This window comes from Plectropomus leopardus, chromosome 16 (assembly GCF_008729295.1).
Source record: "Plectropomus leopardus isolate mb chromosome 16, YSFRI_Pleo_2.0, whole genome shotgun sequence".
NCBI lineage: Eukaryota > Metazoa > Chordata > Actinopteri > Perciformes > Serranidae > Plectropomus > Plectropomus leopardus.
In genome coordinates, this window is record NC_056478.1 from 29,409,792 (window position 1) to 29,481,880 (window position 72,089).

Sequence of the window (72,089 nt, forward strand, 5' to 3'; positions counted from 1 at the left end):
ACTAGGCAAAAACAATTTAAGCAAAATCAACTGAAAGGAAAAAGACAGCAGCCTCTCAGTAGGCTGCAAACAAAAGAATCCTCCACACCAGTCTAAGCTCAGGTGTCCTAATAACCCCTCCTGGCCCCACCCTAATTGGACTCATCCACTTCAGAGGGGTAGGGTAAACCAGGAGAGGAAAATAACAGTTAAATTCATCCTAGGGATCAACTTTAGTAATTAGCCAGCAAAACTTAAAACAGTTATACACAAATTACTTCATTGATACCCCAAGGATGATCTTTACTCCCCAATTCCCCAAAATTCTTTCAAATTTGTCACGAGGGCCTGATCACAGCCACAGCCAGAGGAACTCAGGCAGCTGAGCCCTCCCCCTCTCCTCAGCCCAGGCTGCAGCAATCACAATGGCCAAAGAGCAAAACATGCTGATTAAATATAAACCAGGTGTCAAGAACCAAAATACAAAAAACAAACACAAGACCTGGTTTATAAAAAAAACAATTTTTGGGTCATTTCAGTGGGTACAATACAGAGAAAATACTTGATTGACAGCTTCAATCTGACTAACAGGACACAGGTGTCCTAATCAAGCCTGCTTTCAGTGGCTGCTATTGGGGATCAGGGCATGTGAAAGGGTATGGGGAGAGAACCGTTTCACAGTCACCAAAAACCATAACCTTAATTTAACCAAATATCAGTGTCTAATGACTGATTCCTTTCAAGAACACAAAAAGAATGCAAAGTAACTTCACAAGAAATTACCCAAAATAATGGCAAGAAATTATAAGAACATTACCTAAAAAGAAAAAAAGAAAAGTAAAAAAAAAAAAGAAAAAAAGGAAATGACCTGAATAGAAATGTTAAAAATAGATGTTTAATAGATGTTGTAAATACACAAATATTATCATTATAAAAACCAGCTTCTATAATGTTTTTTTTTTTTTTTTTTTTTTTTACTTTTCTAATAGTTTTCTTTCTTTCTCTTTCCTTTTCAGGTCATTTTTCTTGTCACCTTTTACTAAATGAAGAAAACCATTTTTCTCAGGTATCAAAGGATTATATGTTTGTAAAAGGTATCCAAACACAACACAAGAAAACTAATGATCCAGGTTTCAAAGGGTTACAATGAAGGGAAAATGGTCCACATGTTAAGTTTTACCTTAATATAACTTGTAGTTGTACACAATACAAATAAGTCATCTTTGGTCATATGTACATCGAAAAATACAACATTACATGGATTAACAGCACAAAAGATCTTACAAAACATTGTCTATAAAAAGGCAGGTAAATAGGTATAATAAATTATCAGTGTAGTAGAAATAAAATTTTCCTGGAACCAGTTCTAGCAGGACATACTCCTGCGTCTCTTTTTTAGTTGTGTTTCTTGCTGGTTAGACAGAGTATAGACATGGATATTTCCATTAGACATAGGACTAAAAACTGGCTCGTGACTGGCCTGAATTATTGACTCTGAACTCCTCAATATTGTTGTCGTACTTGATACTGAAAACCTTTCACTCTTTCGTGGGTATCTATTCATTCCGGGGATATCTATGGCTATCTCTGTCACTGAAAAGTTACTTTGACAGGAGGTGGTTTGCCATCCTCTCCTAATCCTCTCCAGTGTATTCCTCTTTGAGGCCCAAAGTGCTTGATAGCTCTTGGGTAAAAAATGGCAAAAGATGATGCCATAGGTGGATACCAGAATGGCTGAAGCCTGCACAGCAGTGCCTTGTTCATTGTTTGTGATATAGACTGGGACAAAACACCCCCATACAAACAAATACATCAGCATGCTAAAGAGGATGTAGCCTGTTTCGCTGAACTCCTGAGGAACCTTCCGGCCTTTAATGGCCAACAGGAAGCCAACCAATGCGAGCAGAGCTATGTAGCCCAACATAATGCCAAAACCTATGTATGTGGCACCTTCACTGCACTGGATTTGTTTCCTCATGCTTTGTGGGGATGGAGGTGTCTTATCAACATCTGGAGAGTCAAAGATCAGCCAGAGAAGACAGATGATCCCCTGGAGAGCAGTTAGGATGATGACAATTACAGGTGGCCGGTAAAGTTTGTGCAGTCGCCTGTTTGTCAGCTGACCAAAGGGAAGGAAAGCCAGGAAGGTACGATAGGCCTTGACTAGGATGCAGGAAATGCACAGGGTGAAGCCCATGGCATACATTACTTGGCGGGCCCGGCAGAGATGTACATTTGGCCTCCCCATGAAACATATCACACTTGCGAAGCTCACTGACAGACCAGCCATCATCACACAGGACAATCTCACCTCTGCTCGTTTCATGGGGGGGGAATCTCTGTACACCAGGAAGATAATGAAGACAACCAACAAGAGCAGGATGCCAAAGGCTGCAGCTGTCATCATGGTGATGGGATGAGGATCGCTCCATCGCATGTAAGACTCTGATCTTGGACGGCACTGTGTCCAACCCTTGAGAGACCAAGTACCATTGGGACATTTTTTGCAGCTATGGAGATCTGTAGAGGTGGTGAAAGAAAACTTGATAAACCCCCGGCCTTCCAATTGGTGGGCCACCTGTGTTTCCTACACAGGTGGCCCACCAACCCACTTTGTTGTGCTGTAGCCTATAGCTACAGTTAATACTATTGAAAGTCCAGTAATGAATGACATGGATCGAAGATGTGTGGCTTTTGTTGTTAAAACATTCATTCTAATAACTATATTGTAACTATATTTCACATGGAATGCCTGCAAGCAAGAAAACTGGAATATTTCTTAACTACTGGGATGCTATTGACAACATACTGTGTCAGCTGGGGCAGGATTTAGAGTTTACCATAGTCAGTGGTGTGGCTGCCTGGCTGAGATCTGCATTGTACTAGGTGCACTTTCGTAGTTTGAAAAGAGGCCACATGTGGACAGTGTTTTCAGATATTCAGATTCAGATATATGTCTACCCAGTGGGCACAGCCAATATGCTACCTGTTAGGGCCTAGGCGTTTCAAGTTAGTTTATATTTTGAAAGTAAAATGTAACATTAAAATCAGTCCGTCAATCAGGCATACCGTAGTCATCTGAATAGGTCCCCTCTGAACAAAGGGTGCAGTTGTGACAGCAGGATACATTCAGGATCTTCTTTACTGAGCCAGGGGCACAGGGCACTGAGCATCTATACGCAGGGACCTGAGACAAGAGAACAAGAGTAACCGATTGGGCTGTAGAGAGACAGCCTTAAATCTAGCCTTGGTTTGACTAATCTTTGTCTTTCCAAAAAGCTAAAATATACAGGGGTTTATGGAATTACATTGTGAACTTATGGAAATACCCTCCACGAGAACCTTTAAACTTTTAGTTGTCTTTTAAAAAGCACGCCTTCTCGGCCCTGTTGCGGTGGCAACATTAAGGTTATGCAACTGTGTTGTAATTAGTTTTTAGCTGTAGCTATTTACTTCAGAACATTAGCTTTTTACTTCTGGCGATTGCATTTATTGTTCAAAATTCATACATTTGAAGTTAATTTTTTAGGAATATCTTGTGTAAATATCAAAAACTTTTGTTTGCCACTGTGTTCATGTACTGAAATCATCCAAAATCTGAAAATCTGAACATAATCCCATTGTATTTTTGATTAGGGAACTAGGATGATGTTAACTTCCATGTTGGCCTAGAAAAAAACGTCACCTATACGCCACTCTATAGTCAAAGATATAGGAGTATCTACTACCTTGAAACAGAGTCTATGTTGTTAGCATTCAACAGGTACAGCTTCGCTGCATTTTAGCCTTAGGAATTCTCTCTAAATCTGATGAAAGCTGTGATAGGTGAAATGAACAACAAATAATTATTGTTTTATCAAATGACAATCTTTTTGGTCCAGTGCAAGATATCTGCTGGCTGGATTCCCACATTCCCAAGGATATTCATGGTACCCAGTCAACTTCTTAAAGGTTCAGTATACATCAAACAAAAAAAGACAACACAATGAGTCGTTCTATCACATCTTAAGGCAAAACTGTACGTGTTCTGAATGACCGCATTCCAAAGTGGAGAACAAAAGGCCTGCCATCGTAGTCTCCTCCAGGCTACAATCCGTTAGTGTTGCACTCAGTTGTTCACATAAAAACATTCAAACTAGCCTAGTTTCACACCTCAACAACAATGTGCCTAATTACTGCTTAAAATGAGCTGACTGTGGGGTTGTTTGTTTCAGAAATACATGATGATTTTCCTATTGGAACAGGGTTTTTATAGTGTTATATCATCTAACAAGAAGTTTAAAGCTCTGAAAGTCTTTGTTTTCATCCTAACTTTTTTATTCTTGACTTCTAGTAAGGTGTTGTCTTACCGTGGTATTGCCAGTCAACAACCAGTTGAAATTTTTCACATAGAGTTCAACTTTTTCATCAAGGACATGGTATTTCCCAATCCTTAAATGCCTTCTGTGGTCTCCGTCTTTTTGCCACATGATCAAATCATAAAAGTGTAAGGAATCACCGTTTTCGTCAAAGAAGAAATTGTAGCCGTCAAACTCAAACTGAACATTCTTTAGTTCTTGAAGGAGCTGCAAAGCAAAGGGTTAGAATGTAAATTAAAACAGTTCTTTTGCATTGATTGGTTACTGAAGCACATGATTTCCTAAACTATTATTCATGAGAATTCTAAGTGACAGTAACATTCAATTTTACATTAAAAGGAAGCTGCATTTTCAAATTCAAGCCTGTTGTCATCTAAAGATAACATCAAATCTCACCTTCCATGGTTGGAAGTTAATTTCTCCCGAGCATGAAAAACTGTTGCACTTTAGTAGCTTTTTGAGAGCATATGCTACGGCCCGCACTGTTACTTTGTGAAGGAAGGCGTCACTGGTATCCGAAGCCTTTATAAGATAGTCATCATTTTGCTCTTGAGGATTCTCTGTTCCGCATGCATGGCCAGATTTCATTTTTAAGTATTTGAGTGAGGGACAATAGGACGGAGGGTAGTTTGAGAAACATTCTGAGCTGCAGTTGAATCTCAGGTTCTTGTACTCTTCAATGAAGAGGTTATATCCTCCTGGGGTCGCTGTGAGATTCTTGAGATAATTATCAAACACTTCACTCCTGTGTGAAATAAAATTAAAGCCCAAAATGTCCCCAATCTTGTTGATGCTTTCCATTTGAGCAAGAGACTTGCTCTTGGACCAGACATCACTGGCAATCCAGATCCTTGATGTGTTGGTGCTGATCATCTCCTTAAAAAGGGCCTCCACCACCTCTTCTCTAATGATTAGCAGTACCACCCGGGCACTGGAGGAGCGGATCTGCTGGGCAACTTGCCTGATACGTTTGATGTTATCATCGAGGTAATGAGACAACATCTCTTGATAGGCCAGACATACACTGTTTGCCTCAGCAGCCTCAAGGAAGCCCTGGAAAGCTCCTCTGCCATATTCGTCGTCTCCATACACAACCCCAATCCAGTTCCAGCCGAACTGATGGACAATTCTGGCAATTGCTTTGGTCTGGTGCTTATCACTGGCAACGGTGCGCAGTACAACTGGGAAGCGTGTCTTATCACTTAGTTCTGGTGCAGATGATACGCTGGTCAACTGGTAATGAGATACAATAATACAAAAACAATGTTAAATATGGAAAAATGTAAACTGAAAGCATGATTTGTGAGATACAGTCCTAGAATTTGTTGTAGCACCCAAAGTGTCTTAGAATCCCCAAATTACCACCCAGCACACCATGTTTTATATTTCAACAACAAAATTAGGGAGTACGTTTTTATATCTTTGATGGAGCTAGGCTAGCCATTTTCTTCTGCTTTCATTGTTTTTGCCGCTCTGCAATAATCATGCCATTGACCTATAGGATACTAAACCTTCAATCAGTATGTTATCACCCCATAATGGCAGTTATCTGTGTCATAGATATGGGTAAGCAGGGGCATGCTACATTCACTAGGTTCAAATGGCCATTATCAGCACCATTGCAAGATATTTTGGTTTCACTTTTACTTTTCTTGGGTGAAGGTGCCAAAGCCACATGATGAGGTTTAGAAAAAAGATCATGATTAAATGCAAATATTGATTTGACACTCACTTCCTGGTGTAAGATCTGTATTTGACCCACCCACCACCAATCCTTCCCATGTATTTAAAAGATCTTTTTGGCAGGAAATTCCATTTTGTGACCTGATAATGACGCACAACCAAAATTTAGGTATGGCATGCCCCTACTACCCGTATCTATGACCTGATAACAGCCATTTACTCCTTTGAAATATGAGCATATTAGCTTGATATCTTTCAGAGACATGAGAAGAAGGCAATGAGCAACGAATAAGGAAATGACCCCAAAATGAGCAAAAAATTAGTTAAGAAAAGTACAAGAAAATTATCTGAAAATTATAATTATTAATTCAAAAAAACCCAACAAAACAAACATATGAAAAAAAAATTTTTAACCTTATGAAACGTGAGAATATTGGCTTGATATCTTTCAAAAGTATGGGAAGAAGCCAATGAGCAATGAATGGAGAAACAACCCAAAAATTAGCAAGAAATCAATAAAACAAAACAAAACAAAACAAAACAAAACAAAACAAAACAAAACAAAACAAAACAAAACAAAACAAAACAAAACAAACAAGCCCCCCCACCAAAAAATACCAACAATGATGAAATGACCTGGACCTTACGACCTTTCTTAAAAATTCCTTCAGTCACACCAGTTTTGCCCTTTGTTCAAAAGTTCAAGTACTTGTGAAAGGCATCTTAAAACAGCTAAAGAAAAGAGATGTTGCTTGAGGTTTCAAGGGGTTAATGGCATGACAACAACAACAACAACAACCAGATCAGGTGACTTACAGCATAGATTTGAAATTCAAATTGATCCTCCAATATCCGATAAGGACATAGTGTTTTCCAATATGTTGTAGTACTTCTTCAACATTTGCAGCTTAAAAATGAAAGCCTCCATAACCAATAGCTCATTAAATGGACACAAATTAAGTGAGCGGTCAAATCATTTATCACCCTCAGAAAGTCTGATAATAGATCAGGGGTAGGCAACCTGTGGCTCTGGGGCCACATGAGGTTCTTTAGCCCGTCTCCAGTGGCTCCTGTGTCTCTGAGTAAAAATTATATGGAAATGAATAGAGATTTTCATTGAATTTTATCATTGTTTTAGGCCTAAAATTATCCTTGCATTTTTCAATTGCAAAAATATATAGCCTGTACACAGAATATAAAGTTGTGGGCGGTCCTGAATCAAAAAAGCTTGACTAGCTATGGATTCCAAATCCAAGATAGGAGAAGTCTTGGAGGAAAATGGAGAAGTTAATAGTGCATGGATAGATCTGTTAATTTTTTACCACCAATGCTGTTAAGTGTATGCAACAAAAAATATTAAACAGATAAATGGCTCTTTTGATAGTAAAGGTTGCCGACCCCTGTGATAGATGGATGATTAATCATGAATAAGAGCATAAATATTTCACACTGAAATGTATTCGGTCATTCTTGTTCCAAGATCTTTAAATACTGACACTGTGCTACATCCCTGGGCATGTGATTTCAATGCTGTAGATGCCCTTTAGCATCTTCATTAGACTGGACTTGCAAAATGCACTGGACTTTTAAATAGTGCCAGTGTGAAACCATCCTCGGCAATGGTTGACACTGAGAACAACTGACTCACGTGATGAAGCAGGGAATGTGGAATGATTAAATAAACACAGGACTTTTACCCAGGAGACTGCTGTATATGTCTTTTAACCCAAAAGACTGCATTTATCCTAAACCTAACCACTTCATTTTGTTGCCTAAACCTTAGTGTTTCACATCTTAAAAGCCTTTAGTGTCAGTAGCTGGGTTTCCATTACAGATTTGCGCCAAACTTATCTGATATTTTTGAAATTTTGACAAAAAACAATTGCAAGATGTCTGCGTTTCCATTAACAGATGTTATGCGACTTTTCTCAGGATGTTCTCTCTTTCGACATCTCTCTCAAGTCGCATTACTGCCCCTGGTCTTATACTTAATATGAGTTAACTAAGTAAAAAAAGTACTTCCATTACTGTTTTGTGAAACATGACTTTATTGAATCTCCTGAATTGCCACCTGCGAGCCTAAACACTTTTTTGCGATAAACAAGAGTTTTTTTTTTTTAATTGACATGTTTCCATTTGGCATATTTTGTATTCAAAATTTCATTTTGTGCAATATGAGGGTTAACGGAAATGTGCCTAGAATCACATGCCGAGAGGCTCGAGAAAGTGTCAGTATTTTTGAATCTGGGATGAGAACATGTTGAATATTTGCTGAAAAGGCAATATTTGTGACTTACTACAGGAACCATGAACAAATTCATCATTCTGGCCACAGCAATGGTCACCTCAGAGTAGAACGCTCCTAAAATAATCTTGACTTCCGGCCTGTAGTCATTGTAATTGCACCTCATATCTAGAGTGTTGTTGAGTTCGAGCATGTGACCCAGATTCTGTAATGCCTTGCTTGCAGAGGAGCATGTGTCACACAACATATATCCAAGATGCACCCCTGGAAGGAAGCCAGCTGCGTTTATCTCCTCGATTTCATGGATTGTAGCCAAGGATCTCATAAATGACTGCAGATCAAAACTGAAAATAGGCAAAGTAGAAAAACATTTTTAAAAAAAAGAGGTTGGGGCAAAAGAAGCAAACTGTTTACAGATGTCTGTAGATGTAACTCTTTAATCCTTGTGTTGTCCTTGGGGTCAGTCTGACCCCAAATGAAATCTTTTGCCATCAAAATCTGTTTTTTATATTAATGTAAACAAGGTCTATTGGCCCTAAATTCTAAAACGAAGGGAAGAATGTGTGGTAATGGGTTGGACTAAAATAAGACTAAAGGTGTAACACAATTTATACAATATGCTTTAACTAACAGTCAAAACAGGGGGGGTCAGAATGACCTCAGAGGACAAAAGGTGTATGGCAATCGGGAGGACATTTTTGTTAGAGGTTTTTCAGAACATAGAGGAAGTCGTCTGGGGAAACCTCCAGCTGACGTTCCTGAAGATGAAAAATATTTCTTTATAATCTTAAGGATCATGGCGCTAAAAAAAAGAAGGAAGAAGACCACAGCCCATAATTTGAAAAAGTACAATTTATGCAATATTACTTGGAAAATAAAGTCATCAAATCATCTTTTACTCACTTTTCAAAGTGCAAGAATAATGCCAAATGAACTGTGTTCCTCTTTAAAAAAAAAAGTAACACTTTGCACAGTTACTTTGTCTTCGTTCTTGTTATCGTCCTCTCCCATTATAGAACAGAGGTCAATAAAACTTAATAAATAAACTAATTTTATGCTGACAGTGTTGATAAATTACACTGATGATTTAAATATGTGATAGGCTGTGGGATGGATACATACTGTATGTACATAACAAAAATGTCTGCAATATATGATATCGTACATATATTACAAATATCTATATGATGAATTGTTATACAGTATTACATTGTTGTGACAGTAATTGTTCATGATATATTTAATTTCCGATTTAAATTTAATAAAAACAATGTAAAACATTATAGATACATTATAGATACATATGTTTTTCAGTCAATCAATCAGCTGGGTAGCTCAACAGGTAAGAACTCCAGCTTCCCGCCAGAGACGGGATTCAATTCCTGGCTGAGACGACCAGTTATTGTCAGTTAGAGTAGTAAACATGTGGAATATGTGCACGAAAACATGTATATTAAAGCTGGAGTTTATAACACCAAAAAATACAAAATACAAATACCTCTAAAAAATACAAAAATTATCAAATGTATGAGAGATATACACATACACATTTTCCCCTTTTGTTTCTTTTCTTTCTTTCAAATCAATATATTATATATGTAAACCACTCATAATTTTTGTTTATTTCATTTTTTCTTTTTTGTCTTTTTTGAATTTTTATTTAGGCTATTGGTCACCACGCCCCCTTCCCCTCCCATTGTTCATCAACTCGAAAGAGGGATTTTTGTTTATTATTTTTTTAATTTGATTTTATATTTATTGACGTGTCATATATTTTTATGCATATTTTAAATTCTTCTTCATTCTTTCAACAGGCATGAATCATGCCCATACTTTACCCAAAAATAAAGGAAAGAAAGCAGGAGACCCAGAGGAACCCCTTATTTATTTTTCCTATTATTAAAATTCTTACTATTTTTCTATTTATCCTTGTATACCTTCTAACATTATTATTTTTTAAATTTTTAATTCCCTGTCTATTACACATAATTTGGCCACTCTTACATCTCTGAGCCCCTCATTTATTTTTCCCATTTTTTTAAATGATTACAATATTCCTATTTATTCTTGTATTCATTTTATCATTATTTTTAAAATGTTTAATTTCCTGTTTATTACCCATAACCTGGCAGCTCTTACATCTCCGGCCCCTTTTGCCCATCTTGGCCAACTCACGTGATGTTTTCTTATTTCTACCTACCTTTAACCCCCTATTGTATTACTTTTTAAGGACACAAGGGAGATTTTTAACAATTTTTAATCCCTTGTGCACTTTTATGCATTTTTACCCATCTCAAAAAAGTGATGTCAGCAATTTAATTTTAATTTGTGAATTTACAAAAATAAAACAACCCACATACTTAACATGAAAGTTCTGCACTCTCACACATATATAACCACCATCTAATGTAGCAATGACGCATCTGTTTTTATACTCACTCTGAGCACTGGAAGTTTTCGGGTCTAATCCGTTCATGAATGTCCTTCACTTTACGATGTAATGGCAGCATTATACCTAAGATCACGTCCCCGGGGGCCCGGGCTCCACAGATGAACTGTCCAAAGTCACATCCCTCTATGACGCTCAGCGTCACCATGGCCAAGAGGAGGCTGCAGAGCAGACGCAGCAGCTGCATCTTGAATGGCACGGGTGAAAAAGCACGTCTGGTAGAGAGCAGGAATGATTTTGTCCTACATGGGATCTGGGAGGCTAAGAGTGTGCTCGAAACCTGTTTAAAGCTGAACTGGGAGGAATGTTTCATGTGTGAAATGTTGTCGCGCAGGAATTTCCTTGTGAACTAGCTCAAGGAAGTGAAGAACTGTTTTAATTGGCACAATTGTTGGAGAGAATAATGAAGACTATAATTTCTGTGGTTCCTGAAGTCGGTTCCAGGGACCTCTAAAGGGCCTTAGAGTGTGTATCTGTGTGAACAAGCGAGTGAATTCATACGTTACAGTCGCTCTGATGCCAGCATAGAGAATCCCGGCAAGTAGAAATAAGCACCAACACCAGTGTATAAGAATATCAAATACAAAATAGAAATACAGTAAGAGCAAACAACTGGCACAGTATGTAAATATTTAAAATAAAGTATCAATCGGCTCTAATCTGTGAAAATTAAAGTAGAATACATGTGCGCAGGCAACGTGTTGAATTTTGCACTTTGCACATACACAAGGCCCCATGCACTGTATAGCATACAGATAGCACTGCTGCTTTTACTGCACTTTGTCATCTGTATGAATTATTGAATTATTTTCTTTCCTTTTATTATTTTTTTAATTTTTTAAAAATGTTTGATCTTTATTTCTATTGTCTGCCAAGGGACTACAAATGTAAATTAGCAGTCCTGCTAACTCCAGCATATTTCCATTTGTATTTTATACTGATGTTCATTAATATGCTGTGTCCCTTTTAAATAGATAGATAAATAAATAAATAATGAAATTAAAAAATTAAATAATGTGCTGAGTGTGTAAAATATAAAAAACTATAAAACTGTTCCTTATGCTACAATGCAATGTATCAAACTAGTATATAAACTACAAATATAAGAAGATAAATATGTGTGCAAAGGTAAACAACAATATATGTATAAGCAAGAATAGCAATACCAATATATACAAAATAAACATTGTGTAACATGTAGAATATTGCCCACATTCAAGAGTAAAAGTAGCAATTTGGAAAGCGCTGGCTCTTTAATTGCACCATAATCTCATAAAAACAATATAATTCTTATAAGTGGTGTGCTTTTTGTTTGTTGTGACAGTCTGAGCTGTGTTGTTGTTTGCCTTATCTGCTTGCTGTTTCCAGTGAAGTCTGAGGGAGGAGGAGCCTGTAGCCTTTATGTGAAGACTGAGTACTAAGTGGTCTAACCAGAATTTTTATGCAAAAAATCAAGCAGGACAAGATAACATATCAGCAGGGCAGCCAGCAAAAGAGGCCGTGGCTGTAGCAACCACAGGGCTCTGCCCGTTGCAGTAACACTGCTAACCCAGTTTTAAAACAGGTTGTATTGGGACTTGCATTTCATTTCAGTTTGTGAATTCTACGTCCCTATTCTTCCATTCAGCTGTGCGATTTACATAGCTGCTCGCATGGGGTGGTATTTCAGGCTATTCAAAAAAGTGATATTTCGCAAAACTGCAATGGAAACACTTTTTTTGCTTTTACAGATCATATGATGTTCAACACCGGATGGCGGTGACTTTATGGATGCCAACCGCCATTAAACCCAAAGTAGAAAAAATACAACAAAGCCACATGACATTCTACAAAACATGACTTGGTATGTGTGGACGGAGAAAGAGACCGAGATCTTAACTCTTAGAAGAGACAAATCTATCAACATGGTTATTGTAATGTAATGGTGAGAGGAAAGTCGCGTAACATCGTGAGAGAAGTCGCATAACATAACTAAATATCGCTTTAAGTTTTGCATAACTCTGTAATGGAAACCCAACTAATCTTGGGCCCTCAGTGAGTTTGTGGTCCCCCTGGACATGAACTTTTTATTTTCCACGTTCACAAAAAGGAACATCCCCTGACATAGGACTTTATGCCAAGTGATAATAATAATGAGAATAACATTTTTCGCAGAGCAGGGTCAATCATTCGAAATTTTCTGTTTGTTAAAGGAACCCATATCGCTTCAACACCCTGATATATTGTAACACAGTTCAAAAAATGAGTTCCATTTTCATTTGAAGACTTGCAGTCATTCCTTTCACCGTGTTTGACTCTGTGCCTCTGCTGTGTTATGGTTGGTGGTTTTACGCCCTTTCAGTTCACAGTTATTATTTTCTTTGCAATCAGTAAGAGAATCTGTAGTAATTGTCTCTGATCCCTGGTGTATGTCTCCCTTTTCCCTGTGTTTTTCAAAGAAATTAAGCCAGTCTGCTCAGATTTTTAAATGGTTACGGTCAAATCAACTTGTCTGATTTTACAGTGTACATGTCATCCTTTCTCACCAGTCTGGATTGTCTGACCAGCCGACACTTTGATTTTCAGCAGTGTCAGTCTCTTGGAGATGGATTGCAGCCGGGACAAGTGCTTCATTCAAGTCAAGTTCAGAATGGACACCTGACTGCAAAATGCTGCAGTAAATGAGATAATTGCTGATAGAAGAACAGTGATCTAAAAGTGGACAATGTAAATTATATTAAGAAATGTTGATCGTCATCAATTGTTTTTTTTGTTTCTTTTTTGGTGCTGCGTTCAATGACCAACTTGGCAAGACATGGCCCACAAATTCTGAGAAAGAAGTAAAATGTGACAAGAAAATTACCAAAAAAATTGTTTTAAAGAAAGGTTAAAAAAAAAAAAAGAAATTTATTACTACATTTTTTAAAAATATAAATATGGTACAGAAAAAGAAAAAATACATACATATATACGTTAAAGAAAGGTTAAAAAAAAAAAAAGAAATTTATTACTACATTTTTTAAAAATATAAATATGGTACAGAAAAAGAAAAAATACATACATATATATATATTTTTTTTTTTTTATTGTCAGGGAATACTTTTCAACTTTTTTTTACTAATTTCTTGCTAATTTTTGGGCCAGGTCCTGTGAAGTTGTTGAAAGAAATCAAACTACTCCGCCCTGGTTTCAAAGGGTTAAGAGTGGGGTGTGTTCAAGTACATTTCACTTAGTATTGTCTGACTTCATTTACAGGTCACTTGCAATATTTATATTATGTATAAGAATTTATTTTAAAAGCTATTTAATGGAGGCAGTGGTGGGTTTATGTTTATATCTGAGCCTTAAAATGAGCAAATAGGAGGCTCATGATGAGCATGAGAGGCCTCTGTGATGATGTGATGAAGCTTGGACAATGCTGCCCTCTGCTGGACATTTTCAGCCAAATCAGTTGGACATGCAGGACACTTCACACAGCTGTAGGAAGACAGATAAAGCTGGTCAGTCCAGGCCTCCGCCCCCTTATTTTATGCTATGGATTTAACACTTCTATATCGTTCTCCGGACACTAGAGGGCGCCATTTCCCCCACAACTTCCTGTGGCATGTAAAGCCTCTGGAAACGTGGGTTGAAATAGCATGAATGCACATAGTAAATTCATATGAAAATACAAAACTGAGCATGTTATTGGTTTAAATCTCCCTCCTACAGGTAACTGTTATCTATTATTATTATTTGTGTCAAAATATGACCGACATACTGTACTCTAACATTATATAAGTATATTTTGACATGTAGGTTAAATTTTGAACAACATACTACACTATGACATTTCGGTCATATTTTGAACAACATCCTACTCGGTCCAAGTTTGATCTACATACTGTACTCTGACATTTTGGTCATACTTTAAAGGACATACTATATTTGACATTTTAGTTCAGGTTTAAACGACATACCATACTATTACATTTTTGTCAAATTTCTTAATTGCGTACTATACTACTAACACATTTGGACACATTTTGAACTACATCCTATATTTCAATTTGGTCCAGTTTCGAATGACACACTGAACTATGACAATTCACCATATTTTGATCTACATACTATACTATGACATTTTATTGTCATATTTTCAATGACAAACCGTACTCTGTCATTTTGGTCAAATTTTTAGAAACATACTATACTATGATATCTTGGTCTAATTCTGCTTGACATACTACATATATATATATATATATATATATATATATATATATATATATATATATATATATATACTAAAATCACGTTGTTAAAAAAAGGCAAGTCAGCCAGGTTTTTCAGTGGCAGTGATTTCTCTTGTAAAATTTTGGTGAATGCACAATGACGACATGCTATATTATGGTGGTCATTTTTGCAACATTCTATGCCACATGGATTTCAGCTGTTTTTTGAACAAGTAATATTGACATTTTTTGCCCTACTATAGTATGGCCCACTTCATCCAGCACTAGGCGTTCCCAGGCCAGCTGAGAGGCGTAGTCTCTCCAGCGTGTCCTGGGTCTTTCACTAGGTCTCCTACCGGTGGGACGTGCCCTGAACACCTCACCAGGGAGGCATCCTAATTAGATGCCCGAGCCACCTCATGTCGCTCTTCTCTCAACGCAGAGGAGTAGCGGCTCTACTCCGAGCTCCTCCTGGATGACTGAGCTTCTCACCCCATTTCTAAGGGAGAGCCCAGCCACCCTACGGAGGAAGCTCATTTTGGCTGCTTGTACCCGTGAAGTGCACTGTGTCAGTACACACGAATCAAATCTCACAGCAACAGTACAAAAGGATCAGGCAAAGCTCACAGGTCTGGATATTGGTCACTAAGGTCATACACAAGGAATCAAGACACAGGACATTTGCTCACGGGAAAGACAAGATGAACTGGCACAGAGTAAAGGGAGAGCTTGACTTATAGACACTTGAGGGAGAACGAGACACAGGTGAGGCAAATGAGGGTAATCACCAGTGGCGGGAAAGGGAACAAAAGGAGGAAGTAAACTCAGAGACAACACAGGGAAAGGAGATAATACAAAATAAAACAGGAAGTGTCAGACAGAAACCTCAAACCCTGACATTTTGGTCAAATTTTGAATGACATACTATACTATGATGCTTTGTTCCAATTTTGAACCTCATACTATGCTATGACACTTTGTCATATTTTAAAAGACAAACATTACTATGACGTTTTGGTCATATTTTGAGCAACATACTGTACTATGACATTTCGTGTCACAAACTCACAGGCAGGCAGACACTAATGCAGCAGCACTCAGAGGATTAGGCAGAAACGTGGTCTTTATTGCAGTCCAAAGTCAGTACACAGGAATCAAATCTCACAGCAACAGTACAAAAGGATCAGGCAAAGCTCACAGGTCTGGATATTGGTCACTAAGGTCATACACGAGGAATCAAGATATATAAATGGTGGGACATTTGCTCACAGGGAAGACAAGACTAACTGGCACAGAGGGAAGGCAGAGCTTGACTTATAGACACTCGAGGGAGGAGCAGAACGAGACACAGGTGAGGCAAATGAGGGTAATCACCAGTGGCGGGAAAGTGAACAAAAGGAGGAAGTAAATTAGAGACAACACAGGGAAAGGAGATAATACAAAATAAAACAGGAAGAGACGGACAGAAACCTCAAACCCTGACATTTTGGTCAAATTTTGAATGACATACTACACTATGACGCTTTGTTCCAATTTTTTCGGTCATATTTTGGACCACATACTATACTACATTTTGGTCACATTTTGAACGACATTCCATACTATGACCATTTGGTCAAACTTTGAACGACATACTTTGCGATGACAGTTTTTGACGACATTATAGGCTATGATTTTTTTATGATTTTAGATGACGTACTATTGTATGACATTTACATACCGACAGATCCACAGCACACGCCATATCTACTGCGCTTCTCACACCTGGAGAATAAGAAAAGCTACATCAGGATGCTGTTTTGTTGACTTCAGCTCAGCATTTAACAGAATCTCTCCCATGAAGCTGATTGGAAAACGTAACACTCTGGGCTTCAGTACAACACTCTGCAACTGGATGCTGGACTTCCTCACATGCAGACCCCAGAGAGTTCGAATTGGCAGTCACACCTCCTTTTCTCTAGTGCTCAACACCGGAGCCCCCCAGGGCTGTGTGCTCAGCCCCCTTCTGTTCACACTGTACACCCATGACTGCACTCCCAGACATCAGGAGGACTCTATTGTGATGTATGTGACGACACCACCATCATCGACTGTATTACAAACAACGATGAGACTTCATACTGGGAGGAAATCAACAATCCTGCAGAGTGGTGCACAGAGAACAACCCACTGCTCAACATCAGTAAAACCAAGGAGCTGATTGTTGATTTTAGACAGACGGAGGCAAAGACATACACCCCTGTCTACATCAGTGGAGCTGAGGTGGAGCAGGTGAACAGCTATAGGGTTCCTAGGAATTACAATCACTGAGAACCTTAGGAAGACAACCAAATTCCAGAGCAAGATCCTGGTTAACTTCCAGAGTAGCAATAGAAAGCATACTGACTGGAAACATCACCAACTGACATGGTTCGTGCATGGTCCAGGACAGGAAAGCTCCACTATCTTTATTGTTTTTTATCTTTTGACGCCATACTATATCATGTATTTCTCATGAATTTCGGACAATATAAAATAGATGAAATCCTATAATAAGTCCTTTTTTCATTATTTGTGGACAATTTACTATACTGCAGTGTTTTTTTCTGTTTTTGCATCATGTGCATAGTGTTCAGTGATTCCTGATTTTATAAAGTTAGAGAATACAATTGCAAAGAGTCATAAAAACATGATAAGAAACTCATAAGGGTGTTGCTGACACAGAAGCATACTTGTTGAAGGCTGAGTCAGTCCTGGAGCAATGTTGTCAAACGGGTTTAAACCCAAGAAGGATCCCAGAGAAACACGAGAGAGAGAGACAGGGGTGTGCCGAGTATGTTGCAACCATCAGCGCCGTCATTGGTAGAGCAGGTAGTTCTACCAATGACGAAAATGAAAATGAAAAACCATGGAGTTTTTTTTATGACTTTTGGATGACTTAATATACTATGGCATTTCCTATATTTTGGACGACATGCTATGCTATGGAGTTTTTATGATTTTTGGAAAACACACTATACAATGGAGTTTTTTTTGTGATTTTTGGATAAGATACTATACTATGGCTTTTTTTTTTTTTTAGCATTTGTGGTTTTGTTTTTTTATTGTTTTTTATGATTTTCAGAGGACATATACAATTATAAAGTACTTTATACAAGTCATAGCGTGGTATGTCAAGAAAATTATAATGTGGTTTTCGGGAGAAAAAAGGCATAGTATAGTATGTCAAATAAAAGACATAGTAAAGTATGCAGAAAAAAGGTATAATATAGTATCTCAAAAAATGACATTGTATAGTATGGCAAAAAAAAACATAGCATAGTATGGCAAAAAAAGTCATATGGTATCTAAAATCATGCTTTCTTTCTTTATTTCTTTCTCTATTACCTCATTTATTCAGTAATTTTTACTTTCAGTTTTTGGCCAACAATGCAGTGAGCCCATGAGATAGGCAGGTCAGTTCAAACATCCTCTCTGACTCCGTGTTCCACTCATGAAACCGGTCAACTTGCTGCACTTTGCACTCGATGTTCGGAGTCCTGCCTGTGTCACTGCATACATTTGAAGTTTTGTTATCTCGAACTCTGTCTGCAGTTTGATGCATCTCCAAAGAAACTCCAGCTGTCCATTGAGTTTAAATCCAAAGTAAACAATCACACACCCAAAAAAATGAATGAATAATCTATTATCAATATTACCTAATATTTATTAGATAAAAGATGTAGATGTGTGATCTTTTATTTGATGACAAGCTTCAGGGTGGGTTTTTCCTCCTTATAAACACATTATTTACACTGTCATCAGTCACAATGTTTTACAAGTTTTAGGGCCACGTTAGGACAAAAAGGTTTTTTTTAGATTTCGAGAATAAAGTTGTAATATTATGAGAAAAGTTGTAATTCATTAGAATTGAGTCACAATATTATGAGAATAACGCTGTCATTTTAGACAGGGGATAGTATATTACCGAAATAAACATATTGCCAGCAAACTAAAAAAAAAGGGAGCACAGGCAGCCTCCTTGGCAGCCACTGTCCCCAGTGTTGTGCCATGCCACACACAGTCAACCGGCCAACAGATTTTCTTTTTGAAAACCAATTATCGAGAAATGAGCTGTTTCCCTACAACCATAGAAATAGGGAGACAAAACCGGAAACAAAAATAGTAACTGTAATAAAAAAAGTAAAAAAAAGGGCGCCCCACGTAAAAATATATATATACGTAAAATTATAAAACTGATATTTTTTTTAGTTGGCTAAAATCTGTTTTGTTGCTGACCCATCCACAGCAGTTCATTGCTTAGCTTCCATGTCAGACTTCAGCCTGCTTCTGGGGTCTTCCGACTGATATCGCTCTATGTAATAAACTGTCCGTGCACGAGAACCCAATAGAAGCCCACTTCTGGAAAATCTCTTTAGGGGGAAACCCAACAACTTGAATAAGAATCAGCCACTGTCTGAAATTCATATGTTGTTTAAATCTTAAACAACATAAGATTTATGTTGTTAAAGATTGGGTTGTGTCCTCGCTGCAGCGGCCGCGGGTTCGATTCCAGCCCCGGCCCTTTGCTGCATGTCACCCCACCTCTCTCTCCCCCTTTCACCTTGTGCTGTCCTATCACTTAAAGGCAAAAACAATTTCAAGGCAAAAATCTTTATATATATATATATATATATATATATATATATATATATATATATATATATATATATATATATATCCCCTTTCTCATAAAATTATGACTTTTTTCTTTATTCTCGTAATCTGTTTTTTTGCTTTAACATGGCCCAAACCCTCTGTTATATCTTTTCACTATTGCTCCAATAAAATAAAAAAATATAAGTAATTACATATATGATGTAGCTGTTCTTACTCTCCAGGTGTGAAAAGACTGAGTGAACAGACATGGTGTCCTCTGTGGATCTGTTGGTTCTGTATAAATGTAATTAAACGGGGACTCGGTCACTCTGATAGGTGGATCAGGCCGTTCTATCAGGTAACACTTCCACTAGAACAGACTACAACCTGTATACATGTAATTAAATTGGGAGTAGGTCATTCTGACAGGAACACATATCTTTCAGAATGAACTACTTCCTACCCTGGTGCCCCCCTTGTGGGTTAGTCCGCCTCTGTCTACGGAGATAATACAGTTGCTAATAAGGAATATATTATTAACCCTTTAAAACCTGGATCAACATCAGTTTTTCTTGTGCTGCTTTCAGGTGCCTTTCACAAGTATTTTACCTTTGAAACTCAAGCAAATGGGTTTATTTCTCTTCAGAAACATGGGGGGGGAAAAGGCAATGAGCTAAAAAAATCAAAAAGAAATAAAAAATTGTAAAACAAAAAAAAAGTGACAAGAAAAATACCTGCAAATTAATACTGAATTTGTGATTATTGAAATTAAACATTCAAAAAACTGTTACAGAACATATAACCTTTTTAATTAATTTTAATATATTTTTTCGAGGTAATTTCCTTGTTTTTTTTTCTTGATTTCTTGCTATTTTTTAGGTTATTTTTTGTAACTTTTTAGTAATTTCTTGTCAAGTTGGCCATTGCTTTCCTCCTGTTTTTGGAAGAAACTAAGGCATCTCTGCTTTGGTTTCCCAAAATGAAGCAGTTCTTTCAGGAATTCCCCTGGGGATTAAAAAAACAACAAAAAAAAGCCCAGATATTAACCTTAATACAACTAATAACTGATAACAGCAGAAACACATCTCCATTTCTGCTGTAGTTAGTAATTTAGCTCTGTTCGAGATGCTTTCAAGAAGTTTTTTCTTTGCTTGGCTGTTTGATGTGATGAAGCAAATATCAATGAATGTGTTCAACTGCATTAGTGGAGTCAAGAAAGGCACAATAATTTTATCACCTGGATTCCTATTTATTTAAAATAATCAGTCATCCCAAGTGTTTCAAGTCACCTGATTATTCTCAAATGATCTATATGATCACATCCTTCATCATTACTAATAAATAAAAAAGCCAAATAAATTAAAAATCACCAGAAACACAGTTGATGTAGACTGTCATAAATGTTGGTCTACTCCTCTATGATACAGTGGCTTAAATAGCAGTAGTATTACATTGTCAAATCTGGCAAGTTGATTTTACTTAAAAAATTCTAGAAACCCATTGCCTCAAAAAATGTACATATACATATTAATATGTCTTTACTTTATATGCAATTGTTAAGCTTACTTAAAATTTCCTTAACATTAACTTAATACTGTGAAGTTGCTGAAACTTAAAAATGAAAGTTTCATTAAATCAATCTTTTTTAAGTTTTAGCAACTTGAGTATACTAAGTTTACTGTGCTTTATATCTGCATACTGCTGGTTAAAAACTAGTCAGTCATATTTGTATATTCTTGATCTCAGAACTTCATCACATGTCGATATCAAGTGAAGTCAGACTAACTTGGTTTACTGAATTTGCTATCACTTAAAAAAACAAGGAAGTTTCACTTATGTTTTTGAGTTGCACAAACTGAACATATGTAATATATGTATATATATATATATACTATATATATATATATAAAATAATATATAGTGTTTATTCTTTTTTTTGTACTTTTCACCGTGGGCATGGAGAGAATACTATTTTAGTTCCCTGTGTGTCTAACACATGGCAGAATTGAAAATAAAGTTGACTTTGACTTGACTTTTTAGTTAAGATTTATATATTTGCTTTTTTAAGAAGGAGGATTAGGGCCATGTTAAAGAAAAAAAATATTTCGAGAATTAAGTCATAATATTACAAGAATAAAATTGTACTTTTCAAAAATCAACACGCAATATTATGAGAAAAAAAAAGTTAGAATATTTTGAGAATACAGTTGTATTTTTATGAGCGATAAAGTATTACACTATGGAAATAAACATATTACCAGCAAACATAAAAACCTTGAGTCGGATAAACTGCAAAAGGCTAATTGGGCACTAGTACTTCTATAGTTTGCTGGCAATTTTTTCATTTTCCATTTATCATATAGTCCTATTCCCCCTCCCTGTTCCCCTCACTTGGAGGATTCTAGCCCAAATGCCGTATTTCCTGACTCCACAACCCTAAAAATTTTTACATATAGTTTTGTCTGGAGGGGTCAACGATATTGTTTAACAATGATTTCCAAACTATATTATAAATCCCCTTGTCGTCACAAAATTCTTTGTTCTGGGCTCTTATTTCTGTATTTTTTTATAGTTTAGTTTTTTTTTTTTTTTTTTAAATTTTTTATTATTTTCGGTTTTTTTTTGGCAAAAATATACATAATTTTCCCTATTTTTTTGTTTAAATTTTGTTTCATATTGATATTGGATCTCACCACACCCAACACCACAATTTTTTAACCTTTTTTTTTTATTTTTTACCATTTATTTTTATTATTCGTTTTTTTTTTTTATTCTTTAATTTTTTTACTATACTTACTTTTATTTAAGAAATTATTATTTTTTTTTTCTCGTAAAGTTTAACGTTTATTTTTAGGTTAATATTTATTTTTTGGAATGTTTTTTTTTTTTTGTATGGTAAAATCATCAAATTCTAATGACAACTTTATTCAACCAAAAAAAAATAAATCCACACCAACTCACAATAACAAAAACTCCACAGCATGTTTTTAAACCTTACAAGTTAAAACACCACACAATCAAACATGTGTAGCCACAAACAACATAAAACTTTCTTCGTCAACAACTGTTGTTCTAGATCAAATTGCCGCACCCACCTTTGGAACTCCTTTCAACTAATACAATGGCCACCAGTTTTTTATTCTCAACTCAATACTAGATATAAGCAACAAACACCCCTTCAAAGGTCACATCAAAACCTAGATCAAACAATCTTGTCTCTTGACCATTTTCATAATGTCATTCCTTTCCCACCAAGCACATGTACAACCACGCTAAACTCTTGCACTTAATTTATTTTTTCTTGAGGTGAATGTAGCTTTGATAAGACCAGTACAACCACATGCTCACAAAAGTCAACTATATGTTCAATTCTGCCAATGGTTTTTCACACCGGATAATATAGTGTTATTCTTTTTTTTGTACTTTTCACCGTGGGCATGGAGAGAATACTATTTTAGTTCCCTGTGTGTCTAACACATGGCAGAATTGAAAATAAAGTTGACTTTGACTTGACTTTTTAGTTAAGATTTATATATTTGCTTTTTTAAGAAGGAGGATTAGGGCCATGTTAAAGAAAAAAAATATTTCGAGAATTAAGTCATAATATTACAAGAATAAAATTGTACTTTTCAAAAATCAACACGCAATATTATGAGAAAAAAAAGTTAGAATATTTTGAGAATACAGTTGTATTTTTATGAGAGATAAAGTATTACACTATGGAAATAAACATATTACCAGCAAACGATAAAACCTTAGTCATTGTCCTTGGTTGCCAAGGAGGCTGCTTGGGCCTGTTTTATAGTTTGCTGGCAATATTTTTATTTCCATATTATAATATCCCCTTTCTCGTAAAATTTGTTCTCATAATTTCGTATTGTCATAAAATTACTTTTTTTTTTGGTAAAATCACCACATTATTCTTGACTTTATTCTTGTATTATTACGAGTTTATTCTAATAAAATTAAGAGTTTTTTTTCTCGTAAAACAACTTTATTCTGGTAATATTATGGGGTTTTTTTTTTCTCATATTATGACATTATTCTCAAAGTCTCAAAAAAGTTTTTTTTTTTCCCCAAATGTGGCCCTAAAACTCTGCTGTTCTTTTTTCAAGGCAATCGGTTCCCAAGATTATTTTAAATATGATCAACTTGTCAGATTTTACAGTGCAGTAGGTAACACTTTAGAATGAGCTTAGACAAATAAACTGCTTGTTAATGCCTGTATTAGTGTTAAAAAAAATTAAGAATATGGCTATTTATTCCCTGGTTTTGTTGCCTCTACAGTCCAATCACCCTTCCAGTAAATTCAATCAGTGGTACATCTGTAGATAAGATTCATTCATTTGCTCCCTGATTCATTTGATCCCTATTTGTGAAGCCCTATAATGAAGTGTTACCGCTTTAAACACACACACACACACACACCCACACACACACACACACACACACCCACACCCATCATGCAAAAAGAGAATATGGAGCATGCATCCTGTCATAGTGATGCTACACCACTTTCTGCCTGTCCCGGGGGGTCACAGGCAGGCCTGGTGGTTTCAGGGAGGAGGGGATGGGCAGCTCGTGCAGGCTGTCCGGGAAAGTCGCAGGGCTCAGCTGCTTGAGAATAGTCTGCATGGCGGAGAGGACCAGCGGGGCAGGGCTGCCTCCAGCCAGGTACATGAACGTGTCCTCTCCCAGCAGCTCGCGCCACAGCTCCGGCTCTCTCTTTAAAGCGGCTTTCGTTTTAAAGTGAACCTTTGGCATAAACAGGAGCAGGTTGTCTAAACACTGCCTCCTCCCGCCGCTGTTCGCCTCCTTGGAGTCCCTGAGTTTCTCCAGAATCACGTCCAGCGGAGTCAAGCCGTTGTGGTCCAGCGCGTGCGGGGAGGCTCCGCTCCCCAGCAGCATGAGCACCGCCTCGGGCCGCAGCAGCTCGCAGGCCAGGTGGAGAGGTGTCCTGCCGTCCTCCGTGTGGAAACAGCCGGCTCGCTCCGATGGCGCGCTGGGTGTCCGGTGAGTCTCCTGTAAGATGAGGCCAAGAATGTAGCGCCGGTCGTAGCGGACAGCCATAGCGAGGTGCGGGGCGGAGGACGGGCAGCAGCAGAAGCGCTCCCCCGGCTTTGCTAGCGCTTCGTCGGTGAAGCGGTTGAGCAGATACTGCGCGTACGCCTGGTGATCGTGAACTATCGCGTACAGCAACGCCTCCGACGGAGTGTAAATCCTCAGGCTGGAGTCCTCCTCCTGGTAAAAAGTCTCCATGGTCCGAACGTCCTCCAGCATCCAGACCGGCTTCAGGTCCCGGACAGCCCGGTAGAAGAGCAGCGAGAAGGACATGCGCTGCTTCTCGAGGCTCTGAGCCGCCGAGCTTACGGTTAGAGAGGCCATGGCGAGGGGCGGCCCGAGTAAACTTCAGTCCGCAGCGGGTTACACAGTGTCTTTCATCGATTTGGAGACATTTTTACAACAGCTGAGGAGTTGCACGAACACAACACAGACACTCAATGTTGTCAGAGAAAGCAAAGAGCAGAGACAGCCCCGCAGTTTTGTGTTTCCAGCCTTTAACAGAGCGACAGACTCACATTCCTGCGTCCTCCTGACAGCTGCGGGACTCTCTGCAGCACTGCGGGTGCGCATGCGCATAACACAATCACGTCAAACCGGTCTTTGAAACTTTATTGACACAACGTTCAAGTATTACCAGATGATAGTATTTATAAATAATACTAATAATTTACGCGCTTTTCATTTATTTATTTATGTTTGGATGGGGGAGATCATTTTAGCTGTGTTCATGCATATGGCATGCATTTTGGAAGGATTGTGTATTTTTGTTTAATCTTGGAATTCCCAGCTCAGTTACTACAATAAAATACGCCGTGTTAACAAAATTATAACATTCATACTGTTAAGTGCAAGAAATGTTGTCAAAATCAAGTGTTTCCTTGACTGTAGCAAGAAACAGGATTTATTTCTGAAAAAGAAACTTAATTTGAGTTTCAGCTTAGAAACAAGGTTATCAATGTGAGGTTTGAATGACAAAGTTTGGTCAATAGTAATACCTAGATACTTATAGGTGTTAACCCTTTCAATTTTTCCTTGGGCAATTAGGATCTTAGGAAGAAGAGATTGGAGCTTTTTTCCCGTTTGAAAAGAGCATAACTTAACTATATTTTTCTGCATTTGAAAATGAATTTAAAAAATCATATCTATGAGCATATTTTGTGCTCAGAGTGACACCAGTGTAATATTAAAGTGGACCCCGCTTTAATATTACACACCTTTATTAAAGGTAGTCTTGAGCATTTTACTACTCGCACATGTATCTTTTCTTTCAAGAGAAAACAATGGAGCGCTACCTGTATGTGAAAAGCATGTTTTAGTGGATTGTTTTCATGTCACCTCTTTGATTTACAAAAGTTCTTTTCAAAACTTTTTTTTCAAAAAGATGTTACACATACAAAATTAGATACATTATAAAATTGTTTAAATTCCATTTTCTCAGCTAATGAAAAGAATGTCATGCATTTGGTTATTGTTTTAGCAAAGTATTATATACAAAAAATAATTTTGTAAACTACCCTGAGGACTGTGCTTTACTGAGGAGGTGTCTATGGTGTGACTTTATAATTTTTTTCTTGACCCTTCCCAAAGTTACAGATATTTTTCTTTGAGCCTCCCTGAGTTACAGGGCAAAATGCATTCCCTCCACTATATTATATTCAGGCCAAATGTACGCAGTATTGGAGCCAATGCAGTAAGCGAACCAGTATGGGTGTTAGATTTATCAAACAGCTATAATTTTTAATACAAATGCTTGTTAAAGATGATGTGTTTAAGGTCCTTTGAAAATTCCAACTTTGATAAATGGTGTAATAATGGTGTTCAAACCTACCAGCGGGGTTTGGGGTTCAGGGGGTATTTAAAATAAATAAATACAATTTACAACAAGTTGTATGACCTTTCCGTAAGACAACTAAAAAAAGCTAAAAAAAAAAAAAAAAATGTCCCTCACGAGTGCTTAAAAAATTATTTGACATGCCTCCTTCTAAAATACTTGTACTTTCAGACACTCTGGTCCTTGAAATTCTTCAAATTAAACCAAATTGGCATGGGAAACTGCAATAAAATACAAAGTGTAAAAAAAACTAGTTACGCAGTAAAGAATAGAATATTTTCTTGCACATCTTCATACCATCCCGTCATATAAGAAGTTTGTCTAAATCTCTGTTTCCCTTTCTCTTAATATTATATATTTTAACATACTATAGGCCTACTAAATAGCGATAGTGATAGCAATACATTATAATATAGTATGACATAATAATAATGCAATTGTTTTGTCAAAAAATACTTATTTACTTAATAACTTTACAAGGGCAGTTTTTATTCTTTCTTTTCTTTTTTTCCCTTTTTTTCAAACTTGTAATTGATTTTCATATTGTTGTGTTTGCTACTTTTACTTAATTTATTTGTCATCCCCTACTTCTTTTCTTATAGAGATTCTAAAAGTTATTGGTAAAGTAGTTCCAAATCCTCTATTCTCATTATTATATATGAAGATGGCAATATTCTTTTGGAGGGACAATTTTTCTTCTTTTATTATTATGTGTACGTACACAATATTTAGAGCGTAGCCTCCTGCTTCAGTGTGCTCCTCACAGCACAGTGTGCATGAAGCATTATGGTGGTGTAGTTATCATCTTTAATCACACTGGGGCAGCAGTGATCTACCAAATGTGGAGTCTAACTGTGTTCTTGTCTATGTGTCTTCCAAACCAGAGGAAACACGCCACTTTTACGCATCACAAAATATCTGCATGCCCTTTGAGTTACTTGGGACACAGGACGGTGAAGACAGAATAATGCAAGGAATCAGTTACAGAGAAAGACTGCAAACTATGTTAAACTGTAACAAAGATTAAACACTAAGATGTAAATCCCAGGCTCTAATGACAGCTCTGGAGCATTTTAATTTTCACCAGAGCCTGGAAAGTGTTATTTATATACCAAATATCATACCCAGTGTCCCATAACAAAAACAGTTATTGAACCAAACTCCTACGAGACAAACTCCTGCCACATCTTAGAAAATACAGATAATTGAAACAGAATTTGGAGTGGCAATGTGGACAAAATAAAACATCAAATAAAGGTGATAAAAAGTCAATCATAAGTTTGTGTCAAATGTTGATATAATGACCCCCATTTTTTTCACATTCTCTGCCAAGAAAATTACCTGATTTAGAAAAAAAAGACAAAATAAGCAGAAAATAAGGCAAACAAGACTGGTTAAGTGCTTACAAATATGAAAATAATGTAATATAATTTTAAATATGTAATTGTGATTTTTTTCCCATTAGCTTTACAAAAAAATCCTAAATCTACTAATTTCTTGCAATATGTGGGACATTTCTCATCAAGTTGCTCGTTGCCTTTTTCCCCACATTTCTGAAAGAAATCGCACCAATGTGCTCAGGGTTCAAAGGTTTAAACACTTGTGAAAGGCAAAACATATGTCACTCCAGGTTTCAAGGTTCATTCAAATTTTCAATGACCAGTAATTACACACAATATAAAAACAATACAATTGTAACTGCATTATTTTGGTAGCTTTTTGTTGCGTAGTCTGATCACATGTAACCTGTATCAATGCAGCCCTGCTGAGTCACAGCTCTCCACACGCAGGACATCTGCTGTATTGTATGCAGCTCTGGGTAGTGGATTTATTTGTTTCCCCCCTGGATCTCACACTGAAGCAGAACATGGCTGTGCATATTTCATATTCCAGTGTGACTGATCGAATTGCCACGACTAATAATCAGCTCTAATCAAAGATTTCTTTGATTAGAGCTGCAGCCTCTAATCACCTCTGGCTAAGCCTTTGATTGAATTTGCATTTGGTGGGTGGTCAGCAATGCGTTTCAGCTGTGACCACGTCCCTTTTATCCTCCATAATTACACTCCTCTATTCCGACCAATTGAAATAAATGTCAGTATGAGCTCGCTCAACAAGCACTTGGGCACACTTTGAAAAATAATGTGAGCACTGCAGATCTGTATGGGGCCCCTGATTTCTATGCAAAGCGGTCGTTTAATTCTCCCACCAATTAATGTCGCGTCTGGTGGCCTGTGATCATCAGCGTGTGTTTGTGGATGTGGGAGCAGAGTCTGTGACGCTGCAAGCACCATGTGAGTCTGTTTACCAGGGTTGGACTTCTATATCAGCCTGCAAATATTACAGCATGATATTTGTCTTTTAGAGCAAACACTCACCAAATAAACTTTGGATGTACCCGCCAAAAAACAGATATATTAAAAATGCATTCCACTGCTGTTGACAGAAGTCCTTGTGCTGCCTGGGAGACTAAAGTCAGAGACAAAGTCTCCTGTCCTTGAAGGATCTAGTGTTAGCTCCTCCAAAGAAATGCATTCTTGTTTTTTCAAACAGCCAACATCAGTGTCTTTTAACCATTACCACCAGGGCTGGTCAGTATAAAGATATTATACCTTATTGAGATATGAGACTATATATAGTCTTTGCTAATGGATATTGTTATATCCTAATATGGAAAAAAATGTTTTTTCTATTGATTTTGAAATTTGCATTACAAAAAATATAAATAAATAATAAATATACTTCTCTCAACTTATCAAACAGTGCTACTTGTTTTAATACTTGCTTTTACCCATTTAGTCATTATATCTACATTACTAATGACTATTGATTGAAATTGGTAGAAAATCACCTGAAATCAGCAACACACACAAAAAAAGGAAATGACCGCCAAAACAAAAAAAACCCAGCAAAAACAAATAAAAAATGAAAATATTCTGCAACTGAACTTTAGATACAAAATTCATGAATTTATTCATCTTTATATATATATATGTAGATATACATATATATATACATATATATATATATATCATATATATACATACACACACACATAAATATCTCACCCTAGTTATTTAATAATTCTCTCTCTTTCTCTTTCCTTTTTTAACGGCTTATTTTCAGGTAATTTTTATGTCACCTTTCACTGATTTGTTTTACAATTTAACTAACTTGTTTTTCAGGCAAACTGCTGATTACCTTTTTCCATGTTTTTGAAAGAAATCAAACCAATTTGCTCACATTTTAAAGATTTAAATGCTTGTTAAAAGGCATCTGAATGCCAATAGTCATGCCATCCATATTGTCACATCAAATGGGAAATTTGATTTAATAAAAACCGTAATTTTCAATCCTGTTTCAAAGTTCTAGCATATTTAAAAAATATCAAGATATATATCGTGTATCAAGATATAGCTCAAAAATATTGCAATCTAATTTTCAGACCATATCGCCAAGCCCGAGTTACCACCATCTTTTCTTAACCTTGAGGGCATCATGTTTGTGCCTAAACTAAACCAAACCTTAACCACAGAGTAGGCAGATATAGAAACACATACTGTATGTATACATTTTGCAGCCCTCATTTGTAATGCTTAGACATGTGTATTCACAAAAATATGAATACATGAAAAAGAATGAATACAATGAATACAGAATGAATACAAAAAAGAATTCACAAAAATATACATCTTAACAGAAAACATATTTTACAGGACTTACTGATTAAATGAAAAGTCATCACTGCAGGGAAACAGAAAAATCTGTAGTCCCTAAAATGAGCAAAAAAAAAGAGACATGAGAACAAACAGCGATGGTAAGAAACTTGATTCACAAAAAATAACTGAAATTAAAGTGTAACTTCAGTATTTTTCAATCTAGGACCCTATTTTCACATGCTTTGGTTTCTAAGTGACTAGTGGGTCCAACATTTTTTTAAAACTGTGAAAAAAGGCATGTTTGCATTATCAATGTATGTCCACTAAAAGTGTTTGTTTTTGCCACTGACAGAATCAGATTGTTATTCTGAGTATCTGACAACACTATGGAGAGGATCCCTACAAAGATAGACGTTTTTGTCAAAGAGTAACATTCTTTGTTTAACCAAAGACATTCCCAAATCCGCTCTCACCTAACCCACAGTTGCGAAATGGTAAACCCACTGATAGATTTAGAGGGGGACCAACAGAATTAGTTTATAAAAAAAAGGGAATAGTGCATGAGTGTGGAGATATTTGCACCAAACAACAATGATATGCTCTCTTGTTGGATGATTAAGACTAGAACCTCTAAGTAAACAAGTAAACAAAGAAGTAACTCTGCAAAGTAAAGACAATTTCACAAGAAAATGTTTGACAGGGAGCGATATGATGAGGACCTCAGACAAGAAAATTATTCTACTTCTACAGAAATACTATTATGGTTGTAGTGTTTTAGGTTGAGCCAGAGTGTACTGAGGAGGAAATCCTGCCGTGAGCAGCGCGAGGAGAGGGGGACACTGCTGCTGCATCATGGGATCAAACACAACAGCAGTTGCTGACGCCAACAGGCAGCAGCTGCTGTTGGAGCTCAAACACATGACAAACAACGGAGTGTTTTTGCTGCCATGAATGGAACATATTGAAAGCGCTGCTGGATGAGTCAGACCGAAGCAGGGATGCAGTGGATCAACCTACATGTCTGACAAGTCATGCTGATTTCGGGGCTCTCTTGGAAGTACAACACAGAATTGACAAAGTTGTTGTTGTTTTGGTAAGAAATGGGGTGTGGTCCCTGCACTGTGCTCAGACAGTGGATACTGGTGGGTATTTCGTTGTCAACCAGGTTAACACTAACAGCTCTGTCAGCACTGTTGCCTTATTAGTAGGGATGCACAGTATTAGATATTTTGCAAATATCCAACATGCTGATATATAATCACTAATTTGGCTAATAAGTGATACTGATATTGACATATACACATTTTTTCCTACTCAGTTTTAGTGATAATGAAGTCTCTTCTGTAGTGGAATTAACTTCATCTCATGCATACTCTTATGATGATGGCCCACTTGCAGATAGCATAAAGACATCAAATACAATCCTTTTCAGTGTATGTTATATTCATTCATTGTGCAGAATAAGAAAAACATATTTTAACTCAGGGTTGATTCACTCTGTCAATAATAATTTAAAAATTTTCTCTCTTTTCTTTTTTATTAGTTTTTTTAAAAATTATTTTTCAGTTCATTTTCCGTCAGCTTTTCCAAATTTCTTGTAGTTTGCGGGACATCTTTTGCCAAGTTGCTCATTGCCTTTTTAGCTCTGTTTTTTTAAAAACAGAAAGAAAACAGAAGAAAAAGAAATTAAACTGATATGTTCAGGTTTCAACGGTTAAAATAAATATAAATCAGTGTTTTGATTTCTAAAAATAAATTCATGAGTTACGAGTGGAATCCAGCAGCTGCCTGAATAGTCTGTGAAAATTCTCAGTCATCCAGGCTCCAGTATATTGATCTGTTTGCTCTCGGGCACTTTTAGATATAATATTGTGTTTTTTTTACTTCATTGCATTTTTGGTCTTCATGATTCTTTTTGTAGTGTGTTAATATTTGTATGACATAGACATGACACACACACACATTTTATTTACCTAAGAGGTTGAGAAAGAAGATTCTGCTATTTTTTTTTTGTTCACCTCTTCACCCTCTGTGACCCGGGGTCAGACAGAACAAATTCACGCTGCACAGCCCAACATTGTTCAAATCCACATAACTTAATTTGAAATTCTAGTGGAAATTACAGCGTTTTTTCATAGATACCAAATATGTCATGCAGAATTTTGTGGAACTATGGCTTAGTATAAATGATGCACAAGATTATTCTCATTTGGTGAAAGCCATAAAATACAAGAAGTCCATCCATCCATTGTCTACTGCTTATCCGGGGTCGGGTCACGGGGGCAGCAGCCTAAGCAGGGAAGCCCAGACTTCCCTCTCCCTGGCCACTTCGTCCAGCTCTTCCCGGGGGATCCCGAGGCGTTCCCAGGCCAGCTGGGAGACATAGTCTCTCCAGCGTGTCCTGGGTCTTCCCCAGGGCCTCCTACCGGTGGGGCGTGACCTGAACACCTCACCAGGGAGGCGTCTGAGAGGCATCCTAATTAGATGCCCGAGCCAACTCATCCTCCCGGATGACCGAGCTTCTCACCCTATCTCTAAGGGAGAGCCCAGCCACCCTACGGAGGAAGCTCATTTCGACCACTTGTACCTGCGATCTTGTTCTTTCGGTCACTACCCAAAGCTCGTGACCATAGGTGAGGAGAGGAACGAGGATCGACTGGTAAACTGAAAGCTTTGCCTTTCGGCTCAGCTCCCTCTTCACCACGACAGATGGGTGCAGAGTCCGCACTACTGCAGACGCCGCACCGATCCACCTGTCGATCTCTCGCTCCATCCTTCTCTCACTTGTGAACAAGACCCCAAGGTACTTAAACTCCTCCACTTGGGGGCAGGATCTCATCCCCGATCTGGAGAGGGCACTCCACCCTTTTCCGGCTGAGAACCATGGCCTCGGGTCTGGAGGTGCTGATTCTCATCCCGGCTGCTTCAAACTCGGCTGCGAACCGATCCAGTGAGAGCTGAAGGTCACTGCCTGATGAAGCCAACACACACCACATCATCTGCAAAAAGCAGGGACCTAATCCTGAGGTCACCAAACCGGACCCCCTCAACACCCTGGCTGTGCCTAGAAATTCTGTCCATAAAAGTTATGAACAGAATCGGTGACAAAGGGCAGCCCTGGCGGAGTCCAATCCTACACTAGAAACGAGTCCGACTTACTGTCGGCAATGCGGACCAAGCTCCGGCACCGGTCATACAGGGAACGGACAGCCCGTATCAGGGGGTCCGATAACCCATACTCCCGGAGAACCCCCCACAGGACTCCCCGAGGGAGACAGTCCAATGCCTTCTCCAAGTCCACAAAACACATGTGGACTGGTTGGGCAAACTCCCATGCACCCTCAAGGATCCTGCCAAGGGTCCAGAGCTGGTCCACAGTTCCTCCTGGATCCGAGGTTCGACTATCCGGCGGACCCTCCTCTCCAGTACCCCTGAATAGACCTTACCAGGGAGGCTGAGGAGTGTGATCCCCCTGTAGTTGGAACACTACACAGGTGTCAACCATGACAGCCCCACAACATCCAGGGCCTTAAGGAACCCTGGGCGGATCTAATCCACCCTCGGGGCCTTGCCACCAATACCAATACCAGAAGTCTTGGGTTTGAATATTTTGAATCATTGTAAGCAGAAATATTACTGTCAGACAGGACGGAATAAGATGATTCTACAACTTTAAAGCTATTTAAAGGGAAATTTAAAGGAAAAAAAAAACACCAAGACAAAAACCACTTCCTTCTGAGAGAAACTGAGAGAACATTAGAAAGTGTTTTACATCATATTCAGACTCCTCTGTCTTGTACTGTGTTTACTGATTTCCAGCCAGCAACTCAATGTAGCAGGTAAAAGATCTAAAGGTGTGTCTCTGTGGGACTGGGAGTGCTTACAGGGAGATGGGCCAGACGCTTATAGCTTCCTTCAAGACCAGAATCCACCTTCAAACACCTGAACAATGTCCCAAACCAAGCTGAAGCTTCACACACAACAAACAACATACTAATGAGTTTACTGCTTTTAATCTCAGCGATCAATAGTGGGGCTGAAATGTAAGCTTTCACCTTAGGACAGCACTATAGATCAGGTCACAGAGACATAGAATTTAATTTGCTTTTCCTCCCGGAAGCATAAATATCCACAGCTACTTTCATGATGACCTGGCCGGTTGGTGATTTAACTGAATATCATCTTTACAAGGCTCATAATTAACCCTGTGAAACCTAAGCAAATTGGTTTAATTGCTTAAAAAAATAAAAAGTGGGAGGGAGACAATGAGCCAATTAACTAAAAATGAACCCAAATTAGCAAGAAATTAGGTAAAAAGTTACAAGAGAATTACCTTAAAATGAGCAAAAATGAAATGATAAAATAAATAAACACTTTTTTAGACAAGAAAATTACTTAAAAAAGTGCTATAAATGTAAATAAAATAATTTAAATAAATATCTATAGTTAGTTTCCTTGACTTTTTTCCCTTTAGAAATTATTATTATTTATTTATTTATTTATTTTTTCTTATTTTCAGTTCTGATGGTAGTCCAGGTTTCAGAGGGTTAACAAATGATCATTTGCATGGGACAAGACAAAAGCTCATGTAGCAACGAAATGAGTGTTAAAGGCCTACAACAGCGGTTTGGCATGTTCATAACCTAATAACAATTATCTGCTCACCCTGCTTAACCCTTTGAAACCTGGACTGCCATTGGTGTTCCTGGGCTACATTTAGACCCTTTCAGAATCATTTTAACCTTTGAAACCTGAGCAGATTGGTTCGATTTTTGTTTTGAAAACAGAGCTGACAGGAAACAAACTGGAAATGATAAGAAAAAAAGCAAAATTGTTAGAAAATATGTTTGTTTAAATAGAAAAATATCAAGAAAACTAACTTCAAATATATTTAAAATGATTTGTATTTACATGTATAGCACTCATGTTCTCATGTAACATTGTGAGAACGTTTTATAAAAGAACATTCTATGTCACCTGTCACATCCTCGAAATGTTGCAGTGACAACCTTCTAGGAATAGTATTTGAAATGATAAGCATCCTTAAAACGTTATTTGAACATGTTAGCCAATACTGTGGGAACGTTCCCCGCCAGCTCATGAGTCTGCATGACCACCTCAATCACCGATCTGCTAAGAAATGTACATGAATGTTTTTTTTTTAGCTCACTTATGAGCTCATTGGTTGGTCAAACATTAGTTAGAGAGCTAATATTTGCTCTGATTTGACTTGTGAGTCACTTGATATTCTTTAATTGACACTCAAAACACTAAACTGGAACTTACTTGAGACTAGAAGGTTGAGACTTGTGTGTGACTTCGGACCTCTGCAGATGTTTCCTACAGTTCTAGACACCATGGAGCTCTGTGGAGCACAGGGAGATGCGTTATCAGGCTTTGATTCACACACAATGCTTTATCAATAAGCAGAAAGAGAATATGACCACACTTACCTCATAATTACCTTGTTTAGAAGCTGGCACATGCTGTGGCAGACTGCGGTCGCAGACAGGTCTTTAAAAACCCTTTCACCTTACCTAGCTTGAAGATCCTCTGAGGCCCAGCTGCTCCACTCGTAGAATCTTTCCACAGTAAAACTCCAGTGGTAACGCGCAGTTTCTCAAAAACAAAACCCAAATCCTGCTACAGCCCGCTCTGAACTGCTGAGCCCAGTATCACACTCGGGATTAGGTTGGGTGACCTGGTCGAGCCCTCTCATGACCTCTAATCCAGTTTTTTTGCAGCATGTCGACATGAGCGGTTTAATGAACGTGACCTCGGGATGACATCGGCAGAACATTGGTCTCTTGACAGAGCTCGTCATGCCCGGTGGGATAAGAGGTTAGGCTGGGACTGGAAAAGAGTTCTCAAAGTGTGATGCTCACACACACTATAAAAAGAGACTCTTTGTTTTAACTTAAAAAAGTGTACAGGCTACCTACAAATTTAAATTTAAAGCTTTAAGTTTAAGTTGACTGAAGTTGACTTTATTACAGAAATTACCTCAACTTGTCATCTCACATTCACTCAACTTCAAATTTTAAAGCAGCCAAGACACTTACTTTTTTAAGTCAAACAGATAGTTATCTAGATTTATTGCTATTCTCTATAAAACAAGGAAGCTGCTGAGCAGGAAATGTCTGTATATATTGTACTGCTCACTTGTAATGTATGTCTTACTGCGCTGAACTTTAGAAAAGACATCTTTAGATAATACATATGATATTACATAGATAATATATACTGTATATTATGATTCTGTGGATATCTTTTATAGGATTCTACACTTTAAAATTGTAGACATTGTGCATGGCATATTATTTTTATTTTACTTTATTAATTTTTTTTAGTTTAATTGAGAGAGGGAATCAAAAGTTAAGATAGTTGACCATTTTTGAAACATTTCAAGTGAGAAGGAATCTAAAAAATCTATGTATGTATGTATGTATGTATGTATGTGTTTTGGGTGTCAAATTATTGAGGTGAAAAATAGCCTTAAAATGTAAAATTACAAATTATAATGTAAATTATTATAGTCAAAAAAAAAAATCAGGATTGATGATAGTATAATACTTTTTTGTGTTTTTTTTATTTTTTAGGATACTGCATTTATTCTGTTTCTTTGCTGTTATTTTGGGTCATTTTAGGTTGATTACGGATGAGCAAAAATAAGCTTTGGGCTTCAGTGTATTCATTTTTTGGTTATTTATTGAAAAGGAAATGTGTGAAATGATCTGTTTCTCATGATGCATGTAACCAAAATAAATTACTCATTCAAAAATAGTTTCTCATTACAGTTTAGGCGTCACGGTTAAGCTATGCCATAATAGTTTCAATTCCATAGTTTTGTCTTGATTTCTTTTCTGTGGTTTTGTTTGCTGACCTGTTGCTGTCAGGTGAATGGAGTTATGATTTAATAACAAATATTTTCAGAGACAGAGCGTCCTGAAAAGATTAAGAAGAAACAAGATATTTCATTAATTATTTTTCCGTCTGAATCCTCTGTCTCCTTCGTCAGTCACAATCACAGCCGTCAGCAGGGTTTCTTTTAAATTGCAGATTGGTTTTCCTTTGTGCTACTGGTGGCTTCACACATGACTGAGTACTGCAGCTCAGCCGCAGGCAAGGTGACAGCTCGTCAACGTTAGTGACAGGTGTCAGGGCAGAAGCTTGACCAACGGAAGGGAAGGAAGGCAGAATGAACAATACGTAAATCGCCTCAGGGCCGGAGCTGCAGTTTGAGTGGTAACCGTTTGTGCTGAGCAGCTCTGAGGTGCGGAGGAATGTAAAGTTCATCATTCAATCAATCGGATTTGATTAAAAAAAGTGGTGATGTGATCAAAATAAAACCATGAAATGAAATGAAATCACTTCTCCGTCTAGCAAAACATTTCATCATTTGGTATCATTCAAAATCCAAATCCAATTTACCGTTTCAGGTGAGCTCTGAGGAAGTTCAACATGATACAAAGTAACAAAAGCTACAGCAATCTAAATGGCTGTGAATCACGAAAAATCTTACATGAAATGTGAAATTTTACGATATTTGCAGCCTGCTAAAGCTGGGTTTATACTTGAAGCAACAGCGTGTTCTGCTATAGACATTGTTTGGCTGTATAGTTCCAACATGTTCTCATCCCACCTCATCATATATTGTCGCTTTGCAGTGAACATTCAACCCGTTCTCACTCTGAGCTCGTCAAATAGTGCCACTCCATCAGTGCTTTTGGCATACACGCATGATGCCAAAAGTTACCCTCTGCGTCCAACTGCAACGTAGCTGGATGGCGTCAGAGTAGAATGCTTGGATGGAACCTGGCGTGTTGTTATTACACACTGGCAGACAGACATATCGGCACCAGGTGCATCCACATGCAACGCGCACGGGTGGCGTCACTTGATAATGTGGCTGAATGGAACCAGTCTGAAGGACAGTGTCAGGTAATACTGTTCAGGTAACCACATATTATAAGGAGCCCCAGTGCACCTACTATAGGGTGGACGGGTAGATGGGTACAACAAACAACTGACTTTAGTGCGGGAGTGCAGAGTTTTGGTTCATATGTGGATTTGTGTGTTTTTTTTCTACACTGTATCATGTGCCTCTTTTGCCTCAACCTAACCTAACCTTTGGTGTCTAATCCCAACCACGGTGATGGTCTGTGCCGTTGTTGTGTAAACATAAGCACTGTGCTGCTTCATCCCACCACATGCGCATTTCTTGACATCACTGTAACGGCATCCCAGAGCGTAATCAGCTGACGTAGAAGGATACCTAAAACGTAATAAGTAGAGGCGGGAGGTCCTGACAGAGCGGCACCATGTGACAAGTTCAGAGTGAGATCATACTGAAATCATAGAGTTGAGTTGAATCAGCTCCTTTGTGGGCAAGAATACAATAGGTTGCATACACCACCGGTGATGCTTAAGTGATGATCAGATCAGCCTACAGTAAATGGACTTTTTTTGTCTTTTGACTGCTCAAAGCGCTTTCACACTACATGTCACATTCCCCCATTCACACATACATTCACACACTGGTGGCTGAGGCCTCCATACAGGGTGCACGGAGCATTCAGGTGTCATAACATGTATCCAATAACTATATCATCCAATCATCTATGAATTTAGCATCTGAACAGACACTCGATATACACGATACATACCCTTACCGCGATATGAGACCACATACCGTCTGAGATTTTAGATATCGTCATATCATGATAAGAAACAAGTGTTGTCTTTTCCTGATTTTAAAGGCTGCAGTAAAGTGATGTAATTTTCTAAACTTATCAGACTGTTCTACGTGTTCTAATACTTGCATTCACCCACTTCATTAAATCCACATTACTGATGATAATCAAAAATTGTGCTATCAACCTCATTATGTTAATATTTGGTCCAAGTACAAATAGTCATCCCTAAAATGTTGTCACAGTACCAATATCTACATCTTTCATCATATTGTGACATTTGATTTTGTCACCCAGTCCAGCATTGATGAAGCTTTGGAGGAGATTTAAAATATTGTGATATATATACCGTGTACCATGATATGGCCCTTTCATATTGCGATATTATTTCAAGGCCATACCGCCCAGCCCTAATGGATACATTTAATATAATGTTTATATGCTATTACCATTCTGTAAATCCAATCCACTTTTGTCACCTTTTTTATTTTGTACTAAGAAGGCATGTGTGTCAGGTTTATGCTCCTTTTTATTTTTATAAACTTCATTTTCATTTTATAGTTTGTGATTTTAAAGTGCTGCATTAATGGAGAAAATGCTCTGACATCACACGGCTGTCACAGGAGATTTTTTTTACTTTTATATCTTAGTAGCAAAAACAACATATTTGACCACATAAACATCATTTACAGCTCCAGGTAAGAAATGTGTTTAGTTGCTCTGTAACAACACAGTGGAGCTGCTGCCTCTCTCCATTCTCTTCTGCTTGTACAGTTCAACTACCGCACATATTCCAACTGGACAAAGGTAAAAAAAAAGAAAGAAAGAAAAGAAAAAAGAATCCAATATATAGAGACACTGTACACACGCAGTCATATCAGAAATATCACAAAAAAAGTCAGTCAGACAACGTGAGGAATGACAGCATGAGTGTTTACACTGGACCAAACTGTCTCATGGGGTCAGTTCAGCAGAAACATGCAACACCAGACAATAAAAGCAAACAACTTCGTATTGTTTAATAGAAACTTTCCGGACAATGAACTTTGAATAAATAGGTTCATTATTACTTGTACTTATTAAAAACCCTTATTAAACCCATATCTCCTCCAGACGGCTTATTACCATGTGTAGGGATTCTGTGAACACCACCAGACTGTGAGGAGAAAACAGGATTTCAGTTTCCAAAATGTAATATCAACCAATTGAAATTAATGCTTTGGTACAAAAGGAAAGGAAATTATTTGACTTTTTGAAAGATGTAAATAACTTTAACCTTTGGTAGACAATATTAGAAAGACTTATTGACTGAACCTGTATATCTTAATAATACTTATCAATAACTTCAGCTGGGAAATTCTGGTTTATACAACTTGAGTCCGAAGGAAACATGGCAAGAGAAGAGAGTATGTGTGTTGTGCCTGCAGACATTTTTGTGCTATGGTTTGCATCTTTACAATAATCCACAACAATGCCCCATTTTGGTCGTGACATTATTGTTTTAACCTAAAGAAAATAGTGTATAGGCTGCCTTTGAGTTTTAAGTTGACAGAATTTGTGAAAACAAGTTGAATTGTTACAAAATTACCTCAACTTCTCAAATTCGGCCAACCTTAAAATTTTAAGGCAGCCCCGGACAACTTTTTTAAAAATTGAATCAAATACTTTCCTTTAAAAGTGTATTTACTAAATTAAAGGAATACATATACGCCTTTCAGCTACACTCAAGTGTTCTCACACAGATTTAGTGTCCTGCTTAGGTTGTGATAATGGGCCATTATCACACTAATGGACCTCACATACAGATGACCCATTTTGGTAACGGATCAATTTATTCTTGCTAGTGGCGTGACAGCGAGCTTTTGGGAAAACCACAGTCGTGCCTGTCCCAAGTTCAATCTAATAAAAATAGCCCGTGGTTGGCTAAAAAGGTTTTTTATGATATATCGGGGAGGATTTTTTTTATTTTTTAAATAGGACAGCCACCAAGTAAGCTACCACATCTGTAAAGTTATATCATCATCACCAAAACCTTACATCTGGCTTCAGTGTTGCTACCAAGAATTTGGCAGTACATCACACCAGTCAAGTGAGCCAGCCCAGAACCTCCACATCTGGCTTTTTCACCTGCAGGATCATCTTGTCGTCTGGGTGTCTGGTCTAAAGACTATCTTCCAATGAGGAACCAGATGTGAAGGTTCTGAGCTGGTGTGGTTATGCCTGTGGTTGTGAGGCTGGTTGGATGTACTGCCAAATTCTTGGAAACAACATTGATGACAACTAATAGTAGATAAACTAACATCAGACTTTAGAAAAAATTATTAAATATGTTGTTGCTGGGGACTTGACAGGGAGCGATGGGGAAAACTGGTCACTCGTGAGCCAAGTTAAATCTAATTTAAGTAGCACATAATTGGCTATAAAGTTTTTTTAATAAACATTTTTGTGACTTCATTGCCTCTATTAAGTAGGACAACTACCAACTGAGCTTACGTAGCTGTAAAGTTATATCATCATTACCCAGCTTTGTAAACACACCAGCTCAGAATCTTCACATCTGGCATTTTTACTTGAGACCAGACACTCTTATGCAACATTTTGTTTGTACAACCAAAGCATTTCTGCACTAACTGATCCTGCTGGTAAAGAAACCAGATGTGGAGGTTTTGAGCTGAATGACTAGACTGGGTGGATGTACTGCCAGTCTCTCAGGCTAATTAAAATAGCCCATGGTTAGCTGTAAAGTTTTTTTATGATCATATTTGGGGCTTTTTTGCATTTATTAGATAGGACAGCTACTAAGTTAGCTACCGTGGTGGTAAAGTCATATCATCATCAGCCAGCTTGCTTTTGTTTAATCCTTTTGTTTCCTTTTAGCCTGATAGCAAATGTTCTGTGGTACAGCACTAGTCTAAGTGGTTGGGAACTTTAGGTGTTAATTATCTGGATAAACAAGTCTGATGACCTGACTGCTTGTGTGCCTCGCCCTGTTGAGCTTTGTTATGAAGATGTGGCCACATTTCCAGATCTCACCAATGACTGAGTACGGTATTAACACTTACTGGTAGAACTGATGTTTAAAACAACAAAATAAGCCTCAAATTGATATAAACCAGAATTATGTATGTATCGACACTGAACAAAAATATAAATTGAACACTTGTGTTTTTGCTCACAATTTTCATGAGTCAAGTCAATTTTCAAGACTTTTCTGCACACAAAAGACTTATTTCTCCCTAATTTTGTTCACAAATTGGTTAAAATCCGAGTTAGTTTTAAGGTAGCGTGCTACTGGCATGCTGACTGCAGGATGTCCATCAGAGCTGTTGCCTGTGAATTAAATACTAATTTCACTACCATAAGCTGTCACCAGTGTTGTTTTCCAAGAATTTGGCAGTACATACAACCAGTTTAGCGAGCCAGCCCAGAACCTCCACATCTGTTTCAGACTGAACGTAATGTTCATTTCACATTTCACTCCCAGAAACCATCTCCAATGTCTTTAACCTGAATTTGGCAGTACTTCCAACCAGCCTCACAACTACAGATGTAATCACAACAGCTCAGAACCTTCACATATGGCTTCTTTACTTGCAAGATAGCCCAAACCAATTTTGCAGGTGAAGAAGCCAGATATAGAGGTCCTGGACTGACTTACTAGAGTGGTTGCATGTACTGCCAAATTCTCAGAAACATCACTGGAGATGGTATCGAAATTAATGGTTGTTTCAGGGCATCAACTCTGGTGGACATTCCTGCAGTCAGCCTGCCAACTTGCCAGCTGTGACAAAATTGCAAATTTTGGAGTGGCCTTTTGTTGTGACCATCCCAAGGCACAACTTTGTAGGAATAATGCGTTTCATTGGCATCTTGTAATGCCATACCTGTCAGGTGGATGGATTATCACTAACACAGATTTTTAACCAATTTGCAGACAATATTTGAGAGAAATAAGCCTTTTGGGTGCAGAGAAAAAGTCTTCGATCTTATATTTTAACTCATGGAATATGAGAGCAAAAAAAAAAAAAAAAAAAAAAAAAAATACTGCATTTATATTCTTGTTCAGTGTATTTGTTTATGTCCTGATCTTGCCATAGCATCCTATATTGCTCTTAAAGTGGGAGATGTTTAGTTTTAGGTAATGAAACAAAACAGGGAGTGCATCTTTTAAAAAATAACTAAAATTTGTAATAATAAAACTCATAAAAAACCCATACATTTTTCTACTGGACCTAACAAATGTACATAAACTAAACAGGCCTAATTGTCTCGGAATGTCCTGCCCATTGCACCACTTCCCTCCTGAATAATTTGGCATTTTTTAAACAATGAAGTGAATCTTCACATACAGTACAGCCATAGTTTAGGAGATGACGGTTTTCATAATCTATGCAGTCACATAAAATTTGATATGATAAGCATACAGAATCATTGAGTGACTCCTCAAATATATACTCTGTAGAGAAAGTAAATATATTCACATACAGCTTTGTCAATAAATCTTTTTCTTAAATCTTCATGAATCAAAGCATCACATCTACGTATATATACTTCACCATTCTGCCAAAGAAGGTTAAACATTAGGTAACTGAAATCGGGATGAATTTACAGGAGAGGATTTGAACGTGGAACGGTCACGCCCTGTGTCAAGGCAGAGGCCAGCAATGGATCATTTGTGTTTGACCAGCAAAATAAAAAATATAAAACTTTCTTTTCATTACATACTTTGAATTTATACAGTATAATAACAGTCCATGGGCATGATCACATGTTTTTAGAAGAGACAGCACTGTTCTCTCATTTTCCTTCAGTTTGTAGCGCCATTTTGATCCATATCTGTACAAAGTGTGAGGCAAAACAATCCAAAGGTCTTATTCCTGAAGGTTGTATTTGGCTATGACTGTGAAAACCTTCGTTCTGTCCCACTTGAGTCTAGACAGTGGAGTGGAAGGGAATGAAAAATGAGTGTGCTTCATGCAGGACAAAGGCTCTTAGACCGGCGGGTCTGTCTTGGCATGGCTGTTTGCCGTCCGTTTGGGCAGTGTTTGACAGTGTGACGGTCCCTCCTAGACAGTACTCTCCATCACCCAGTCAGCGCTGTCTATTGTCCCCTTGCTCCCTCCCGTGTCCCCCTCCTCCTCGCACTGCAGCAGCATGCCGTTTACAGACAGGCTCCTCTTAGTCCAGATGCTGCTGATGCGGCGCGGTTTGTTGCACAGCTGCGCGGCGCTGGCGCTTGCTACGTCTCCCATGTCAAAGGACTGGCTCCTTTTCGGCTTGGAGTCCAGAGGTAGCATGAGGAGCCGGCTGAGGCTGGAGTCCAGCGTCCGGCCCAGCAGCGGCTCCCTGTCTGTGTGGGGTTTCCCTGCTGCTGTCACAGCGCTACTACTGGAGGTTCCTGGGTCACGACTTTGCACCCCCCGCAGCTCCAGCGAGGTGAATGCCCCGAGCAGGTGGTCCAGGTTGGTCCGGGGCTTGGGGGGAGCTGACCTCCAAATGTTGGCAAGTGTGGTGTTTGGGCTGTACGAGCCACCTGCCATGGAGCCTGAGGATGAGGACGAAGAGGTGAGGCTGCTCTGGAGGGAGCCGCACTTGAACTCCACCACTTCGTCCTGCAGAGTCACCTTGGCCTTGACCGGTTCAGGCTGTGGCTGAGATTGGGGCATGAGGAGTCCATTTTGCCCGAGTCGACCACCGTTGGTTTGAGAGTGCGTGTCACTGACATTGGTCAATTTCCCAACTGGGGGTTCGGTGTCTGCTGCCTTGTAGCGCACCATCAAGATAACGATGAAGACCAAGAAGAGAGTGGCAACGATGATGCCCCCAACCACCAGGATCATGGTGCCTCCCAGCAGCTGGCTGGGCAGAGACTGACACTGAGGGTAATCATCTTGGGTGAAGAAATGGGTGCACCCCACAACGTTCGTGGCCGTGAGCGTGGTGGCGGTATCATCCCAAGCGGCCAGCACGCACAGATCGTAGCGAGTCCCTGACACCAGATTGGTCACAAGGAAAGCTTTGCTGGAGGCCGGGATCATCCTTAACAAAGACAGGAAAAACAATTAGCACCTGCAGGTTAATTACCCCATTAAGATAAAGAGGCCTTCCTCTCCTAACAACCAGGGCTGATATCTCCTTTACAGACACAGAGGCAGCTGTAAAAACCTGGAGGAGTGATACAGCAAATGATTGAGCCATCAGCATCTGAACAGGGTACACATGTAATTTCAGCACATGGAGACTTAACTAACTGCTGCAGGAGGTAGCAACCAGCTCTATTCAGGGTGCAATTTTTCATTAAAGGAGAGCCAGGATTTCCATTTGCATTCCCCGGAGGTTCTGTGCACCGCTAAGTCTCTGCGGTGGCTGCTTTAACAGACAGCCAACAGTAATTGGCTTTATCTCTCACAGCCATCTGTCTTGCTGCAGTGAACAGAGGGTCCATTTGATATCGCAGCTCTGGAGCAGTAATAAATAAACAAGTCCAAAAACACCAGGAAAGAGAGTGAAGTGTGAGGCACTTTTTATGTGTGCCAATCTCACATAGATTTGAACCTGTGGGACCTGTCTGAAGTCCTTGTGGCACAAACAATAATCAGCCCGGTGGACAGAAATAAATGTTGGCAATGTATGTTTCTGCAAAGCATGGATTTCTGACTGACTTTGGTGGGGGGGGGGGGGGGGGGGGGGACACCTAGGCGAGACACTTGACCATTGTTCAAGACCATCAAACAATGAAACTGGATGACTATTGTGCCATAAAAGCTGAGTGTTTTTTCTAGTAAGACATCTGTGACATTTCTGGTGCCCATTGTGTCATCATGCTTGTTTTTTAGTACGACATGAGCAGCATGTTTGGTGGCAATTGTGCCACCTAAACTGGTCATTTTTTAGCAAGACGTCCACAGCATTTGACGATTGTGCGACCTAAACTGGTGATTTATGCCAAGACACCAGCAGTTTCCTTCAACGATTATGCCATTAAAGCTGAGAGTTCTTAGGCAAGACGTAAGCAGCATTTATGGCAACAATTGATCCACCAAAACTGTTTTATTTTCTTGCAAGATGTAAGCGCCATTTCTAGCAGCAATTGTGCCACCAAAGCTGGTCATTTTTTAGCAAGACATCCACAGCATTTGCAGTGAAGATTGTGCCACCTTGCAACTTGCAAGCAAGCATCTGGCAACAATTATGCCACGAAAGCTTCATGTTTTTAGGCAAGACATAAGCAGCATTTCAGTGATGATGGATCCACCAAAAGTTTTTGTTTTTGCAAAACACAGGCAAAATTTCCGACGACGATTGTGCCACCACACTCATGTTTTTTTAGCAAGACATGAGCAGCATTTTTGGTGGAAATTGTGCCACCAAAACTGGTAATTTTTTAGTAAGAGATCCACAGCATTCGCAGCAAAGATTGTGCCAACTAAATCGGTGGTTGTTGGAAAAGACATAGGCTTTTGGTAACGATTATGCCATTAATGCTTCATGTTTTTAGGCAAGACGTAAGCAGTATTTCCAGCAATGATTGATCCACCAAAACTTTTTTTTTTTTTTGCAAAATGTAGGCAGCATTTCCAGCAGTCAGCATGCCACTAAAAGTGGTTGTTATTTTGGCGAGACATATGCCACATTTCCGATGACTATTGTGCCACCAGAATCGTTTTTTTTTGCGACATGAGCAGCATTTTTGGTGGAATCTGCCAACAAAACTGGTCATTTTTTAGCAAGAGATCTGCAGCATTTGCTGTGATAACTGTAACACCTAAACTGGTGATTTTTGCCAAGACATAGGCAGCTTCTGGCAACAATGATTTTTCTTCTCTTTTTCTGCATGACATAAGGAGCATTTCCAGTGACGACTGTACCACCATTCTCATTTTTTAGCAAGACATCAGTAGTATTTTTGGTGGCCACCAAAAATGGTTGTGGCAGCCTCTGGCAACAATTATGCCATCAATGCTGTGTGTTTTTACACAAGACATAAGCAGCTTTTCAGGTGACAATGGAAAACAGTTATTTTTTTAAAGGCGTAGGCAGCATTTCCAGCAATGATTGTGCGATAGCAAGTGTTGTCTTTTGTTTTTTAGCAAGACATCCACAGCATTTTTAACAACAACTGGGACAGCAAACTGGATGATTTTTAGTGAGAGAGCGGCAGCAGTTGTGATGGTGATGGAAAATTTAACAATATTTCAGTGGCATTATCCCACTAAAAATTACTTTGTTTCCTTATCAAAAGTATTTTTTTTTGTGAGCTTGACCACATGTTTACCACAGTGTTGACAAAAAAAAAACATGTCCACAACATATTTTTATACAAATTAAACATATCCACAGTTTGCAGGAACTTATAATGATACATTTTTTTTCTGACAAATAGGTTGCCAAAATGCGTATTGGGTAGAGTAGAGTATTGGGTTAATATGTTTTGGTGAGCTGCAGTACTAAATGCACAAGTATGTAGCTATGCATGTTTGTGTGTGTGTGTATGGACGAATAAATGTTTCTTTCCTGCTATAAGAGCTCCAATCAACATGCTGAGTTGCCTCAGAAAGAGACAGCTCACCTCCCACTGCCCGAGGCGAGCTGCGCAGCGGCCGGCAGCAGAGGACTGCAGGTTGCACCGCTGCACTCACACCTGCTGTTTACACGATATTACTCATTTATATCCAGACCCACTTTCCCCCGCAGAGTAAATTCACACCAGTCATGAACCTGATCGCCCAACCTCAAGGCCGACTCTGGGTAAAAAACGTACGCTACATCTGATATGAAAGCAACATGTCACAGAGGTAACATGTCTGTTATCTCAGAGTATTATGATGATAGAAATGTTGGAGACTGTTAGTGCTGTTAATGATGCCAGCTTTTATCTCTCAGCAGGAATTCTGCCAGCTCTGTCCAATTTTTTTTCTAGCTCTACATTTGAAAATCTGCCTTCATTAAAACTGTTTCTGATGTGTTGTCACTTTCATATTGGCTTATAAAAGTGCTCATATGTCTATGTTTTTCTATGTTACATTGATTCAAAAACAGAAAAACTAGGGCAGGGCCACATTAACCCACTTAGAGGCCCAGAGGCTAAAAAACCAAGACTGGACTGCTACTGATCAGGTTAAAATACACGTATATTTTAAAACCAATGTGAACCAATGAATTTTGCGATTCAATTTGGAGGACGTTCTGAATTGAAGGGACAGTTCACCCTAAAATCAATTAGTTGATGATCAAGTGTTGGGGATTTCAGCTGTAGAGATGTCTGACTTTTCTCCAATATTATGGACCTACATGACATGTGGCTTGTGGTGCTCAAAGTGCAGAAAAAATCAAAATAAATGAATAAATAAAAACACCTGAAAATCTCAACAGCAATGTCTTTTTCCAGAAATCATGACCCGGTTACTCAGGATAATCCACAGACCTTGTTGTGAGAAGTTTCAAGTCAGAACTATTTTCTTTCTATTAAACTACACCCGCCGACCATATCATGACGCAGAAGGAAGCACCTACTACGAGACAAAAGAACGAAAATTAGCCTGATGGCAAACACTGGCACATTTATAGAAATGCTGATTATTGTGTGTTGTCCTTACACATAAAATAAATGAAAATGAAATTTGCTTTAAGTTCAAAGGTTTAAATGCTTGAAAGGCATCTGAAAGCAGCACATGGAAAACGATGTTGCTCCAGGTTTTCAAAGGGTTAACGAATATTGTGTGGTGAGCCAAATATATTAGGGGTGTAATGATTTACTCAACTCATGATTCGATACGATTCACGATACTAGGTTCACAATATGATTTTCTCCTGAATTTTTAAATACATAATGAGATTACAGAAAAAATATGACTGACTGTGGGGCTGCAAATGTGCTTATCAGTGTAGTTTGGCTGCGTTGTCTTTAAGGAGTAATGTGCGGTCAGCACCCTCTTGCAGTATTTGCAGACTGTTTTTGTATTTTCTGTTATCTTCTCGCCTGCTACTTTCTGATTTAAGGAAGCTCAAATGCCGCCACACTGATTTGAAACTGGAGGGTGCATCAATATCGCCTGTCGCGGATCCTTTGCTTCACCTTATTTAAGTTGGCGAGCTGTCTCTTGTCTCAGACATGTCGTAGGACAATGAACACATAGCGACGTGTACGGCAAGCAACCTTAGTCAAAAGTAGATTACGCCTACTGCTGTTCAAAAAGAGTATTGCGGGTAATTTTTCAACTCACTGATTTGAATCTCACATATTTTTTTATCGATTTTTAACTGCCTCATGATGCATTGTTACATCCCTAAAATAAAGTTACGTTAAAAGATAAAATATGTATTTTTTATCTGGACGTGAACTTTTCCTTTAAGGTGCATGATGCAGAAATATTCATTGTGACCGGCCAATTTATCTCCCATCCTTCACCAAAATGACATTTATCTGACATGCAACAAGGATCAGCCCAGCCTCAGCCTTTTTCCCAATTAGTCCCCTCAGCTCAGACAAAAGAAGCTGTTTTCCAATAAAAAAAAAAAGTTCTACTTCTCCGCAGTGCGTGCTACAGTTCATTACACTATTATAATTGGCTGCCTGGGATTGGGAGCGAAACTTCTTCAGCCTGGTTGATGCCTTCGCCGCTTGCTCCTGTGTCTGGGTCTAATTGATTTCAGGTTGTCTGCATAGACTGGCTAATTCATTTTAATTCATAGGAATAAAGCCCGAGTCCAGAGAAACCTATGCGCACGCTTATCAGGGCGAGATAAAAGTTTTTTTTCCTGCCCCTTCGGGCTGCGAAAGGCAATTTGTGGAGTGGCCTGCTTAGCTCGCCATGATGGCGTGAGGCCGCAGCATTAATCAGAATGAAAGCAGAGAGGGGTAGAGAAAAAAAAGAGTGGGAGAGCAGACATAAGAGGAGATGCGCTCTTGGCTTCTTTAAGCTTTTGCGAGAGATTTGTCAGTTACACTTTTTATATATTCTACATATTTTTTTTATAAGTTCAAAGAAAGAGCTGACAGAACAAATGCATCATTTCTCCAGGCTGCAGCTTTCCTGTCCACAACAGTTACACTATTTTTCTCCTCTGGATTCGCTTTTTTTTTCTAGCTGCAAAGAATAGCTGAATCATTATTCATTACCTCTATAGAGCTCTCAAGACCTTTTTTTTTTCCTCACACTGGACAAATACAGACAAGGTCATGCCAAATGGTCTCCTGCCCCATTGATTCAGCCTAAACATCAGGGGGTACTGCTGGGAAATTTGATTATGCTTATATAAGCAAAAACCCCTAATGGCCTCTCCCTGGCTGCTCCTCACTCTCAGACTCCGCAGCTGTATTGTCGAGGATGAAATGGTCCGTGACATTTTTCTGCGTCTGTGTCTGCACCCTTGAATATCTCCTGGTTGCAATAAAGCATCCCCTCCGTCCGACTGTAATGGATGAATGCATTAGGAAGAGGAAGCTGCGCTGAGAACGGTGCCACCTCAGGCCTGTGGTTTGTGTTACGGTCTCCGCTTGACAGAACTCTGATAACAGCAGAGTTCATGGGAATAGGAAGCCGGCACAGCGGGGAGCCTTTGTGTGTCTGGCAGTAAACGCTCATTAGCTATAATTATGGCATAAATATATATAAGTGAACACAAAACATGAAGGAAAATGTTTGCTGTCTGTGCCATAAAACTAACTTGAAATTAAAAACTTTACAATGAACTGAGTAGCTAAAGTGGTGCTGGCTGAGGACAGAAGAACAAGCTGAAAAAAAAAGTCAACACAATTAAGCAGCTTTAAAGACTCTGGGAATCCAAACTGCCAAATACATTTTAAATAAGTAATTTAGGGCCCTATATGTATAATAAAAGCATAAAAAAATGATCAGACATTAGCCTCAAATTTGAAATATTGAGCGTGGTCACCCCGATAGCCATGGCTTTTCTGTCACACGGCAACCGCATTTTTGGGGGCCTGAGAGTGCAAACTTTTGGTTCCAGAGTGTAATTTTTGAAAACGCAACCCCCTCCGTTGCTGTGTAAACTGACAATGCGCAGATCCTGTGAGAACGGTGACGTCACGGCCAAACTTTGCGCCTGGAGGCGTTCTTCTGTGATGTCAACACAAAGTTACACCGCCAGCTACTGGCCTGGCATGCATACCACAGCATTTTTGGTCGTTTTTGCGTTTCCATGTACATGAGGACTTTTCTCACAAAGTTATCTCATGAAGAAAGAGGTTTTTTTTAATGCAAAGGAAACACTTGCGTTTTTAGTAGGGCTGTTCTCGTCTAAACATGGCCTAAGTCAGTTCACTCTCATTGGCTGTTCCAGGTTTCTGCTCAATACTCCATTGCGGGTCCTTTTATGCTACAAGATTTTAAGTTGTAATTATCAAATATGTTTGATTTGTGTTCTGATAAAGCAGGAGGGAGAGAGAGACAGGGCGAGGAGGGGCTGCACGAATGAGCGACAACAAAATAAGATTGAATAAATCAATGTATGGGAGAGCCTTGGTTACCGTATTAAGTGTATGCATATACCCATTGTCATCATTCCTGTACATTTTCTTTTGCATTCGATATATTTCTGGAACATTTCTTTGCTCCTGCCGGATATTTTGGGTTCCTGGAGGAAACTTGGCATTATAAAATGAGTTGGTACTGGTAGTGTGTGAGCTGTGATCATTACACTACAGTGTGTTCTTCAGCACGCAAGTCATGAATCCAACAGGCTTTTCAGCTCAGCTAATACCCAGTAATGGTGGCCTTGGGAGCTCGCTTTCACTCCAGACATACATCTCTGTAACAGAGGAGCAGTGGCATTAAATCCTGTGACATGTGACACTGTAGCTATTATGTGGTTAAGTATTGCTCTGTGTATTGCAATTTGACTGAAATATCACCGGCAGGGTGCAGCCGACCTGCAGCTTCCATTAGGACAGCCGCATGAAGAAACCTCACCCTGTTCATGCCCTCTCAGCTGAGCATGATGGGCACAATGTGTGGACCTGTCATTTCAACACTTTCATATAACCATAACACAGTCTTTGCAACCTGAGCAAAGTGGTAAGATTTCTTTCAAAAACATTGGAAGGAGGACATGAGTGACTTAATAAGACATGGACCAAAAATTAGCAAACAATTACTAAAAAGTCACAAAATTACATGAAAATAAGAAAAAAAGAGGAACATTAAAACAAACAAACAAACAAAAAAAGTACCTAAGAAAGGGGTAAAAAAATTAACAATAAAAAATAAAGTTTTTTTTCTGTAAATAAAAAATGAAAACAATATGTTTTTTTCTGTAACATATTTTTTGCCCAAAAATTAGCAAGAAATTGGTAAAAAGTTACAAGATCATTGCCTGAAAATAAGAAAAAAATGAATATTAAAAAACAAAAAGAACGACCTTAAAAAAGAGATAAAAATAAAACATGATTTTTTCTGTTAATTAAAAAATACTAAACTGCTATTTTTTTTTCTGTAACACAACTTTAAAATATACAATTATAAGAATTTAAATTTATTTGGACATTTTTCCCCACTTTTTGTTAATATTGAATGATTTCCCCAAACTATTTCAGGTCATTTTCTTGAGATATGTCGTGTTCAGGGGAATGAAACAGATGCAAGGTCACATTGACCATTGGCAACCAAAATCTAATCAGTTCATCCTTGAGTCCAAGCAAATGTTTGTGCTTTATTAGAAAAAAATCCCTCAGTGTTCTTGAGATATTGCCTTCACAGATTGAGAAAGACAAGGTCCCTATGATCTTGACCTTTAAAGTATGTCCAATAAAAACTGATCAGTTTACCATAAAGTCCAAGTTTGTTCCAAATTTGAAAAAAAAAAAAAACCCAAACCAAAACAAAACAAAACAAAAAACAACAACAAAACAAAACAGTTGTATATAAGTGTAAAGGTGTATTTAAGTGAAGCAGGGATTTTTTGAGTATAAGAAAAAACTAATTTGGAGAAAATGGTCTGAAAAATATGTATGGTAAAATTCCATCCATTTAAGGGGAAAAATTAGAGACTCGGATAAAAACCTTAACAAACAGATATAACCATGAAACTGCTCCAGTTGGTTACTTACATTAAGATTTTTTTCTGAAATTTTAAGTTAAACATGCAAATGAGGCACTATTTACTAAAAATGCACTTTTTGCATACATTTTGAATAACAGAAATCTGGTTTAAAATCGACATACATTTTTTTTCTGGTTAAAGACATGTTATGGAAGAAAATTTGGCCAAAATTAGTCAAAAAACTATGTTTTCATCTGGGGCATCTCTCCTCAGTACTTGTTATAAAGTCATACTTGAATACATTTTTGGCAACTCTACCTACCTCTGATTATGCAGCAGTCACAAACTTTAGAATATCTCAGAACAGTACACTTTTCAGGAATTAAGAAAAGAAAACCCCTGGTGACATCTCATTGTGTTAAAAGTCCTGTTTTTGAGAAAGTTCTGTGTGCCCTCAGGCCTTCACACTCCACCATCCTACATAAAGGATCACGTAAAAACCTTTAGTTCAAGTAACAATGTGCCAATCATGCAAACTGGAGCAGTGATAACATTGTCCTCCAGCTCCAGTGTTTGAAGAGGAAACAGCTGACAACTCGTACCTCTTGTGCACAACAGTGGAACACAGGCGAAATGATTAAGCTGTCTGGATCCCAGCAGCTACAGACCTATTTCCAAACTTCCACCCTTATCTCAACTTTGGCTGAGAGTTGTTTCCACTCAACTTTTCTGAATTCAGCTCGGCTCTCATGAATCAATCTGTGAATTATTTCGGGCTACGCGCAGCACAGCCCTTATTGAGGTAGAGAGTCACATTCCCATGGCAGCATAAAAGCTCGTTTTTAATCCCATTAGATTTGCCGCAGCTTTTACAAACATCTTAATTGATCAGCCCGGGCTGGCATTAAGGGCTTGTTGGTTCAGCTCCTATCTGTCTCATATTCAAACTCGGGACATCATCAGCAGACATTATAAGTGGAGGTTCAGTTTGAGGTCCCTGCTTTTACTCCTACGGCTCCCAGTGAGCCACATCATCAATACACACAACTGTTTAACTTCTCTACTGATCATATGCAGCTACGTTTAAAAATACAAAGTGTGGGAGAGCCGCTGCTTACAGAGGATTTTTTCCCTTTTCTGCCCTCCCTTTTTTAAATCTTTCTTTCAGCAGTCCCCTCAGTGTTTCACAGAAGACTTCATTTCATTTAGACTTCTCCCTCTGGTAAGCACTATACAGAACTGCGTGGCAAAACAACTAGAAACACTTTCTCATCACATTGATGAACACTTGACACCAGCCACATTGTGTCAGGAACAATCCCCGTGCAACGACCTTGTAAGACAAGCATCCTTTGTACTGCAAATTATATCTTCTTATACTATATACTGTTTGGTTGTTCTTTTGAAATGAACAGAAAGCTCCAGAGATTATGTTTATCTCTAGGCCAACACAGAAGTTAGCTTTGCCCTGGTTCCTTATCAAAAGGCCTATGGGATTTTTCGATTGGATTTTGGATCACTGCAGAAAATAAGTGGCAAACAAACCTTTATGATACCTTTAGGTTTTCACATATTAACACTTTCCGAAATTCTGAATCTTAAATGCAATCGCGAGAGGTAAAAAGCTAATGTTAGACTATTACATTAGCCTAGCTATCATGAGGTGAATGATCACTTTGATCAGCTCATATTCTGTAACCACTGAAACCACTTTTTTGTTGAGAAACAGCCATGTCTGTAAGCCTTAAATTCACATAAACATAATTGACTATTAAGCCTATGTGTTACAATGTTGCAATTGGGTCCGCCCTCTTTTGGTAATCAGGGCTGATGGGATGTTTAACAAACTGGTGTTATTGGCAAAATATGGCCCAGATTGTGGCCGATGGCTGGGCAGCCACTAACTGCATCACACTCTTGAAACACAGAGCGTACTCTGGGTCCAGGTGGAGCACTAGAACGCCAGATGTGGTTAAAGAGAAACTTAACATACACCTACATCATTGTGTTCATTCTTAAAGTTTGCTTAGTGAATCCAATTAACTTTGACCACACGGACTGATGGATTATCTGACTCAAACTCCACAAACTGCTGCTGAGGAAAAAAAGACTACTGGAGAAAAAAAAGACTACTGGAGAGCTCCTCGTGCTGCGTGCATACATCCATGCAAACATCGGAATTTAGAGAAAGGACACGGAATGATGAAAAAGGAACACATATTCAAGATAAAAAAAAACAACAACATTAACATGGGAAGTTTGCTGAACCTAGGCCAATTTACTAGTTAGTATTTTATATAGTGTGGTATGATCTGCTATAGTTGCACCTTACAAGTCTGTGTTGTATGGCTTATAGGTTAGGCTAAGTGTATGATATCATCATTTATTAACATGTAAATGCTGCTCTTAATGCCTGCATGTGCCAAAAAAATGTTGTAGCTTTGGTTGCTTTATGTTGCTGAATAGTGGAGACTGTTGCTGTGCTATAATGTTTTACAGTTTCCTGCATGGCTTGTGCAGTGTCTTGAGAATTCTATTTTTGTTGCTGTTCTTGTTTTTATGGCGTCTTGTTGTCCATCACCTCATTGGTTTCAGAACAACTTGCCAAAGCACTGCAGCTGAAAATGAACCAGCTGGCTAACGCCGGCACATTTACAGGAATGTTGATTAATTTGTGTTGTCCTTATACATAAATTAAACAAAATGAGGATTTGACTTTACAACAGCTGTCATTTCTATAAGTCCTGCATGGCTTGGTACATATGCTATTTAAATATGTATATAACATGAATAGTGTTTATTATATAATCTCGCTACATATTCAAATAAAAAAAATTCAAACGAAAATGTTTTATGCAGAAAAAAAACCCATCAATAATATGAATGTTGAATAGGATGAATTACATTATTATGTGGGTGAAACAAGAAAGAAAATATGCCTCATAATAAAGAGAAATATTGCGACAAAAGGGTGGCCACCACAGCCCTGAGGGTACGGCTCTAAATATCTGGCTTTCCACAGTTTTGAGAAGAGATTTAAATGGTATTAAGTAATTGGATTTTTTTCTGGCTGGGTTCACATTCGTTTTCGAGGCGGCAGCGGTGGAATACAAGCCTCATCTAATACAGTTTCATCCCCATCAAATGCTGGTGGATTGACAGAAAGCCCTGCCTCCCCAGCTTAGAAATTGCTCCGGTTTTGGACTGCTGACTATAATGGAGCCCAGTACAGCCCAGCACTGGGCATCATCACATGATCAAAAGATGATGAAGAAGAGAAAAGAGATGCTTTCACTGCTGTCAAACAATATGATGGACAATGCAGATATAGATACAGTACACTGGATGTTGGATGGATCCCTTCAGATTTGCAACATCAGTGTAAAACATTAGAAAAAGCTCTGCAATATACTGATTCCACTGGGGTGTCTGGCTGTGTGCTTCTGTAAACACTGCATCCAGTAAATAGACATCATTTAAAGTTTCAGCAAAATGGATCCATCTTTGTTTGACACCAGATTCTTTTCCAAAAATTATTTTGTTAGTTTTTTCCACTGAGCTTTTCATTTAGAAGCCATGGCTTTTCCCCTCCAAGTTATTTCCTCCTCATCTCCCAAATAATGACAATGTACTTTGTGATGAACAAATATTGAGAAAATATTGACACTGCCATAATAATGTCTGTAATTTCCAAATTGCATAAGGCTGCTGCGATTTCAAATGAGACAGAAAGCTGTTTCAGACATCGTCTAAAAGTATTTCTGCTCTGCAAAATGTCTTTCAATTTAGGTGAGCAAATACTCAGCATCAATGATGGATAAATAGATTTTTTGGCAATTTGGGGCTGTTGGACCAAGCAAAAAGCAAATTATCTGATATATTATCTTATTATCAAGTTGTTGTGTCAAATTTTTTTGCAAACAATTACTCATTCATGTATCAAACAGACAAAAAATTAGATATCACTCAGAGATTCTAGACACCTTATAAATTGTCCAATAATCACTTTCTGTTTAGGTTTGATTTATTCTCTGTCAAAAAAAAAAGTTCAACCATGTTCACCAGCAAGTTCCTTACTTTGCCTGTGGTTTGGTGCCAGGTATGTAATGAAGAGTTGTCATGGTAGCAGCCTCATTCATTTTTTCCCCAACTTTTCAGTCAATTTTCCACGGAACACCAGTTCTGATAGTCTTTTTAATTTCAGATGCAGACGTACCCATCCTGTCTGGAAGTTCCACTACATCAGTACATGCCTCCACACCTGCCCCTAATTCCCCCAGATCAGCTGGCCTTCAGTCATTTGCTAGTCTGTCCACAGGCCCTTTTCAAAGAGGACAACTTGACTCAAGATAGTAGGAAAAGCACATGTCTAATTTAGGCTTTGACGGTATGTAGTATTTCATACCTTCGTACCTTTTTGAATTTCACCGAGGTATACAGTGTATGATGGTCTGCACTCCGAACAGCTGCCTGTTCCACCAGTAAAGACCGCAGAGTGAGCTCTGGTGGTGAATGCTGTGCACTACATACAATGAGTTTAATAGAAAGAGAAGTGCCTTTATTTATGATGGTATTAGAAAAACATCCCTCTGGGATTTCTAAATACCCTGGTGTACCCTAATACCGTGATACCCCCAAGCCTCATCTAAATAGTAAAATAAATGATGGCAGATTAATATTTAGCAGCTACAGTGTCAGGATCCTGGTATTGAGGCTTATTGTAATGGCTTACTTGCAAATTTGACAAAAGCTGTGCTACACTTCAACATTCTGAAAAGAAATATGCAAGTGCTTACCTGTAGATGAGAACCTCATCATCAGAGCAGTTGTACTGGAGCTGGTACATCTTCACCTTGGGAGCTGACTTGCTCACTGTCCACTTGACCAGTGCTGAAACAGCTGTCACCTCGGAGACGGAGACAGTCCTCTCTGGTTGGTTCTTGGGAGCCCCTTTGCTGATCCTAGTGGTCCCTGTGATATCAGAGAGGCGGGACTTCGGTGGTGCTGGCTGCCCGGTGCCATTGCTGAGGTGTGGGAGCTGAACAATGGACACCTCCACGGAAGCAGTGGACTCCCCAGCCACATTAGCAGCGATGCAGGTGAAGGTGCCATAGTCCTTGGAGGTGGTGATGGTGATGCTCAAGGTTCCATTGCTGTACACTGCAGTTCGGGAGGAGTTGCCAAGTAGCCGATCATCAGGGGAGATCCAGTGGATGGTAGGAGAAGGGTCTCCAGTTGCTTCGCACCTCAGGCTGGCCGTCTGGCCCTCCAATACCAGCATTCTGTGAGTGTGCTGGGTAATAAGAGGTGGCTGACACAAAAATTCCTCCTCCTTCACATTCCAAAAGTAACGACCCTTCACGGCAGGAGGGGAGGCACAAGTCTCCAGATCGTCGTCTCTCTCAAGCCTCCGCAGCCACAGCATCTCACAGTTGCAGTGTAGTGGGTTCCCGCCTAGACTCAGGGACAGCTGGGGAGCATAGGGTGTAGTCAGGATCATTGAGTCCTGAGCGCGGGCAAAGATGGGGTCTGGGGGTAGCTTCTGCAAGCGATTCGAGGTCAAGTCCAATCTAGCCAGCCTTTCTAGGTCAGTGAAGGTCCCCTCTGGAATAAAGTCCAACAGGTTGTGGTCCAGACTAAGCTGGTGCAGGTTAATCATCTGGCGGACTGAGTCCCAGGGCAGAGACATTAGGTTGTTGTAGGAGAGATCTAGATCCTCCAAGGCAGGTGCCAGGTCCTCAAAAGCCTTGTCGTGGACACGTCCCAGTTGGTTGTTATTAACAATGAGGTGTTGCAGGTTGACCAAACCTCGCAAGTCATCAGGGCCTAGCTCCGTTAAACGGTTGTTGTCCAGATGAAGCGAGCGCAGTGTTTCTAAGTCACCAAAAGAGAAAGGCTGAATGTAGCTGATGGTGTTCCTGGAGAGGGTCAGGTCCACCAGGTCGGTCATGTTGGCAAAGTCCTGTTGCGTAATGCGGAGAATATAGTTGCCTCCCAGCCGGAGCTCTACCGTGCTGCGGTCGATGTCTGGAGGCACGAAAAGAAGGCCTTTGGAGGGACACAAAGTCCCCAGGGATTCGGACAGATTCTGGCATGAGCAGTACTTGGGGCATGCATGGGTGATCATCACTGTGGCTCCCAGGACCAGCAGGCAGTAGATGATGTGGTCCATGGTAGAGTCATACATAGGAATCTGTGTGAGAAACAGAAAAATAAAGACAGACAAGTGAAAGTTAATAATAATAAACTTTATCTTTCAAATGTCATTGTCAATTCAACAAGGCCCTTCTTAAAGGCTTAAGAAACAGGGGCAAAATAGTTTAAAAGATCAAAAGTCCGAACTATGTCCTACCAGTCTGATCAGATCAATTTTCCATCCGTGATGGAAGATTTACAAAGTTTCTGATGTCCTGACATCAGTAAGGAATTTGTTCCACCATTGTGGAGCCAGAAAAGCAATAGTCTACATTCTGACCACTGATAGGAAATGGTTACACACTCTTCTTTTTGCTGGAAAAGGCCCGTTTTTTTGTGAGTGCGAGTGGGAGTTAAGAATTTGAATAGCATTGGTAATTCTGTTGGGAAAACTAATCCTGCACTGACAAACACATCCGTGAACAATGAATCCCAGCTCCTTACTGACTCAAACTAAGGACTAAGGAGGAGAATTCTATGGACATTATTGGTCTCCTAATAAAACATGACTGAAGCTGTTGATGCCAATCAGTTAATGGAAGTGCTCTGCCTGAACTAATGCTATGCCATATGAAGTACAATTTTCAGAGGTGTGGGCTTGAGTTTAATGACTTTGGCTGCAGTCACACTCGGGTCACAAATATGAAGACTTTAGACTTGCAGTTCAAAAAAAAGCTGGGCACCCATGATAAGTCTCACCAGTTCAGTATCAGACCAAGTGTTTCCCTTTCTGGTCCTATAAAGCTGAATCATGGCTATGTGTTGTTGTGGAACATTATGACATCATTGGCAAGTTGATCTCTGACATTTTCGATTTATAATGTCGCCACTTCATCATTATATCCTATGAGATATTTCTGTAAAATTCATAATTCATTCTTGAGACAAGTGCATGTTTGTGAGAAATTTCAGGAAACTCCCTCAAGGTGTTCTTAAAATATCATGTTCACAAGAATGAGACGGCTGCAAGTTCACAGTGACTACGAAATTTTTCCCTGCTGGAAAACCCAGCTCGACCAGTTTCAGATGTTTAAGTTGGTTGACCAGCTTCTTTGACCAGCTTAAGGTATGTTTTTGCATAATTTTTGATGGTTAAGCCAGTTTATGATCACCACGCTAGCTGGTTTATCCATTGAAGTTCCTGTAAAACTGAAACCAAATCAGTGTCCTGAGTATGGAGAAATCCAATCCAATCCAATCCAATCCACTTTATTTGTTAAGCACTTTAAAACAACCATTGATTGAAAAAAGTGCTGTACAAGGTAAAAGACAATAATAATAATAATAATAAAAGTCTCAAATAAGGCATGAAATTGCATACAATAAAATGAATAAAATAAAAGAAATTTAAAAATGACAAGGAAAACCCATACAATAAAATCACCAAGTCTACCGTCACTGGATATGCATAAAGATAAATGTGCACAGCTTGATAGGCTGGTTACACCAGCATGTCTGGCTGGTGGCCCACCAACTTCAACCACCAAAGACCAGCAAGACCTAGGTCAAACCATCTAAGACCATTTTCGACAATCTTTGACCAACTAGACCAGCTGCCAGCATTAGCTGTTTTTCAGGTTGTTTTTTTCAGCAGCGTAATCAGTTTATAGTTGACTCCAAGTGGACATTTGTGTTAAATTTGAAAGAAGAAGAAGAAGAAGAAGGAGATAGATCCATACGGATGGGAAGCCCAAAAAAAATGTCTCTGGCCACAGCTATCACTGGCGCAGAGGCATAATGACATGTTTTCACATGCAGAAATACAAAATTACATAAGGACATAATAATAATAATAATAATAATAATAATAATAATAATAATAATAATAATAATAATAATAATAATAATAACAATAATGCATTTTATTTATAGACACCTCTCTGGACACTCAAGGTCACCTTACATCATAAAAAACAAACACAGACTTTAAGAAACATATAAGAATACCAGTAAAATACAATTTTAAAAAGATTTAAGAGAAAAGAGGAAAAAAGAAGAAAATGGACAATGTTGGTGGTCAGATGGAGTATGCTAGTCTAAACAGATGTGTTTTGAGTTTGGATTTAAAATGTGGGAGTGAGTCAGTATGACAGATGTCAGGTGGGAGAGAGTTCCAGAGCTGAGGAGCAGAGCGGCTGAATGCTCTGCTCCATGGTAACAAGGCGAGCAGGGGGGACAGTGAGATGTATGGAGGAGGAGGATCTTAGGGTGCGGACGGGTGTGGCAATATGGAGGAGGTCAGAGAGATATAGAGGGGCGAGGTTGTGTATGGATTTAAAGGTGAGGAGAAGTATTTTGTAGTTGATACGGTGTGTGATGGGGGGCCAGTGGAGCTGTTGTATAATGGGTGTGATGTGGTGGATGGAGGGGGTGCGTGTAATGATACGGGCGGCTGAATTTTGAACTAGTTGTAACTTATGTAGAGTTTTGTGTGGGAGTCCAAACAGAAGAGAGTTGCAATAGTCTAAACGGGAAATGACAATGCTGTGGAAACAGGCGGACCGGGTGACATGGTTAATATGGAAGGTGAAGGAGAGGGTGCTGTTGAGGATGACACCCCAGACTCTTTACCTGAAGGGAGGGGGAGATGGACGAGTTTTCACTTGGAATAGAGAAGTTACGGAGTTTGTTTAATGTGGATTTTGTGCCAATTAAAAGAAGTTCTGTCTTATTGCTGTTTAGTTTGAGGAAGTTTGAAATTAACCAGGATTTTATTTCTGGGAGGCAATTAGTTAGGGATGAGGGTGGAGGTGAGGAATCAGGTTTTGTTGAGAGGTAGCGCTGGGTGTCATCAACGTAGCAGTGAAAGTGAATATGATGCATACGGAAAATGTGACCAAGGGGGACTTGATGGGAATCGAATGATTTTAACTGAATGAACTGAGTGCGGTCTGAAAGGTATGAATGAAACCAGTTAACAGGTGTGGTGGTGATACCACTGGAAGAAAGTCTATTCAGAGGAATGGTGTGTGAAATAGTGTCAAAGGCCACACTCAGATCAAGCAGGAGGAGAATGGATAGTGAACCGAAGTCAGCAGCAAGGAGGAGGTCATTGGTGATTTTAAGAAGTGCCGTTTCAGTGCTATGAAGGGGACAGAAACCAGACTGGAATTATTCATATAGATTATTGCAAGATAGATGGGTATGGAGTTGAGCGACAACTGTTTTTTCAAGAATTTTGGAGATGAATGGAAGATTTAAAATGGGACTAAAATTATTGAGGTTGTTGGGGTCTGAACCAGGTTTCTTGAGTATTGGAGTTACAGCGGCTGTTTTGAGAGAAGAAGGAACATTTCCAGTGGTAAGGGAGGAGTGAATGATGTCTGTAATGAGACGGGACAGAGAGGGGAGGGTGGCCTTTACAAGGACAGTAGGAAGGGTGTCTAATAGGCAGGTTGAGGATTTGGACTTTTGAATGAGTTTGGATATTTCATTGGCTGAGAGTAGGGTGAGTGTAGGGGTAGGGGTAAATGGAACTTGGACAGGTGAATAAGGAGCAGAGGTAGGTGTAAGTTGTTGGTGGATGTGTTCGATTTTTGAAGAGAAGAATGATATTAAAGTGTTACAGAAATCAGAGGAGTACAGGTGAGGAGGAAGTGAGTCCGGTGGTTTGGTAATATTTGAAAGGAGGGAGAAGAGGGCCTTGGAGTTTCCTTTATTTGAACTGATTAAACCAGAGTAGTACATGGATTTTGCGTTAGAAATGCAGTGAGACCAGTTTTGCTTTTAACTGTCTGAGAGTGGGAGTAAACCAAGGTGACACTGAAAGACAACAGCATATGGTCCGAGATAGGGAGGGAATCTGCTTTGCAATGAGCTGAGCAGCAAATTAAATCTAAAATGTGTCCTTTAATATGGGTGGGAAAGTTATTATACTGCTGAAGTCCCAAACTGTCCAAACAGGATGTGAAGTCTTTGGTATTACTGACATTGTCCATATGAATATTAAAATCCAGCAAGAGTATTATGTTTTGTGAGAGTGTGGAATGGTGCATAGGGAAAGCAGCAAAGTCAGGAATAAAATCCTTGTTGGACTTTGGTGGGCGATACAGAGTGGCAATGATAGTTGGAAATGGTCCAGAGAGCTGACATACAGTAGCCTCGAATGAGTGAAAGACAGGAGCATTCAGAGGTGCTATCCTCCACTTCTCGTGGTAAATTATGGTGAGACTATGGCGAGACCTCCACCACGGCCAGAGACACGTGGTTGCGAGCCGTAAACAAACCCCGGAGTAGCATCATTGAGCGGGGTAAAGTCATTTGGCTGCTACCTTGTTTCAATTAAACACAAACAGTTAAGCTTACGGTCAACGAGGAGATCTCACACAAGATGCCCCTTACTCATGATTGAGCAGATGTTGGGGAGATCAAGTTAACAGTAGAAGCAGAGCTTATGAAGCTCAGCAGCTGAGTACTGGAGCAGTGCTGTCGATTAACAATGGGCAAAAGACAGGACAGTCCAGGCGAGCACAAGCCACACATAGTAAATCCACATGGTTGTCAAAAGCTGTGACAGCGGCGGAGGCAACAGGTAGGCTAATCTTGGCCCAAGAACACACAGACACGGATGTCAGTTCATATAGTATAATAGGAGGACTGGACTGAGAAATGGTTGACACACAGACAACAATTCCAAAGTCCACAGACGATAAAATTACTTCAAATTAAAAGAGGCCAGGGAGCAGCAGCAGCTCAAAACGCGCCAGCGTCCACCCCATCCGCCAAATGATGGGGCAAAATGATGAAAATAAACAAAAATAAGGTTACAATAATAGTGTTTCCAGGGGGTATATAAGGCATCTGGATATTGACATTTTATTTAAAACAATAAACACTCTACTGTCAATGACATTCATTGTGTGTTTGTCATGTACAGTTTGTTAAATAATGGACCCTGTCTGTTATTAGCCCTCAGGGGCACTGGAACGGCCTCTGTCTGGGACGTCATGCGACCCAGATCTATTTCTCTGAGTGGGTAGAACACTCAGGAGTAGATAGTTCCGCAATCAAAATGCGGCCCTGTGATCAGGGAATACGACGCAATAACTCAAGTGCAGAGCATTAGACAGCAGACGCTCAGAGATGTGATGCGAGCTGGAACAGCGAGCCGCCAGGGGGACTGTGATAAGCGGTACTTTTATGGGACGATCATAAATGAGCATATCTCAGTCGTCAAATAAAATAGGACAATTCTAGCCTGCTACACATGATGCAGTCTCCTCCCTTGTTGTCTCGCTATTACTGCAGAGACAACAACACGCCTGCAATATTATTTATGCATTGTTGCACATGTGACAATCTCTCCGACATGGAGTGTAATAATTCAGATAAAAACATCCAACGGCCTAAAATAGAAAGGAATCCAAATGAATTCAGTATACTGCTGTGCGCATTTACACATCGTTTCATGAATTGTCATTACTCAATATTATTATTCTGAACAAACATGCAGATAAACAGCATGAAATAAAAAAACAGCATGCTTTCCAATATAAACTGAGATTATCCTTTTTTTTCTTGCTGGCTCACACCCACACATCTACATCTGTACAATGCATGTATACACTCACAGATGGCTGCACGCACCCACACTCACATGTCCAAACAGCCAAGTACACACACTTGTATTACCAAATATTGTTTCTGATGAATCCTATCTTTGTGTTCAGTCGAATTATCTCTATTAACTTTAATAAAAGACAAGGTTTCTGCCACACAGAGCATCACTTGCTTGATACGACAGAAGTGCAAGATGATGAATAGTTGAGTGAACAAGCTGGAGGAATAGGTGAGGCAGAGGTAAAGCCACCAGCTGACTGTGTGAACAGACAGACACAATAATGGCAATTTGAAGGGAGTTTTTTGGAACGAGGAACTGAAGCACTTTTCAAAAAGGCACAATTCTTTTTCCTACTGACACAGTATATTTACATGATGTTAAAAAAGTTAAATTACTGCGTTAATCCAACTAAAACTGGACTTTTAAAATAAAAATATGGACATGTTAGTCGGGACAAATCAAATTTCTGAAAATTGGACTAAAATATCCAGATAATTTGATTAGAAATTGAGCTATTCCATCATGATAACACCTCAGCCAGACTTTAACTGGATTAGGTGATCTGTGCATGCCTCTAGTTGCCGAGTGTCCCTCCCTCGGTGGTTAGGGATAGGTACCATTCGTCACTTATGAGGGAGGAAGGGGTGCTGCAAAATGGGTCAGCCGTTAAAAAAGTTGTAAGCACTGAAGAAGGACTTGCATTTTAAATTTTGGCTTAGGTGAGGGACATACAACATACAACTACAAGTATATTTATTTAAATAAAAAAAGTCACACTCAAGCCACCCCCCTCCTCTGATAAATGAAGTACAGCTTAATGACGTCCTGGTGTGGACGGGGCTGCAGCAAACCATATGTTAATCACCTAAAAAGAATCAACATCAGTTTAAGTTTTCACTATATCTGAATCTCCTCTTTACCTTCCACAGCAGCTTATGGAGGCCGCGGTAGAGCAGCAGCTCCACTGTTCAGTGGAGTAAAATGACTGTATTTCTCATTGGAGTCTGGTGTTTTTGATAGAATAGCTTCAAATCCTTGTTGGTGAGTTCTGTCTTACAGCAAGTTAAGTGCTGAAAATATTGTTAATATAGCATAAGATAACACGGATATTGTTAAAGGTGGCTTAAAACTAATCAATGAAGACAGAGTTTGTTTGAACTTATTGTAAATTAATGAACTTATTGTAAATAAAAAGTTGTGACTGCGATTCAGTCTGATGATGTAGCAGGATCAAGGCAAAATTTTAATTTCATTTTCTAAACTATGTTGTAAAAAATGAGTAATAAATCTACCTAGTAACTTGTATATCATAGACTGTATAAATAATATAGATTATTTGCATTTCGCCAAAAGGGGTCATATCACCACCTACTGTAGCATAGTGGACATGCCTCCGTCAATAAATCAATTCTCTTCTGGTGCTTGTATACTGGGACAAAGGACGGTAGTCCAATTAAATAACCTAATCAAGCTGTAACTGTAGCTGCACTAAACAGTGCATGTAAACATACTGGGTTGTCAGTAAATTTGAGTAAAGTACAGACAACGCTTATCCTGTGCAAATGCGTCACATGAAACACAGGTGTGCAGGGGTAATTTCAGGTCCCCAGGTAATACTAGTCATGTGTGTATATGGCTTATGCGTAAAAACTTACCTCTGTTTTTAAAAATACAGATAATGTGCCAACTGGTCCACATGCTATTTATACCGTTCTCTATGTAATTATACCTGCTGTTGTCCCATAAAAACTACTGTTCCATAAGAACTACTTATGGAACAAATGCAAAACCTCATCCATCGATGCTACTTCTTTAAATCAATATTAGATCAGCAGAGTGGTATAGCAGAAAAATGGCATAGATTAATGCTGCACCCAAGGATCCCAAAGCGCCTGGAACTGTAATTAATCTACTTCATGTAAGTTGATCGGGAATTTTCCCCCAAACTTCAGCCTAGAAATCGGTACATTGCAAATGACCTGCAAAGTCCTTTAGAATGTGCTCACAGGGCCGGGGGGACACAAATAGAAGCGTTCCATCACAGAGAGCAGAGCGGCGCTGAAGAGGAGTGTTTAGTAAATCATCCGGTCAAAGTCAAGGGCGCTATGCAGAGAATGGATGGCGTGGAGGTCAGGGAGTTAGCAAAACGAGATCTCTCCTGGCAAGTCGAGCATGGCAGCCGCACAGGTGACTCTCCCGCATGTTGAACGGAGTCAGGACAGCAGTAATCAGCGAGGGCCTTGATGCGAACACTCATCACAGCTCCTGACAGACACGGCAAGATCTCAGGGCCTGCCGGGCTGGAGCATGCCCCGTCTGGCCCAGAGGGGGGACAGGGAGCGACTGGCTGCAGGATCATTTCACAGCAACACTTATCTCAGCACAGGCAAGCCCAGACTGTCACTGCAGATAGACTTGGAAATGTGGCGCTCAGTGTTGTTGCGATAAATACAATTTCAATACTACTTCCATACCGTTGTGAAAGATTGAAGTCAATATTGAATTTCTGGAGCATTCACAGCTTTCAGCGAGTGTGTTGTGCAGGGTGAAATTTCATTTCAGCACGAGTTCCAGAGAGTATAAAGTCTGCACAGACCTGAGTTCGGATGGTATGGAGAAGGAGAAAAAGTGGCAGAACTGAAATGTACAGAGCCACAGTGTGTCTCCTGACAGCACACTGCTGCAGTCGTTGCAAAATTCATCCAACAAAAAAAAGTCAAATGGGTGAAAAATGGGAACAGTGTCAGTGTGGCTCAGAGAACTGGATGCCAGTACACCTACACTGGCAGATTAAACAGTTACCTGCAGATAAATACAGGCACTGCTAACTACATATCAAAACTCTGTGCAAGTGTCTGTCTCCGACTGGCTCCATTTTTCTCAAACTGGAGAACACAACACAACCACAAGAAGACACAAAGTGACAAAGAAAGACACCAAACGACTTTGAAGACATACAAAACAACCACAAGAAGACATAAAAGGACAAACAGACAAAATGCCTTCAAAGAGACACAAAATGACTACTAAGAGACACAAAACAACCACAAGAAGATACAAAGTGACAGAAAAAGACACAAAAAACCTTCAAAGAGACACAAAAGGAAAAACAGACACAAAAAGCCTTCAAAGGGACACAAAATGACAACAAAAAGACACAGAACAACCTCAAGAAGACACAAAGTGACAAAAAAAGACACAAAAAGTCTTCAAACAGACACAAAACGGCTACAAAGAGACACAAAAGGAAAAACAGACACAAAGAGCCTTCAAAGGGACACAAAATGACAACAAAAAGACACAGAGCAACCTCAAGAAGACACAAAGTGACAAAAAAGACACCAAAAGTATAAAATGACTACAAAGGGACACAACAACAAAAAAACCCCACGAAATTAATATTACAGACACAAAATTACCTTTGAGTGACAAAAAATGTACTCAAATAGATCAAAAGCCATGATAAAAAAGCCACAAATGCCCACAAACTCCAACAGTATGTAGGAGAGGTGGTGAGGCCCTTTGCATGTCTCTGCCCAAAGACCTATAAGTCTCATCATCCACCTTTGCATCTACTTATGACCCTGAAGCAACTGCACATATTTTAACCAAAATATATTATTTTCTCAGCACCTTTCCAAGAAGTTTAGTTGTTAAATTCTAACCAGGACTATTTCAAATCATTAACCAAGTCTTACATGTTTTACCCAAGACGCGTCAATATGAGACGCCGAGGGGCTGTAAAAAAGCAACAGTATTTGACAAAACTTTAGAAAGAGAAAAGGTTGGATTTTCAGTTACTCTGTAAAGTTCTCTGTTGAGGTTTCTTGCAAACAAACATAGTATGTATAAAAATGTATATTTAAGTTCTTTTTTTTCACCAAAACACCTTCATGTTGGAATATGACAAATATGTGAATGCATTTTCACGTTTTCACAAAGCTACATTTTTTAAGGGAGGAATTTCATAAATCCTGCCTTGTTAACATGCTTGTAGGCTGCTGTCGTTCGCTCATACAGCAGCTATGAGTAGGCAGGTGGCAGTGGGCTGATGTACTTATGTACCTCTGTAAACCTGATGAGTCTCAAGATCCAAAATAATTTGGCACCACAGAGTTGTTCATTCACTTTTAGCAGACACTTATGTATTTATACTGTACCTAGTGAAAACAAAACCCCCTCAGGCTTTCAGGCTCCCTCAAATGTATGTATTTCTACATCTATATGACAGGGCCAGCGTGTTTTTTGTTGGTACATTTTGCTTTTCTACATTATACACAATCTACTAATAAGAAGTGGTGAGTCAGACATGGTGAATAATGTGCCTCTCTGTCCTTACATTGCGAGAACAAGAAGCCTTCTCATTAGTAAACAGCTGGTGGTGGGAGGTTTCCCTGTTGGTTTTATATTTTCTCATCCATATCACAGATAGCATGTCGCCTTCTCATTGACTCATTTGCACATTGGTAATTGGTGTCTACAAGTCTTCCTAGGAATGTATCTTTAAATTAACTCAGGATCAAATAATGGACGGTCAAAGGTGATGTACACTCAATGACGACAACAACATGAACCCTGCTCCTGCAGGCGACACGGCGCCTCGCTTTTCATTTGCATAGACGTGATCTATAGACTGTGAAAGAGGCATTATCACGGGGACGGGGGCGGGAGCGTTTCTTGAGGATGAAAAGCTGCTGGGCATTTTGAAGGGCAATCTCTAATATGTTCAATGGATGCTCCATAACACGAAATTGCCTCTTCAAAGAGCTTAGCGGGATGCCCTTGCTAGACACTTCTAAAATACTGTATGGCAGTTCACAAATGTATTGCTTGTTGCAACATGTAGCGTGTTCATTGGCATGTGAATGTGACACATTCATGCATGGAGGTAGCGATATTCCAGAATAGTATGTTCATTGAAGTTGAACGGTGAATGTGACAAAACTTTACGACCCCCAAATCATTAGAGCCTTTTAGAAACTAATTACTCACTTATTTTAGCCACTAATATTCAAATCTTAAGCTAAAATCAAGTGGTGTATTATTTTTTAATCACTTGAATGTACAGTTCCAACACAAAATGTCACACAAAGTATAAGCTACAATTTTTCACAAAGAGATGCCCATTTCTTGAGGGTTTCCATTAACCCTCAAATATCGCAAATTCAAATTGCAAATATAAAATGCCCCTAATGGAAACATTACTCGTCTGCCCTATAAGCGTTCTTGCGCTCATTATATTATGTTGTTACCAGCAGCGTATTTAGCTGACACTGTCCTTCAGCATTTCAGGTGGTTTCACCACCGTATAACAACATTGCCACAGGTTCAGTCCAACTGCGTTATCATTTGACACGTCCGTGTGCATTGAATGTTGACATGAAGTAAACTCATAGCAGTATTAACCTACAGACCAACATGTGTAACCACGCAAAAACGTTATTGGCGGTTAATCCGTTAACAGTTAACCCATTGATGATTAACCCATCATCGGTTAACTGTTGACATCCCTAGGTGTGACAAAGTTAACACATTGCTGTAACAACTGCTATAAAAGTGTGGCCCAAAGCTTCCAGAGCTATATGTTATGTTATATTTATGTTTCAGATACATGTTTAAACACATCTGCACTTAATGGCCACTTTATTAGGTACACCTGCAAAATCATAAGTTCAGACATAAATTCTACTTTCATTAAAAAAAGGGGGCAATAATTTAACTGCACATTTATTACTGAGGTGCAGTGGTGTTGAACTGGACTTCATGAAATTGAATTTCTAATGTTCTAATGTTTTGCATACTACATATAAAAACATGGGTGGACACATATTAAAAACACATTTCAATACAGTGAAACACCACCACAACCTGCTACCCCAGACATAAAATTTGAGTTAAATTAAGTTCAAACAGAAACTTACTACTGAATATGTGGTGCAGCTGTCACACTGGATTGCATTTGATTGTATAGCTATAACTAATAAAGTGTCCAAGGAGTGCGTATTGAATATTTGAGCCTCAGTTATGTTCCACTTTAGTTACTTACATAAGCTTAAAATGTTTATGAGTGTATACAATACTGTATACAATACTACAATACTTAATATTTGATCAAATCTGGTCAAACCCCAGACCTAGTCTACATTGAAGTTTCCTTTTGACTGAAGAAGGTCTGACATGAAAGAATTGTCTGCATTAAAATTGTCTGTATTAATAAGTTGTCATAAGTTGTCAAGTGATTAAGCCAGTTCCATTAGATCAAACAGCACATTTCTCCTCTCAACATTCATAGGCATCAGATCATGGGGGGAAATCAGCTGTTAAGAACTGAAGTGCTTCATATGCCATATGTAAGTTGTGGGCATGTTGAGTTAATGACTCAACTTGCCCTGGGCACGGTGGTTCTCCTTAGCCAGCCACTATGTTAGCCTGTTAATGATCAGATCTATCCTGGAGTTTCCACTGCTGCTGAATGAAAGAGTTTAAGTGTCACTTGATTAATGCTGTTACTGTGCCTTTTCCACTAATGAAGATTAAAACGCTGCACCTTATGGCATAATAACAGTCATTAAACCCTAAATACTGCATTAAATATCTGCTTATGTTCTGCAGTGAAACAACATGAAAGCTACTGTATTAAAGAGGCTATATGACCCTTATATGCTACACTTTGCGTTCCTTCTATATATTCCACTGTGGGGAGGATCTGGCCGGGGAGGGCTTCAGCTCAGATGTGACAATCAGACTTATCACGTCCACAGACATGAGATTTGGCTGTAATTCTGCGTGTTGAAACATTTGTCTGCAGGAGAGCTGCTAGAGAAGTAGGATCAGGGCCTTGATATTTAATCTAATCTCCGAGACATGGCAGACTAGCTCCTATTAGCATTCTGCCTCTGCCGGGGTTTTGTGAACAGCTCTAAGTAGCTTTTGGGCAGAAATCTGCCTATCGTCTTCGGAAGGCTGCTGAGTCTGCAAGATGTTACATTGAGTTTGCACTTTAGTGGATGAATGCAGAGTGCAGAGCTTAATAGAGTCAGTTAAAGTGTTAGCCCGGGAAGGTGTGACCTTTGGAGAAGGAGCTGTAGTTTGGCAGCTGCAGGCTGAGGTTTAGAGAAGAGACTGAAAAGAATGGAAAGAATGGCGAGTCTGCTGGGTTTGTGGAACCTGTTTTTTTCTGTGAAGGCAATCTCAGAGCCCACTGGCTATCGGTCTGACAGCAATAGGCCTTTGGGGGAAATGGCCAACATTTTGGAAGATCCTCTAACACATATCTGGGCTCAGACTTCCTCTTTTGTGTGCTGGTCATTTCCTCTAATCTTTATAAACAGATATCTGCATTTGATGGCAGATAAATTAGAATTTTATGAATAATGGCACTGTCCTTGCCACAGCGGCCACGGGTTCGAGTCCAGCTCATGGCCCTTTGCTGCATGTCATCCCCTCTCTCTCCCCCTTTCACACTGTTGATCTGTCCTATCTAATAAAGGCAAAAATGCCAAAAAAATAATCTTAAAAAAATATATATATTTATCATCATTATTAATATAGTATTAAAGTAG

General features: G+C 39.0%; 3 protein-coding genes across 3 annotated transcripts; all 3 read right to left on the reverse strand.

Moving 5' to 3' along the window:
• Nucleotides 1–1,048: 1,048 nt before the first annotated feature.
• On the reverse strand, nt 1,049–10,920 carry LOC121955630 (G-protein coupled receptor family C group 6 member A). The gene is made up of 6 exons (XM_042503666.1): nt 10,705–10,920; nt 8,318–8,609; nt 4,734–5,570; nt 4,329–4,544; nt 3,049–3,166; nt 1,049–2,499 (listed from the first exon to the last, which is right to left on the reverse strand). Exons 1-6 carry the CDS (start codon nt 10,899–10,901, stop codon nt 1,346–1,348), a joined length of 2,814 nt encoding a protein of 937 aa, XP_042359600.1. The 5' UTR covers nt 10,902–10,920; the 3' UTR covers nt 1,049–1,345.
• A 12,701-nt stretch (nt 10,921–23,621) lies between these two features.
• Nucleotides 23,622–25,123, reverse strand: zgc:112001 (uncharacterized protein LOC550384 homolog). Its single transcript, XM_042503765.1, has one exon. It carries the CDS (start codon nt 24,907–24,909, stop codon nt 24,031–24,033), a length of 879 nt encoding a protein of 292 aa, XP_042359699.1. The 5' UTR covers nt 24,910–25,123; the 3' UTR covers nt 23,622–24,030.
• An 18,653-nt stretch (nt 25,124–43,776) lies between these two features.
• lrfn2b (leucine rich repeat and fibronectin type III domain containing 2b) lies at nt 43,777–58,959 on the reverse strand. The gene is made up of 2 exons (XM_042503639.1): nt 57,569–58,959; nt 43,777–44,810 (listed from the first exon to the last, which is right to left on the reverse strand). Exons 1-2 carry the CDS (start codon nt 58,957–58,959, stop codon nt 43,838–43,840), a joined length of 2,364 nt encoding a protein of 787 aa, XP_042359573.1. The 3' UTR covers nt 43,777–43,837.
• Nucleotides 58,960–72,089: the final 13,130 nt, after the last annotated feature.

Excerpts from the sequence above, each read along its gene's own strand:
- LOC121955630 (XM_042503666.1), bottom strand. The coding sequence starts at position 10,901 with ATGCAGCTGCTGCGTCTGCTCTGCAGCCTCCTCTTGGCCATGGTGACG. Across the intron at positions 8,610-10,704 it reads GAAAACTTCCAGTGCTCAGA|TTTTGATCTGCAGTCATTTA; the intron begins GTGAGTATAAAA and ends GCCTATTTTCAG. Across the intron at positions 2,500-3,048 it reads GACCTATTCAGATGACTACG|ATCTCCATAGCTGCAAAAAA; the intron begins GTATGCCTGATT and ends CCACCTCTACAG.
- zgc:112001 (XM_042503765.1), bottom strand. The coding sequence starts at position 24,909 with ATGGCCTCTCTAACCGTAAGCTCGGCGGCTCAGAGCCTCGAGAAGCAG.
- lrfn2b (XM_042503639.1), bottom strand. The coding sequence starts at position 58,959 with ATGTATGACTCTACCATGGACCACATCATCTACTGCCTGCTGGTCCTG. Across the intron at positions 44,811-57,568 it reads GATGAGGTTCTCATCTACAG|GATGATCCCGGCCTCCAGCA; the intron begins GTAAGCACTTGC and ends GTCTTTGTTAAG.